Source organism: Rhinopithecus roxellana, chromosome 10 (genome assembly GCF_007565055.1).
Source record: "Rhinopithecus roxellana isolate Shanxi Qingling chromosome 10, ASM756505v1, whole genome shotgun sequence".
Taxonomy (NCBI): domain Eukaryota; kingdom Metazoa; phylum Chordata; class Mammalia; order Primates; family Cercopithecidae; genus Rhinopithecus; species Rhinopithecus roxellana.
The window spans coordinates 9,591,181-9,663,269 of record NC_044558.1 but is presented as its reverse complement, the minus strand read 5'-3'; the positions used below and the strand labels follow the sequence as shown (position 1 = coordinate 9,663,269).

The following is a 72,089-nucleotide window of genomic DNA, read 5'->3' as shown; positions in this document are numbered from 1 at the left end:
CACGCCCGGCTAGTTTTTTGTATTTTTTTTAGTAGAGACGGGGTTTCACTGTGTTAGCCAGGATGGTCTCGATCTCCTGACCTCGTGATCCGCCCATCTCGGCCTCCCAAAGTGCTGGGATTACAGGCTTGAGCCACCGCGCCCGGCCTCCTTTACTTTCTTAATAGACTTGCTTTTACTTTATGAACTTGCCCTGAATTCTTTCTTGTGCAAGATCTAAGAACCCTCTTTTGGGGTCTGAATTGGGACCCCTTTCCAGTAACATCTTTCTGGTGACCCAGATGGGACCTAGTGTGGAAACCCCCAACCCAAAGGCTAACTCTGGGTAAGTGGTGGGGTCCGATAACATCTTTCTCATGAACCACAAAAGGGACAATACTCAAAATACTTCTCAACCCAAAGGAAATAGACTTTAGCACTAATTGGCCAGCTTTGGTAATTGGGGAACCCAAGTAAAGGATGGAATTGGGTTAGAGGTACAACTTAGGGGAGTTAGAGTCTCTCCTGAAACAGAGTAGTTTAGAGACCCATCTTAATAAAAGGCAAGAACTCTTAACCAACCTTGGGTTAGAGGCCCAGATGAGGAGTTATCCCTTCTAAGATTTAGGGAGTTAGAAGCCTCTCTCAGTAAAGTCCTTCTTGGTTAAGAATGGGTTTGACACTATTAACTGCTATTCTCTTTCAAATAATCTTCCTTGCACTCTTTGCTGACAGCTATGGGTGACAGGATTAGGCATGAACAGGATTGTGGGACATGGGGAGCTTTTTCTGCCCTAAAAGGGGAAACTTAAGAGTGAATGGGACTGCCGAGAAATATCCCTTCACAGCTGACAAGAGGCCACCTGAACTTTTGATTCAGTGTCACTGGAATGGGTGGGTCTTTCTCTGAAATCCCTGAGATCTTCATCTTCCCCATCCAGCCATAGCAAGGCTTTTCTCTCTCTCCTTTCCCTTTCTTATTTTTTCTGTTACTCAGGGTCACCACCTGGCCCAGAGATCACAAGTTGAAACTCCTGGTCAGAGGTTGGATTAACGATGATGGGGCCCAACAGGGGGCAAGTTTGAGCCTTGCCAGTTTGATAGTGGGTGCTAAGCAGAGTGGCAGGTCATAAACTGCTTAACTTTTAAAAATTGTGCAATTTATTTTATGTTATTTATTTTTGAGACAGAATTCTGTGCTGTTGCATAGGCTGGAGTGCAGTGGCAAAATCTCAGCTCACTGCAACCTCCACCTCCTAGATTCAAGTGATTCTCCTGCCTCAGCCTCCCAAGTAGCTGGGATTACAGGCACATACCACCATGCCCAGCTAATTTTTGCATTTTTAGTACAGACAGGGTTTCACCACATTGTCCAGGCTGGTTTCTAACTGCTGACCTCAAGTGATCCACCCTGCTTGGCCTCCCAAAGTGCTGGGATTACAGGCCTGAGCCACCATGTCCAGCCTCAATTCATTTTAAAGCATTACATTCTAGATAAGGCCTGGGGACATGTGGGATTAGCCATGCCCCCAGCTATGCAAAGACGGTTATAAAGAAAAAGATTTTATATAACAAAGGATCTTGTATGGTAAATTCTTATCCTAAAGTAAAATGGTTGTTTGACAAGAGGAATGTTTAGGACAAACCAGAAAGTCCAAGTATGTTATAAATGGTCTGTGTAAGTTGTAAAAAATTATAAAAGATAATTTATGCAAAAAATGTTGTATAATTTAAAGGTAATTAGGCCTCCTAAATGCGTCATAAAATGCCACTATAACTTATAACTGTACAACTTGTCTGCTTTACAGCTAGGTAAGGCCTGGGACACATAAAATTAAATGCTAAAAAAAAGAATCAGATCTTATCTGCACTTCTGTCTGCTGTCCTATGTTCCATACCTAATTAAAAGCCTGAACTTACCAAAGTTTTCACCAAAAGTAAAAGTCACTAAGAGTTAACAGTATAATGTGTATTTGTGACTACTGAAGAAACAGTTTTACATGCAAAGTGTGTAAGAAAAGTAAACTTTGTTTTTAGTAAAAACTTATTAAAAGACATGGGCATGTACATTTTTTTGCCTAAAGTGTTAAAGGATTGTTTTAAGTGAAATAGGAAAGTTCTAAAGGTTTAAACAAGTTGTAAACATTTTATTTAAAAAAATTATTTAAAAAAATCTGTGTGTGAACATATTGGCTCAAGTTAAAGGGGTATTATGCAGTTTTTTTTTGTAAACTAAACATTGGAATAAAAGCACAACAGGTTTCTCTTAAAGCAAAAACCTGCTTATACTCTGCTCTTTAACAAACATTGTAAAGGGTTATAAAAGAGGTTTATAAAAATCTTACCTTATGGTCAAACTGATTAAAATTAAATACATTTGTCTATAAGGTTTTATTAAAAACTGGATTTGACAGTAATAGTATACTAATGTAAAGGTGACATTTGGCTTATTTTGTATTAAAATCATACAGGAAGCACTGTCAAATATAAAATAATGTTTAGTTTCTTTGGGCTATATTTGTATAAATCTGTTATTGGTATGTGTTCCAAAATAATTATAATATAACTTAGTGTATATTATTAATAATTATAATTGTTACCTAAAATCATTGTATGCCACAGAGGTAACCAAATTTCTTTGTCAATTGTGTTTTTAAATGTGGCTGTCCTAAGACATTTTGTCATCCACAGACACTTGTTGTCTTGTTTTATTCCGCTTTAAAAAATGGTTTATAATCAGCTATAGTACTCTAACAGGTGCTCTTAAATTCAGGTTTCTAATAACTGTGAACACTGTAATATTAAAATAGAGGAAAAAACTTTCAGGACTCATGGAAAGCTGAAATGTTCATAAATATCAAACAGGAATTAACTGCATGGACTAAACTAATAGAAGCTATTTACAGCTTTTAACAATTAAGTATACTCCTGTAAACAAAATGTGGAGCATATTTGTTTCTCTCTACCTGATTTCTCCAAAATATGGAAACAATTTGTAAGTATTCTTAATTTATGGCAATATAGTTATTTCCATAAGTGCAATAAAAATCCATTTTCTTTTGTAACAGGACACAATTGGAAAAACTGGTTATTTTACCAAGGCTTTAACTGGAATGGTGTGTTTTCCTTTAAGGAATTAAACTTAACTTATAGAGCCAATAAAATCCCTTGGGAGGAGTGGCCTCAAACCTTACCTACACAGCCCCTGTAGGGTTTCTGACCTGTGGTAAGTGAAGAATGTCACTTTCTAACAGGCCCAGGAGCCCCAAGTTATCCTGGAACCTCAGGAGGAGAGGAATTTACCCAACTCATAGGTATTTAAGGATACAAACCCATGGCAGGGCTCGGCTCTAAAAAAAAATCTTATCTAAGATTCCTTCTATGGAACAGATTTCCATCAAAGCCAATTTACAAAAAGCTTATGTGAAAAATAATTATTCTTGCTACACTTTATACAAATAATCAGGCCAAGTATAATAAAGCAAGTTGGTCTTACCATAATTTGTCTTTAATAAAAATGGGAAACTGGAGAAAGAAAACTTATGTTTCAAGAACTGTGCTACACTTATTAAGTTCTAGTCTCATCAGTCACTTTAAAATTTTTTTTCCTGCAAGTTAAACTGACTCTGCTTATTCCTGTAAATCAACCAGTAATCTCTAACTGCTTCTCAAAAGAAACAAGAGGGATGGGTAATGTCAAAATCTGAATCAATATCTAGTTCTGGGCACATACTGGAATCATCTAGCAACCCCATATCAGCTTGGTTCTAACAGTTGCCCAGTTCATAGAAAGCCTACTAACTTAGTTCACTTGGGATAATTTTGCTTATGTTGCTTTACTGTGGTGAAACATATTGCTCTTGTACTCTTTGTACAGCAATGCAAAATAAGCTTACTCAACGTTTTCTGAAACACTTATTAATCTTCCAAATATCACCTTTTGTTGGAATTCAAAAGTTATAAATGGCCCTCAACATACCACTGCTTTTTTTTTTTTTTTTTTTTTTTAGACAAAAATCTCACTCTGTTGCACAGGCTGGAGTGCAGTGGTGCAATATTAACTCACTGCAACCTCTGCCTCCCCGGTTTGAGCGATTCTCATGCCTCAGCCTCCTGAGTAGCTAGGATTACAGGCACCCGCCACCACGCCTGGCTAATTTTTGTATTTTCAGTAGAAACAGTGTTTCACCATGTTGGCCAGGCTGGTCTCAAACTCCTGACCTCAGATGATCTACCCGCCTCAGCCTCCCAAAGTGTTGGGATTACAGGTGTGAGCCACCATGCCCAGCCCAATGCTTTCTAACTAAACTCCTCTCTACCCTAAACACAAAAGACCCTAATAGTTAGGCAGGAATATCATTGCCCTTATTCAGCATAAAGAAGTTACAGAAAATGGATCTTTGTCCCTCTGCAGCCTTTAGGATTAAGGGTTCTCTTACAAAAGGAAGGTGGGAAATGTCAGAGGTGTTGGAACCAGAGCAACTCCATCTTGAAAAGGAGCTGGGTAAAATAAGGCTGAGACCTACTGGGTGGCATTCCCAGACAGTTAAGGCATTCTGATTCATAGGATGAGATAGGAGGTCAGCACAAAATACAGGTCATAAAGACCTTGCTGATAAAAAGAAACAAGTTATGGTAATGAAGCCAGCTAAAACCCACCAAAACCAAGATGGTACCAAGAGTGATCTCCAGTCATCCTCACTGGTACACACCCACCAGTGCCGTGACAACTTACAAATGCTATGACAACGTCAGAAAGTTATTCTATATGGTACAACAATGAGAGACATGGCTAATCTACCCCTTGTTTAGCATATCATCAAGAAATAACCATAAAAATGGGCAACCGGCAGCCCCTATGGAGTAGCCATTATTTCACTCTTTTACTTTCTTAATAAATTGCTTTCACTTTAATTTAGACTCACCCTGAGTTCTTTCTTGCACGAGATCCAAGAACCCTCTCTTGGAGTCTGGATCAGGACCCCTTTCCAGTAACAAAAGTAGATTAGAGATTATCAGAGGTTGGGGAGTTATTGCTTAATAATTAGAGTTTATTTTGGGCATGTTGAAGTTTCAGAAGTAAATAGTGGTGATGGCTGCTCAACATTGTGAATATCATTCATTAATACCACTAAGCTATACACCTAAAATAGCCAAGATGGCAAATTTTATGTTATATATACTTTACCACAATTTGTAAATGAATAATGAATTAGCCAAAATATATTGAAATGGGTGAATTGTATTGCATGTGAATCATATCTTGACATAGTTGTTAGGGGCAAAAAGGGCATTCACAATTTCAACCTTGCTGAAAAGACACAATTCTGCAGTGCTAGTAAGAAGAGCTAGGACACAGGATAAGGTTGACATGTAATTATTAAGTATGTGTATGCAAGCTTAAAATCCAAAAAATAATAAAGGAAATGCAAAGCCAGTAATTGAGGACAGAGCCACTAGTCTCCTAGTTTTCATGTTTTGCTATTCAATACTTACTATTTGTCTAACTTCCTAGAACTTGTAACATTGTCAGTGTCCAGCTGCCTTAATATTCCAGGGAGCACTGCTGAGACTGTTTTGGCTTTTGCATGATGAGTAATTATAATGCTATAAGAGAGGCACACCTGAGTCCTGGTATTACCCCTTTGCCTCTATTTAGGTTTATCTATTCCATTCCAGTAATAATTACTTACCGCTATTTTAAAAAAGAAAACAGGCTTTTTGACATCAGCTGTTGCTATTCTATACGTTATCTTCTTTCTGCAAGGGAAGGTACCCTTATCTCCATTCTGGATCTGAGCCTGAAATTTGGCCACCTTTTCTTGATTCATGCTGATGGTGAACCTGAAGCAGGAGGCTCTTTCAACACCAGCAAGTGGCAACAGCAAAATGGCAGCTCTGATGCAGACAGAGAATGGACACCATTGGCAGTTAATTTTAAGGAAATGAGTTTCTAGATTCTCAACTTCTGTCTATGCTTTTTCTTAAAAGAGATCTTCTATCATGCTAACTCTCAGATGTTACCCAGTCCTACTCTTCCAGCTTCCCATTTACATCCAAGCTCCTGCTAGTTATATACACCCACTATGGTGCATTGCTTGTGGGAGGAGAAACCTCCAGGGCTCCAGGAGGGATACATTTCTAAATATCAGTGTTGGCCAATGAGGAAGTGGATGACTCTGATGATGGAGTAATGCATCTTTTGCAAGTTAGATGTTTTCCAATTCTTTGCTTTCAACAAAACTGAAAGAGAGCTGAAAAAATTGACACATCAAATTTCATTAAAAATCAACTTTTGGGGCCGGGCGCGGTGGCTCAAGCCTGTAATCCCAGCACTTTGGGAGGCTGAGACGGGCGGATCACGAGGTCAGGAGATCGAGACCATCCTGGCTAACACAGTGAAACCCCGTCTCTACTAAAAAAATACAAAAAAACTAGCCGGGCGAGGTGGCGGGCGCCTGTAGTCCCGGCTATTGGGGAGGCTGAGGCAGGAGAATGGCGTAAACCCGGGAGGCGGAGCTTGCAGTGAGCTGAGATCCGGCCACTGCACTCCAGGCCGGGCGACAGAGTGAGACTCCGTCTCAAAAAAAAAAAAAAAAAAAAAAAAAATCAACTTTTGATAATCAGTAACTATGTGGGTTTTGGCATATACTTCAGAAAGAGTTCAAATAATTGAATGAAATCACTATAATAAAACCCCTTCTATTCCATTCTACCTATTTCTGCTACAAGGAGTCAAATAAGAACAAATCCATACTTAAAGAAAGGCCTTTTTCAAAAAGACTTATGTAATGGGGGTGACAGGGGGAAAGCTATTGTGAAAGAATACTCTACTGGAGCAAACAAGGTTAGAAGGAACAAAGTATTGGGGAAATGGAATCAGAGAGTGGTACATTGGACAATTTTTCTTTGCAGTCAGCTAATTCTGGAAGGGTCATTAAGGAGGTTGTTCCACATTCTAATGCTTGTTTAAACTCAACGATAGGCCAAAGTTCAGGGGCCTGAGGGGAAAAGAGAAGCCTAACTAGAGTTTGGTCAAGTCAGATTAGCAGGTATTTTGTCCAGACTGGTCAGTGCAAACAGTTTATCTAATCATTTATGAGACAAAATAATGGGAATTTGGAAAGCCTGTATTGTCTTTGTCTTAGGTAAATAAGACATTTAGGAAAGGGTGGATTTTTGCAGTAAGCCATTTCCAGGACCACAAAAGAGTGGAGGGATTTTTAAACTATTGCTATTTTCCAGGAGTATGATGCCCAGGTAAAGTTCAACATTGCCAAAGTTTTTTTTGTTTGTTTTTGTTTTTTTGTTTTTTTTTTGAGATGGAGTTTCGCTCTGTCACCCAGGCTGGAGTGCAATGGTGCCATCTTAGCTCACTGCAACCTCTACCTCCCAGGTTCAAGTGATTCTCCTGCCTCAGGCTCCTGAGTAGACAGGATTACAGGCATCTGCCACCACGCCCGGCTAATTTTTTGTATTTTTAGTAGAGATGGGGTTTCACCATGCTGGCCAGGCTGGTGTTGAACTCCTGACCCAGATGATTCACCCTCCTCAGCCTCCCAAAGTGCTAGGATTACAGGCATGAACCACCGGGACTGGCCCCATTGTCAAGGGTTTACATGGATTTGATGCTGAACCCTGTGCATTTTATTAAAAAGTCATCAGCATCCACACAACATCCATTTCACTAAGGTAAGTATTTCTGGTAATGTTTCACTTCCATATTGGAGTACCCACTAACTCAGCTGCTAGTGTTAAGTTCAGGAATGACAGAAGGACTCATTAGATCCAATTTGTTTCCGTAATATAGATGCTCATTCCATGCAAACTGCTTCATTATGCAGAGTCCACAATTACATTTTTGGCATCCTGATCATTTTATCTAAGGATCCAAGATCACAAGGATTTCTTAAGCAGTTGCTGGTATTTTTCAACAAAATTACTCAGCTTCTTTATGCTGTAATGCTGGTCTTCTGTAATGCCTTGCATGCCCCTGTTGGGATCTTGGCTAGTTTGATTAGGGAAGGATCTCAGTGGGGTGGCAGTGTGATTTAACTATGTTGTCCCTCCCTGCCCCTCACAGGTACTAGGGCCGCTATGAAGATCAGATTTTCCTAGGCTTAGAGCTCTTGGCTTTTCTTTTCCCTTCTCTTCGTCAATGCTTTCATTTCCAACAAAGCCATAAGAAATGACCACGGGATAGTATTTCTAGCTTTTCCCTGCTTTGTTTGCTTCTCTTTTTTCAACCCATTTAATCAGTTCTTAGTGAATCAGATCAAAGTTTTTTTAAATTTCGCTGATAAGAGCAATTCTTGGATGGAGTCATATCAAACAACATGATGGTTAAGCAATCTTTCAGGCATCAAAATTATCTGTTCCCTGTTCATCTTCTTACAACATGAGGGTTTTGCCTCTGTGGGGTCAGAGGTCTTCATATCAATCACCACTTTATTTTCTTTTTTCTTTTCTTTTATGTTTTTGAAACGGAGTCTCGCTCTGTCGCCCAGGCTGGAGTGCAGTGGCCGGATCTCAGCTCACTGCAAGCTCCGCCTCCCGGGTTTACGCCATTCTCCTGCCTCAGCCTCCGGAGTAGCTGGGACTACAGGCACCCGCCACATCGCCCAGCTAGTTTTTTTGTATTTTTTTAGTAGAGACGGGGTTTCACCGTGTTAGCCAGGATGCTCTCGATCTCCTGACCTCGTGATCCACCCGTCTCAGCCTCCCAAAGTGCTGGGATTACAGGCTTGAGCCACCGCGCCCGGCCCGCCACTTTATTTTTAATTTAACTTTTCTTTTTCATCACTCTGAAAGCATCGGAATCAATCGCCACTTTTGATACAAATCTGGATTGATGGAAAGACTAACAAAACAATGCAGTTCCTTCCTTCCTTCCTTCCTTCCTTCCTTCCTTCCTTCCTTCCTTCCTTCCTTCCTTCCTTCCTTCCTTCCTTCCTTCTGTCCCTCCCTCCCTCCCTCCTTTCTGTCTTTCTTTCGACAGAATTTCACTCTTGTTGCCCAGGCTGGAGTGCAATGGTGCAAACTCGGCTCACTGCAACCTCCACCTTTGCAGTTCAAGCAATTCTTCTGCCTCAGTCTCCCAAGTAGCTAGGATTACAGGCATCCACCACCACGCCTGGCTTGTATTTTTAGTAGAGACAGGGTTTTGCCATGTTGGCCAGGCTGGTCTCCATCTCCTGACCTCAGATGATCCACCTACCTGAGCCTCTCAAAGTGCTGTGATTACAGGCGTGAGCCACCACACCTGGCTCCAAACATGCAGTTTCGATACCAGTTTACTTATCTTATTCAAAGGACGCAGGACAGGTAGTTCAGCATGCAAGCAAGCACTGTTTTGAGCAAAAGGCCTTACAATATCCCAAGCATAGCTTCCAAGACTTGTCATTTCATGGGTCATGCTCAGTTACAAGAGATGAAGGTAAAGCAAGATGGACCACCTTGACTGCAGGGGCCATTGAAAATAATATGCTAAGAATGGATAAGGCTCAAGGACAGTATCTCTAGCTAGTTGCACTTTCAATGAACTCCAGTAGTCAAGGAGAGTATCTGTAGTTGAACTTTTAATGAACTCTAGTAGGCGCCAAGAAGGCAGACAAAATAAGAAAGAGCTTAGAGACAAGGAACTAAGCAGAAGGTTACATCTGGGTTCAGAAAGTTTGTTTTGCATTGTGTTATTTTTGCTGACGTGGGGTTTATGGAGTATAAATAAAGTGAGGCGGAGGCTCTAGGCGCGGCCGCCATGTTCTCTGTTTGTCTTTGTCTCTTGTGTCTGTTTCATTCTCCACCACCCCCGGCACGGTCCCCAATATTGACACTGGGAAGCTCTTCAACTATCTGCTCTTTGACTTTTTATAACCTATTAGTTGTACTGTTCCTCAGGGTGTGTATAACTTAATAAATAACTTTTTTTTTTTTTTTTTGAAACAGAGTCTCACTCTGTTGCCCAGGCTGGAGTGCAATGGCCTGATCTTGACTCACTGCAACCTCTGCGCCCCAAGTTCAAGCCATTCTCCTGCCTCAGCCTCCTGAGTAGCTGGGATTACAAGCGTGTGCTACCACACCTGGCTAATTTTTGTATTTCTAGTAGAGATGGGGTTTCACCATGTTGGCCAGGATGGTCTCGAATTCATGACCTCATGATCCGTCTGCCTCAGCCTCCCAAGTTTCTCGGATTACAGGCATGAGCCATCGTGCCCAGCCATAAATAACATTATTTGGGAGCAGCTATACCACATCAATGAAAGGTTATACAACAAATAGCCTAGACAACCAGATACACTTCAGGTGCAAAAAGCATGGTCCACACAACATTCTACACTTACTGTAACTTAGTACATTTTGAGAACTAATTTTACAAGAAAGTAAATTCAGGGTCAGCTTCCAGGTGTCCCTGGACCTGGACCAAGAGTTTCAATTCTCTGATAATTGTTTTTCTTACAACGTTTAAGAATTATTTTTTTAAAGTATATTTACTTTTTGTGATTGTTTGTTTACTACTAATAACTGTAGTGATCATTTAATCCAGAAGAAACATTGACCATTTAGAACCTTAAGATTACAGGAAATAAAAACAATTTAAAATAATTTCATTTCATAGACGTATTTTTGCTGATAGAAATATAAGATGATTAATAAAAGACTTTTGAACACACATTAAAATCCAATTTTGTGGGGAAAAGGAATGAAAAATTTTTTCAAAGAAAATAAATTATATAAAATGTCTGTCTATTGAAGAAGAGTGTTATTTTCTCTGTTGTTTGATGAATGATGGAATATACCAAAACCCTATGCTATTTAGATTCCAGTAGATACACTTCAAAAAGTAATATAACTTCTATTTTTATGTATTTATTTATTTATTTAGACAGAGTCTTACCCTGTCACCCAGGCTGGTGTGCAATGGCACGATCTCGGCTCACTGCAATCTCTGCCTTCTGGGTTCAAGCGATTCTTCTGTCTCAGCCTCCTGAGTAGCTGGGACTACAGGTGCTCGCCACCACGCCTGGCTAATTTTTGTATTTTTAGTAGAGACGGGGTTTCACTGTGTTAGCCAGGGTGGTCTCGATCTCCTGACCTCGTGATTTGCCCACCTCGGCCTCCTAAAGTGCTGGGATTACAAGCGTGAGCCACTGCGCCTGGCCAAGCCTGGTGATTTTTTTTTGTATTTCTAGTAGAGATGGGGTTTCATCATGTTGGCCAGACTGGTCTTGAACTCCTGACTTCATGATCCAGCCATCTCAGCTTCCTAAAGTGCTGGGATTATAGGTGTGAGCCACTGCACCCAGCCAAACAAAGTAATATAACTTCTACGTTTAAAAGTCAATATTTACACTACTTCTGAAATTATGTTCTTTGAAACAAGTTAGAAGTAGGTGAGGAAGAACATACCTTTTTGAAATTATTTTAGGTGTACTGAGAAAAAGTTAAGTTTAACAGAGAGAAGGGATGACTGAATTATGTAAAACTATGTGACTATCTGAGGGTTCTTTTGGTACACTTTTAATCTAGCCATAGCCCTTAGATCTATCCTCACCGTAAGACACACGTTTTTCTCCAATTACTTTAGAGGCTACTACGGTATGTCAAAGATCATGTCACTTGATTTTATTTATCTTTTCATTGCAACACTATCCACAACTTGTCACTTTTTTAAGAACACAAGGTCAGTTAGGTAGACTGGATGAGGATTCTTAGTTTTTCATACTCTGTATCCAAATTTTACCTTTACACCCTTTGCCATGTGACTTTGCAGTTCTCCCCACTAGGGAAGGAATGTATATATGCTATGAGTTACTTTGACTAATGAAATATGAGTTGAGGCCTGGCATGGTGGCTCATGCCTGTAATCCCAGCACTTTGGGAGGTCAAGGCGGGTGAATCACCTGAGGTCAAGAGTTCATGACCAACCTGGCCAACATGGTGAAACCCTGTCTCTACTAAAAATACAAAAATTAGCCGGGCATGGTGGCAGGTGCTTGTAATCCCAGCTATTTGGGAGGCTGAGACAGACAAATCACTTGAACCTGGGAGACAGAGGTTGCAGTGAGCCGAGATCACACCACTGCACTCCAGCCTGGGCAACCAAGAGCGAAACTGTCTCAAAAAACAAACAAACAAAATAATAAAAAAAGAAAATAACTATGAGTCGAAGGAACAGTGTGGCAGTTCTTGCTTCAAGAGACAATAATTTCAGATATGTTACTGTGATTATTTATGTATGTATGTATGTATTTTTTTTTTTTTTTTTGAGATGGAATCTCGCTCTGTCGCCCAGGCTGAAGTGCAGCGGCACTATCTCAGCTCACTGCAACCTCCACCTCCTGGGTTCAAGCGATTCTCCTGCATCAGCCTCCCGAGTAGCTGGGATTATAGGCGCGTGCCACCATGCCCGGCTAATTTTTGTATTTTTAGTAGAGATAGGGTTTCACCATACTGGTCAGGCTGATCCCAAACTCCTGACCTCGTGATCCGCTTGCCTTGGCCTCCCAAAATGCTGGGATTACAGGTGTGAGCCACTGCACACAGCTGTTCCTGTTTTTTTTTTTTTTTATGAAAATTTATGAGTTTTTCCTTTGAGCGAGAAAACTAGTGATATTTGAATAATGGCTGAAGAATAGTATTGTATGAATGTTAATTTCCCAGTTATGATCGCTGTACTGTGATTGTGTAAGACATTAACACTAGGGAACACTGTGTAAAAGATATACAGGAACTCTGTACTATTTTGGAAACACTGTAGTAAGTCTAAAATTATTTCAAAACAAAAAGTTTAAAGGACATGCCCCAGTTAGCTGCTGGTCCAAAGAACTGAGGAAACATTGAGCAGTCCTGAACCCAAGTAGAAGCCTGGAGCCACACTCAGGCAACCTATAGCCTAAAGCAAAGTTGCTCCAGCCCATGCAAAGATCCATGAACTTGTTGTTGTAAGTCTGAGACATAAGGAGGTGTGTTACGAAGCATTATTGTGGTAATAACTGACTGTATTAGTCCATTCTCACACTGCTATAAAGACTTGCCTGAGACTTGGTAGTTTAAAGGAAAGGGGTTTAATTGACTCACAGTTCTGCAGGGCTGGGGAAGCCTCAGGAAACTTATAATCATGGTGGAAGGGGAAGCAAAACCTTCCTTCTTCACATGGCAGCAGGAAGGAGAAGTGCTGAGCAAAAGAGGGGACATCCCCTGATAAAACCATCAGATCTCATGAGAACTCACTCACTATCATGAGAACAGCACGGGGGAACTGCCCCCATGATTCAGTGACCTCCCACCAGGACCCTCCCACGACATGTGGGGATTATGGGAACTACAATTCAAGATGAAATTTGGGTGGGGACACAGCCAAACCATATTACTGATGAATATAATGGGGTCGAAATAGCTTGCCTTTAATGTGTGTGTGCACATATGTGCATGTATGCCTGTATGCCCACATATTTTAATCCAACACTTCTTTCTTTATGCAAGTCAAAGTCAGGCAAAGTCAACGGTCCTCTATAACTGATGAATTTTCCTTTGAGAATGAAATAGGAGAGATTTGATAACGTGATTAATTCATAGACACCACCTTAACTAAGTAATCAGAGTTAACATCACCAGTAATGAGATATATCAACATAATGTAGTCCATTACATAATGCACCAAGAAGGGGGCAACATACCTGCTGTGGAATTCTTGCCAAAACTGCATAACCTCTATCTAATTATAAGAAAATATCAGACACACCAAATTCAGCTACTCTCTGTAAAATAACTAATCAGCAGTCCTCAAAAGTATTAAGGTAATGAAAGACAAAGAAAGACTGAGGAACTGTCACAGATTGGAATAGACTAAGAAGACATGATGACTTAGAGAAATGTAGGATCCTGGATTAGACCTTGGACCAGAGAAAGAATGTTAGTGGGAAAACTGGCAATATTTGAATAACAGCTGAAGAACAGTATTTGGCAATGCTAATTTCCCAGTTTTGATCATTGTACTATGGTTGCGTAAAGTTAACACTAGAGGAAGCTGGGTAAAAGATATTACAGGAACTCTACTATTTTGGAAACTTTGTGTTAAGTCTAAAATTATTTCAAAATGAAAAGTTTTAAAAAACATCAGGAATGAGGCCATTTATCTTTAGAGTAATACATTTTAAGGAATCTTTAGGGTTTCCATTTAGGATAATATTTGCCAGACCTCATGAAATTAAATAAAAACCTCTGAGGTGGGAATGAAGCATCGATATTTTTTTAAAGCCCTTTAGGCGATCCCATTGGCAGCTAAGTTTAGTAACAAGTAGTACAGACAATAACCATCAAATGAACACCAATGTACCCACCACCCAGTTTAAGAAATATCCAGTTTTGTTTGCTTGCTGAAGTGTCATGGCAAGAAATATCTAGTTTTAAGAAATACGCAGTAGACTCTTCCCTGATCCTGCCTGCAAATTTCTCCAACCTGATTTTAGTTTTCCTCATTCTCTAATCAAGTTTAATTTAATTTAATGATAGTTTAATCAAATATGCATGTATCCTTAAAACATAGTTTTAAACATATAGTTTTATTTTTACATGTTTAACTTAATATGAATGAAACCATATTATAAATATATTTTTGGCAGCTAGCTTTTTTCTTACTCAACATTGTGTCTATGAAATGTATAGATTTTAATTCATGTAGCTGCAGTTTATTTTCATTGCTTTCAGTATTTTATTATATTGTTATATAAGGATTTATTTGTCCATTCTACTTGAGAACATAAGGGCTGTTTCTAGTTTTTTGTTATGATACATAATATAGCTTTGGACATTCTTGTTTGCCTCATTGTGCCCACATGTAAGAATTTCTCCTGAGCACATGCCCAGTAAATGGAATTGCTGAGTCATAGGGCACATCCATTTCAGGCTTTCTAGATAATGTCAAATTGGTTTCCAAAATCAATACACCAATTTGGAGTCCCATCAACTGTGCGTAAGGTTGCTTATTGCTCCACATCGTTGCCATCTTTTGATTGCATAAAACTTAACTCTTACTTTTTTTTGTAATATGGTGGTTATAAAACTATCTCATTATGGTTTGAATTTGCCTTTCTCTGTTAAGTAGTGAGACTGTGCTTCTGTTCGTGTTTCTGTGGGTTGTATACTCATGAAATGTCTGTATGTGCATTTCTTCCATTTTTCTCATGGGTTGTCTGGTATTTCTTTTTTCTAATTTTTTTTTGAGACAGAATCTCACTGCACTGCCCAGGCTGGAGTGCAGGGGTGATCTCGGCTCACTGCAACCTCCACCTCCTGGGCTCAAGTGATTCTCGTGTCTCACACCCCTGAGTAGCTGGGATTACAGGCACGTGCCACCAGACCTGGCTAATTTTTGTATTTTTTTAGTAGAGACAGGGTTTCACCATCTTGGCCAGGCTGATCTCCAACTCCTGACCTCAAATGATCTACCCACCTCAGCATCCCAAAGTGCTGGGATTACAGGTGTGAGCCACTGTGCCCAGGCGAGTTGTTTGGTATTTCTTACTTACTTGTAGAAGTTAGTTATATTTTTCTTAATTATAATTCTTTGTCAGTTATGTGCCAAATTTCTCCCAGTTTGAAGCTTACACTTTCATTTTTATTGTGGTAGCTTCTTAATTTTAATATAATAGAATTTATCAATCTTCCCCTTTATATGATTTTCTTCTTTTTCCTGTTTTAAATGATGGACTCTTAGAACTTGGAACTATATGATTTTAAATATTATGATAAATACATAAGAATACATAATACAAAAAAGTGAAACAACTGGTATATATATTGGACAAGAAAAGATAAAATGATCCCTTTCAGCTAATTATAAGATTTATGTGGCCAGCGCGGTGGTTCACGCCTGTTATCCCAGTACTTTGGGAGGCCGAGGTGGACGGATCATGAGGTCAGGATTTGAGACCATCCTGGCTAACATGGTGAAACCCCATCTCTACTAAAAATACAAAAAATTAGCCGGGCGTGGTGGTGGGCACCTGTAGTACCAGCAACTTGGGAGGCTGAGGTAGGAGAATGGCATGAATTCAGGAGGCGGAGCTTGCAGGGAGCCAAGATTGTGCCACTGCAAAAAAAAAAAGAAAAAAAACCTACTTGAATCAATAAAAGTAGTGATATGGTAGTTGTATTCAAGGTAAAAATACAGGCCAGATGCAGTGGCTCACGCCTGTAATCCCAACACTTTTAGAAGCCATGTTAAGAGGACCATACTATAGATATTCCTTTGGACCTTTTTTCCCCCCACATCCTGGAAATCACTCCATAGCCATTTGTAGAGATTTTCCTCATTCGTTTATACAGATGCACACTGCTCTGTTGTGTCATTCTTTTGTATAGATGCACACTGCTCTGTTGTGTCAATGCACCATAATTTATTCAACTATTCTATGTATGGGCAGTTGGGTTGCTTCCAATATTTCACAATTAAAATCACACCTGTTGCCAGGCCAGTGGTTCACGCCTGTAATCCCAGCACTTTGGAAGGCCAAGGCAGATGGATCACTTGAAGCCAGCAGTTTGAGACCAGCATGGCAAACGTGGTGAAACCTTGTCTCTACTAAAATACAAAATTTAGTTGGTCATAGTGGCACATGCCTGTAATCCCAGCTACTTGGGAGGCTGAGGCAGAAGAATCACTTGAACCCTGGAGGCAGAGGTTGCAGTGAGCCGAGATCGCACCACTGCACTACAGGCTGGGTGACAGGGCAAGACTCTATCTTTAAAAAAAAAAAAAAAAAAAACTGGCTAGGCGTGGTGGCTCACGCCTGTAATCCCAGCACTTTGGGAGACTGAGGACGGTGGATCATGAGGTCAGGAGATCGAGACCATCCTGGCTAACAGGATGAAACCCCTTCTCTACTAAAAGTACAAAAAATTAGCCAGGCGTGGTGGCGTGCGCCTGTAGTTCCAGCTGCTTGGGAGGCTGAGGGAGGAGAATGGCGTGAACCCGGGAGGCGGAGCTTGCAGTGAGCTGAGATCCGGCCACTGCACTCCAGCCTGGGCGACAGAGCGAGACTCCGTCTCAAAAAAAAAAAAAAAAAAAAAAAAATCAAACCTTCAATAACCTTGTGTATATGTATGTTTATGTAGTTGGAAGTTTATCTTCAGAGTAAATTTCTAGAAATGAGATTGCTGGATCAAAATGTAAGTGCATATGTCGTTTATTCAGGTATTAACAAATTTCCCTCCAGAAGCGTTGAACCAATTTTCATTCCCACCAGTAATGAATGAGACTGTGTATTTCCCTTACAGTCTCTCCAACAGAATATACTGTCAGGCTGTATTTTTAAATTTTTGTCAGTCTAAACTTTTCCATGTAAGAATGGTCTCTCAGTGTTGTTTTAATCTGCATTTTTCTAATTATGAATGAGTCTGACATTTTTTCATACATTTGAGAGACATTTTTCTATCTTTTTTTGTGTGTTAATTGTCTGTTCACATCTTTTCCCATTTTTCTATTGAGTTTTTGGTCCTTTGTCCTTAAATTTTAAGCGTTTCTTGTATTTTAAGGATATTACTCCTTGTCTGTGGTACGTGTGTGAATATTTTCTCCCATTTTTGTCAGTTATCCTTTGTCCTTCTTTACGATACTTTTGTCATGCAAATTAAAACATTTACATATCATCACATTTAACAATCTTTTATTACCTCTGAATTTTGAGCCCCAGTTCAAAAGCCATTCCCTACACTGAAGTTAAAGAGGAATCTACCCATGTTTTTTTCTAATATGTTGGTGCAAAAGTGATTGAGGTTTTGTCATTTTGTTTATTTATGTATTTGTTTGTTTGTTTGTTTGTTTTTGAGATGGAGTCTCGCTCTGTTGCTCAGGCTAGAGTGCAGTGTCGTGATTGGCTCACTGCAACTCTGCCTCCTAGGTTCAAGTGATTCTCCTGCCTTAGCCTCCCAAGTAGTTGGGATTACAGGTGTGCACCACCACACTTAATTTATTTTTATTTATTTAATTTAAATATTTTGAAAGGGAGTCTTGCTCTGTTGCCCAGGCTGGAGTGCAGTGGCATGATCTCAGCTCACCACAACCTCTGCCTCCCGGGTTCAAGTGATTCTTGTGCCTTAGCCTCCTGAGTAGCTGGGACTACACACATGTGCCACCATGCCAGGCTAATTTTTTTATTTTTAGTAGAGATGGGGTTTCACCATGTTGGCCAAGCTGGTCTCAAACCCCTGACCTCAGGTGATCCACCTACCTTGGCCTCCCAAAGTGCTGGGATTACAGGCATGAGCCCCGGTGCCTGACTGGGCTAACTCTTAAATTTTTTATAGAGATTGGGTCTTCCTATGTTGCCCAGGCTGGTCTTGAACTCCTGGGCTCAAGTGATCATCCTACCTCAGCCTCTCAAAGTGCTGGGATTACAGACATGCACCACTGTGCCTGGCTGAGTATTGCTATCTTAACAATATTGTCTCCCAATCCATGAACATGGAATGTTTTTCCATTTATTTGGATGTTTTTTAGTTTCTCTCAAGAATGGTTTGCAGTTTAGGGAGTATAAGTTTTGCATTTCTTTTGTTCAAGTTATTCCTAAATAATACATTCTTATTGATACTGTTGTAGATGAAACTGTTTTATTAATTTTATTTTTGAACTGTTCATTGCAAGTGTGTAGAAACACGATTGATTTTTGTGTATTGATCTCATATCTTGCAAACTTGCTAAACTTATTTATTAGTTCTAATCTCCCCTTTTAAGGCTTAAACTCTAGTTGGAAATCAAGGTTAGGGGAGGGGTACAGCCAAGGACTTACATTTCTTTTTTTTTTTTTTTTTTTTTTTTTTTTTTTTTTTTTTTGAGACGGAGTCTGGCTGTGTCGCCCAGGCTGGAGTGCAGTGGCGCGATCTCGGCTCACTGCAAGCTCCGCCTCCCGGGTTCACGCCCATTTCTCCCGCCTCAGCCTCCGAGTAGCTGGGACTACAGGCGCCCGCCACCGCGCCCCGGCTATTTTTTTGTATTTTTGGTAGAGACGGGTTTCACCGTGTTAGCCAGGATGGTCTCGATCTCCTGACCTCGTGATCCACCCGCCTCGGCCTCCCAAAGTGCTGGGATTACAGGCTTGAGCCACCGCGCCCAGCCTAGGACTTACATTTCTTATTGCTCACACTTCACTTTTTGTTTTCTCATTTTTTATTTTCGTTTTTGTTTGTTTGTTTGTTTGTTTTTTCTTTTGAGATAGGGGTCTTGCTATGTTGCTGAGCCTTGTCTCAACTTCCTGGGCTCAAGTGATCCTCCCACCTCAGCCTCCCAAGTAGCTGGGATTACAAGCACATGCCACCATGCCCAGTCACTTTTTGACATATACAACTATGCACTTGCATTGCTTTCGTAGAGATAAAAATAATATAAAAAGTATCCTGGCACAGTCCCCAGGACAACTCTTTACAGCTGCCACTCATCAGCTTAGTGTCTTGACAGTTAAGGCCAGGCCAAGGTCCCACTGTGACCTTTTTTTCTCCCTAAAGCTGCATTAAGACTCTTTACCCTAAAGGGGTTAAAAAGAGGGAGAAATATTTATAAATTCTAAAAGTAACTTAAGATAATATTTTAAAGTACTTAGCCATTAAAAGTAGAAACTTTTATTAATCAAGATACAATTAGGTATCTGGCAAAGATGGCATGTCAAATCACTGAAGTAAAGAAAAACTTTGAAAAAATGCTAGAACAAGTGGATAGGCACTTGGAAACTATGTATAAATGAATACTTATACATTTTTGTATGGTCCCTGCCACTCAAGAGGCTGAGGTTGGAGGATGGCTTCAGCCCAGGAAGTCAAGGTTGCCAGCCCAGGAAGTCAAGGTTGCCAAGGCTGGTGTGAGCTGTGATCACACCACTGCACTCCAGCCTGGGTGACAGAGTGAGACCCTGTCTCAAAAACAAAGCAAACAAAAGCAATACTCCTCAAATTGATCTACAGATTACAGATTTGAAGATTTGATCAGAATTCCAGCTATTTATAGAAATTGACAAACTGATCTAAAATTCATATGGAATTGCAAGGGACCTAGAATACTCAATCAGGAAGAACAAAGTTGGAGGACTCACACTTAAGCAATGTAAAAACTTAATGAGGGCCAGAAGCAGTGGCTCAGGCCAGTAATCCCAGCACTTTGGGAGGCCAAGTGCGCAGATCACCTGAGGTAAGGAGTTTGAAACCAGCCTGGCTGACATGGTGAGACCGCATCTCTACTAAAAATACAAAAATTAGCTGGGCATTGTGGTGAGTGCCTGTAATCCCAGCTACTCGGCAGTAGAATCGCTTGAACTCGGGAGGCAGAGGTTGCAGTGAGCTGAGATCATGCCACTGCACTCCAGCTTGGGTGACAAAGTGAGACTCTATCTCAAAAAAACAAAAACAAAAACAAAAAACTTAATGAAAAGCTATAGTACTCAACCCTGTGTGGTTGTAGTCTCATTGAATGGAATTGAGCGTCCAGAAGTAAATTCACATGTTTATGGTCAACATTTTTAACAAGAGTTCCGGGATCTTCAAATGAGGAAAGATCTCCTGATTGGCTACAAGTAGACACTGCCCTTATTTGGGTAGAAACCCATGGAAAGCCCCTAGGTAGAAGTGAATTGACAGTTTCTGGTTGGTTAAGTCTCTAGTTTTGTTTTACTGCTTACACTGGGCCTCAGTTTGCTTACATAGGAATCCAAAAAGCTGGGACCATCTCAGCCTAATGGCCTCCCAGTTAAAATGTTTTGTTTTGTTTTGAGACAGAGTCTCCCTCTGTCACCCAGACTGGAGTGCAATGGCGCGATCTCAGTTCACTGCAGCCTTCACCTCCTGAGTTCAAGTGATTCTTCTGCCTCAGCCTCCTGAGCAGCTGGGATTACAAGTGTGTGCCACCACGTGTGGCTAATTGCAGGGGCCATTGAAAATAATACGCTGGCCGGGTGCGGTGGCTCAAGCCTGTAATCCCAGCACTTTGGGAGGCCGAGACGGGTGGATCACGAGGTCAGGAGTTCGAGACCATCCTGGCTAACACGGTGAAACCTCGTCTCTACTAAAAATACAAAAATTAGCCGGGTGAGGTGGTGGGCGCCTGTAGTCCCAGCTACTCGGGAGGCTGAGGCAGGAGAATGGCATAAACCCGGGAGGCGGAGCTTGCAGTGAGCTGAGATCCGGCCACTGCACTCCAGCCAGGGCGACAGAGCGAGACTCTGCCTCAAAAGAAAAAAAAAAAAAAGAAAAAGAAAAGAAAACAATACGCTAAGAATAGATAAGGCTCAAGGACAGTATCTCTAGCTAGTTGCACTTTCAATGAACTCCAGTAGTCAAGGACAGTATCTCTAGTTGAACTTTTAATGAACTCTAGTAGGCGCCAAGAAGGCAGACAAATAAGAAAGAGCTTAGAGACAAGGAACTAAGCAGAAGGTTACATCTGGGTGCAGAAAGTTTGTTTTGCATTGTGTTATTTTTGCTGATGTGGGATTTATGGAGTATAAATAAAGTGAGGCGGAGGCTCTAGGCGCGGCCGCCATGTTCTCTGTTTGTCTTTGTCTCTTGTGTCTGTTCATTCTCCACCACCCCTGGCATGGTCCCCAATAAGTGGCACAGCGAGCAGGGTGCACAGGGTGAGTAGTGGGGAACAAGAAGGGGAACCCCCTAGGAGCGGGTAAAACCCGGGAATTGTTAAGGGGAACCTGATTTGTTTTTCTAAGACCACCAGAGCGGGCACAAAAGAACCAGCGAGTAGGCAAGTGTAGGAGCAAAACTGCAAGTTTATTTTGGTCACCTAGCTTCAGGGGAAGAAGGTGGGTAGGGAGAGGTCTGTCGGCCTCCAGCAAATGAGGCCCACAGAGTCGCCCGTGGAGCTCTCGGACGGAGTTCTGACAGTCCCGACCGCAGTGGGGAAGCTGGGAAGTCCGTGCGTGGCGTTCGTCCGGAGCGGCTTTACTAGGAGTGGGAGGGCAATAGGCGGGGCACGGGCATGTCGGGGGGCGTTCCGCAGGTGCGACCAGGTAAATCTTGGTCTCTTCAGATTGACATCACCTGGCGCATGCCTAGTTGGTCTGCACCTTCCCAGGTCGCTGGCTGCATTTTCGCACGCGCGGGAAAAGTTGGGGGATGAAGAACCCAGAAGTGCACCATCTTGCCTCCGTTCATCCAAACAGTCCAACCTTTTATTGATAATAGTGATAAAGGGGCGCCGTGGTCTGTCTGGCTACTTCCTGCTGTTAAGGGGCGCTGTTAAGGTCGGGGCCCATGGTTGGCATTTGGACGTACGGACGAAGAATAAAATAAGGCACAGTATTAGTATAGGAATGAGGTATGGAAGCATTTGTTGGAATATGGGCAAAACCCAGAAGGAAGGTCCTGGCAAGGTTGGGGTATTAAGGTTCTGTATCTCAGTTTTTTTATTTTATTGAGGGTTTGAATGTTAGTGTCTACTAGGCCTGACTTGCTAACATAATAGCAGCACTCTTCTCCAAGGAAGAGACAAGTGCCTCCTTTTTCAGCTGTAAACAAGCCTAGGGCTCGCCTGTTTTGGGCAGCTACTTGGGCTATTGAGGTAGTTCGGCGCTGCAGGGAGGCCAGGCTTTCAGCTGATTCCAATAACTAGAGGGAGGAAAACAGCCCGTTTTTGAGGAAGTGGCGTAGTGGCATGGAAAGTTGCTGGAAAAGCTCTGCTACTTCTGCCTGGCTGTATAAAGTTAGACTGGGGACCAAGGACACAGGGACATAGAGGGATCAGTTAATGGCTGTATGGTTAAGAGTTTTAGAGAGAGAGACCAGTTGCACCAGAAATAGCCTCCAATGGGGACTGTTTAGCCTCCATTGGGTGCCTGAGTATGATTACCTCAGGATGAATTTGGAGTTGAATAATGGAAAGGAAGGATTGGGCTATTTGGATTTTGGTATAGTGGCGCCTGGAGTGTGAGTGAATTGTGGGATGTTTGACCAGTTGTGTTGAAGGCCCTGGGCAGGGGGCTGCCACTAGGCGGGGGCCTTCTAAAGCCTCACAGAGGAAGCAGTGGGAGAGATTGGTTATATTCACAGTGTAGGTTAAGTTTAGCCTTTGGAGGATTAGTGTGAACCATGAAAAAGGGGTCTCTATTGTGCGGAGAGAAGTTTGATAGCCTTAAGGAAGACAACTGGCAGAACTATGTGCTACTGAGTGTGTTCGGCTGTCTTGTGGCCAAGTTTCAGTGATGAGAAAAAAATTGCCATACAGTAGGCGGACTAGCAAAGGTCTGAGTGTATGAGTGAAACAGCAATATAAGTATAAAATGAGACTTCATTTTCAGTGTAGTCACGGAGTGTCCCTTGCCACTGGAGATGTTCGATGAAGGTTAGGAGACGGGAGAACCACTGCTCTGGACTATTGTCTGGAGGTAGATATGGGTCTGGGGTTATGTATTGAAAGTCTGATAGGTTTATGTAGAGGATGGTGAGAAAGGGAGCTAAGTGCCAGGGATCAGGGAGCATGAACTAGTTAAGAAAGTTTTGTAAGTTTGAGGCGAGTGGGGGAAAGTTGAACTGATGTCCACTGATTGTTCCCGGTGGGGGCCCTTTTTAGCTGGGAAATATGAATCCAGTGTGTGTGTCCTAGGAGTTTTGCTGCTGTATGTGTAGACAGGAGGACAATGTATGGGCCTTTCCACCTGGGCTGTAAGTCTTTGGCTTGGATATCTTTTATGTATACTTGGTCTCCGGGACTGAGGGAGAGATGTGGGTTGTAGGTGTCTGTTGGAGGAGGGTGTGCTAACTCAGCGTGTTGTCTTAGGAGTTGTCTGAGAAGAGTGAGATATGGGAGGTAGTTCGCCAAAGGGGCTGGCAGGGAAGGTATTTGTTGGAGGGTTAGGGGCCGTCCGTAGACTAATTCGAATGGACTGAGGCCTGTTGGGCTTCGAGGTGCTGCCCGTAGCCGGGTCAGGGCTAAGGGAAGGAGAGTTACCCACGACTGCCGGCTTTCGATTGAGAGTTTGGTGAGCTGCTGTTTGATGAGTCCGTTAGCCTTTTCTACCTTACCAGAAGACTGAGACCTATAAGGGATGTGGAGTTTCCAGGTGATGTGTAGGAGGGCTGCCACCTGTTGGACTACCTTAGAGATGAATGCTGGACCATTGTCGGATTGAAGAGTGACCGGGAGGCCAAACCTAGGAATAATATGTTCAGTGAGTATAGAGGCAACAATGTTAGCGGTTTCTCCTGTGGCAGGATAGGCCTCAATCCACGCTGAAAAGGTGTCCACAAGGGTTAAGAGGTATTTGAATTTTTTATGTCTTGGCATATGTGTGAAATCAATTTGCCAATCTTCACCTGGTTGGTGTCCTCTGAGTTGATGGCTGGGATGGGGATTATGCAATGCGCCTTGAGGATTTGCCTTTAGGCAGGTAGAGCACTGCTGGTTGATTGTAAGTAAGTGTTTTTGTAGTGTTGGACAGTGGAGGAGGGGATTTAGGAAATCATATAAGGCTTTGGGTCCTATATGTAAAGAATTATGTATGTCTGTTAGAATGGTATGGAGTTGTGTTTCAGGAATAACTAGTTTGTTATCAATATATATCCAGTCACCTGTAGTTAGTTTGGCTGTTGGATTTTGTAATAGCTTAGCCTTTTCTTCCTGAGTGTAATTAGGGTCATACTGGGGGGAGAGAAAACAGGCAGAAGGAGGCTTAGGGGTGGAAAATCCGGCGGCTGACTTGGCAGTGACGTCAGCGAAATTGTTGCCAGCTGCTACCGGGTTAGATGAAGTTTGGTGCCCTTTACAATGTATAATGGCTACCTTGGAAGGTGCCGACAGTGCATCTAGTAGTTTGAGTATTTGGTTTTTGTTAATAATAGGGGTACCGCCGGTGGTTAAAAACCCTCTCTCTTTCCAGATGACTGAATGGGTGTGTGCGATTAGAAAAGCATATTTAGAATCTGTGTATATGTTTACTGTTTTTCCTTTTGATAGTAGGAGTGCCTTGGTTAGTGCAGTGAGTTCTGCCTGCTGTGATGTGGTCCCCTGTGGTAGGGGTTTTGCCTCTAAAACTGTGGAAGAGGTAACTACTGCATATCCTGCCTGTCTGTTTCCTTGAGGGTTGATAAAGGAGCTGCCATCCACAAATAGGGTTAGTTGTGCATTCTGAAGGGGCTGGTCATGCAAGTGTAGGTGGCTGGGGGGTTGAGCCTCCAGAACCTCAGGACAAGAATGTTTAGTATGGGGTGGTTTAAGAGAGTCTGGCAGTAAAGTGGCTGGATTTAGAGAGGAGCAAACTTCTAAAGTAACAGTGGGGTCTTCTATGAATAAGAGATGGAAAAGTTGGAGCCGGGATGGAGTTAAGTGGCTAATACTTTTATGAGAGATGAGATCCTGAAGACGGTGTGTGGAGAGGACTGTTAGATTACTGCCTCTAATGAGCTTTTTTGCTTCCTGGGTCAGGCAGGCTGCCGCTGCTAGCGCACGCAGACAGGGTTGCCAGCCTTGTACAGTTGGGTCTAGCTGTTTGGATAGATAGGCCACAGGACGGTGGGTGTTACCGACAGGCTGGGCTAAGAGACCAACTGCCACTTTCTGCCTTTCATCTGTAAAGAGTTGGAAGGGACGCTGGAAATCAGGCAGTGAGAGAGTGGGTTGTGAGAGAAGGCAAGCTTTTAAGCGGGTGAAATGAGTTGAGATTAACTTGGGGTTGGACAAAGGTCCATGTGGGGTTTCTTTAACTGCGGCGTATAAAGGTTTGGCTAGGATTCCAAAATTGGGGATCCAATGTCTGAAGAAACCTATTAGACCTAGGAAGGATTGAATTTCTTTTGCATCTTGAGGGGGAAGAAGGTTACGTATTAGGGCCATGCAGTCGGTAGTTAGTGACCGGGTTGTTGGGGTGATTTCAATTCCTAAGTATATGACGGTTTGGCAAGAAACTTGGGCCTTGTGTTTAGATACTCTATAACCTAATGAGCCTAAATGGTTGAGGAGAGTTGCAGTGTCTTGAAGAGAGTCTTGTTTGGTAGGGCTACAGATTAGGAGATCATCTACATACTGCAGAACTTTGCTATTAGTGAGAGGGCAGGAGGCAAGGTCTTTTGCTAAGGCCTGACCAAAGAAATGGGGGCTGTCCTGGAACCCTTGTGGGAGGACTGTCCACGTCAGTTGAGTGGAGGTATGTGTGTCTGGGTCCTCCCATGTGAAAGCAAAAAGGAACTGGCAGTCTGTGTGTAGGGGTATGGTAAAGAAAGCATCCTTAAGGTCTAGCACAGTAAAATAAGTAGAATTGGTGGGGATATGGGACAGAAGGGTGTAAGGGTTGGGAACTACAGGGTGCGTGGGACGGATGGCTTCATTGACTAGCCGAAGATCCTGTACTAACCTATACGTTCCGTCTGCCTTTTTAACTGGAAGTATTGGAGTGTTACAGGGGGAATGTGTGCGGACAAGAATATGTTGGCTAAGTAGTCCCGTGATAATTGGCTTTAAACCTTGTAGATGTGTCAGAGAGAGAGAGAATTGGGGGCGGTTTGGGAAACGAGTGGGATCTTTGAGCTTGACGAGAACTGGTGGGTGGTGGGCAGTTATGACCGGGATGGAAGTGTCCCACACTTGAGGGTGTACAGAAATAGGGAAGATGGGAGGTGGGGGCGACATAGGAGGAGCGTGTGTGCTTGCACAAAGCATGAGCAACAGGTCATGAGGGGGTTGAAGGGGAGTGGATGGGTTGGTGGGAATGTATATGGAGGCCTTTAAGGTGCTCAGGATGTCTCGGCCTGGTAAGGGGGTAGGGCATGAGGGTATAATGAGGAACAAGTGCGCAAAGTAGTTGTTGGCCAGGCAGCAATTAAGGAGTGGAGTTTTTCGTGGGGTGGATGGCTTTCCATCTACTCCTACTACAGAGATATTGGATGGAAGGCTAGGTCCAGAGAAGGACGGCAAAATAGAATAGGTAGCCCTGCTATCTATTAAAACATTAATTGTCTTACCCGCTACCAGGAGAGTTACCCGCGGCTCGGCGAGGGTGATGGGGGTCCCCGAGTCTCGGCACCTTCAGTTGTAGTTGTCGTCCAGATGTAGGAGCTGGAAGGAGCTCCCAGGATCCTGGGAAAGGGGGTCACGTGGAGATGCAGCACCTGTTCTCAGGGTGGGGCAATCAGACTTCCAGTGTCCTCCCTGCTGGCAAGCAGGGCAGGGGGCTGCTGGTGGATGAGGGTTAGGACATTCACTGGCCCAATGTCCTGACGTCTTGCACTTATAGCAAGGCTGCGTTGGGACTCGGGGACCTTGCGGACACCTGTTGGCATAGTGTCCTGCTTTGCCGCACTTATAGCAGGCTCCTTTCATGGCCTTGGAGTCTGTGGGGTGTGTGCTCTCTGGTCTGGGGTTACAACTGGGCTGTAAAGCCACTGCTAGGAGCTGGGCCTTCTGTTTGAGGCGTGCCTGTCGCACTGCCTCAGCCGTCTCCTCTCTGGAGTTATAGATCTTAAAGGCTAATTTAACCAGGTCTTGTATTGGTGTCTGAGGACCATCCTCTTCCTTTTGAAGTTTCTTACGAATGTCAGGAGCTGATTGAGAAATGAAATAAGACGCCAAAATGGTGGCCCCTGTAGGGGAGGCCGGATCTAACCGGGTATATTGGGTTAGAACCTCAGTCAGCCTATTTAAGAATGCGGCTGGATTTTCTTCTGGATTTTGAATAATTTCTTTTAATTTGTTAAAATTCACAGTTTTGTTTGGGGCTGCTTGCATACCAGCCAACAAACACTGAACCATTATGTCTCGCCTATGGCGCCCAGGCTGGTTTGCTTGGTAGTTCCAGTCTGGGTCTGCCGAGGGGACTGCTTGCTCCCCTAGTGGGATGGCGGCATCAGTTAAATGTAGTTGGTTGGCGTGCTGCCTGGCGGCCGCTAGGATGCGCTCTTGCTCCTCAGGGTTTAGGGTGGAGGTTAGAATAACCTGGAGGTCATGCCAAGTTAAGTCATAGGCCTGACAAAGGTATCTAAATTCCTTTATGTAGATGGTGGGATTAGCTGAGAAATCCCCTAAACGCTTCTCAATTTTGGAAAGATTGGCCAATGAAAAAGGGACATGTACTCTGACTACCCCCTCTGCCCCAGCCACCTCTCGCAAAGGCACTAACACTGTAGGAGGGTGTGGGGCAGGAGTGGAGGCATTAGCAGGGCACTTAGAGCGGGTGTGTGCAGAGACAGGAGACTCAAGACAGCCAGTTGGGAGCCCCGAAGGAAGCACGGGACTGAGTGGATTACTAGTAGGTAAGGAAGAGGAAGGAGGAGTCTGGATGGGGGAAGGAGGAGGAGTCTGGGCAGGAAGGGAGGGGGTGGAGAGAGCGGGGAGAGAAGGAGGCGTATAGGGACGAGAGCTTAAGGCCCAAAAGCCTTGTACGTAATTAATTTCGGACCACTTGCCTAGCTGCTGGCAGAAATTGCTGAGGTCAATCACGCCACAGTGGAAAGGAAAATTAACCGCTTCCTCCTAAGGTCTTGTTCGAGCTGTAAGGTTTTTAAATTGGCTAGGAGGCACCCTAAGGGGGTGCTCTTTGGAAATTTGGACTGGGGGTTTCCCATTTGTTTCCTCTTTACCGACACAATGGACACAATGGAAATGGAAGTGGATCCCTGCCTGGCTTCAAAGCGTCCTTTGGAACCAGCAGAGACAGACTGGAGGCTCTTGAAGCCAAAGTGGAGATTACCTTCAGGCGGACGTCTCCACCCTGAACGGGTCTCCCGAGCCACTTGGTGGCTCCAAATGGACCTCGGACCTGTGCAGGATTTTGGCCGAGGGAGGTAAAGAGGAGACAAGGGCACTTACCCCAGAGAGGCCGTGAGAGTGAGGGAAGCGGGTCTCAGGTCCTGGTCCATCTGCGGCGTGGAATGAGGAGGAGGAGGAGGCTCCCCAGACCCTGGGGACCCTGAGGAGGGGTCTCCTCCCGGGTTTGGCACCAACTGATTTGTTTTTCTAAGACCACCAGAGCGGGCACAAAAGAACCAGCGAGTAGGCAAGTGTAGGAGCAAAACTGCAAGTTTATTTTGGTCACCTAGCTTCAGGGGAAGAAGGTGGGTAGGGAGAGGTCTGTCGGCCTCCAGCAAATGAGGCCCACAGAGTCACCCATGGAGCTCTCAGACGGAGTTCCAACAGTCCCGACCGCAGTGGGGAAGCTGGGAAGTCCGTGCGTGGCGTTCGTCTGGAGCGGCTTTTCTAGGAGTGGGAGGGCAATAGGCGGGGCACGGGCATGTTGGGGGGCATTCCGCAGGTGCGACCAGGTAAATCTTGGTCTCTTCGGATTGACATCACCTGGCGCATGCCTAGTTGGTCTGCACCTTCCCAGGTCGCCGGCTGCATTTTCACACGCACGGGAAAAGTTGGGGGATGAAGAACCCGGAAGTGCACCATCTTGCCTCCGTTCATCCAAACAGAACCATCTTAAGCTTTCATTATGGGGAATTCCAGTTCCTTGGCCTCAGAATATTTAAGATTATTACAAGGGCTTTTACTTTCGATTGGGGTTGATGCAAAAGAGAGAACTTTGCGGAAATTGTTTGCTCATGTGGAACAACATTGCTCTTGGTTTCAATATCAAACTGATGTACAATTAAATAAACGCGAGTGGCAACAGGTTGTTAAGACCTTTCGTCAAGCACACCAGCGGGGTGATGTAATGTCGGCACCTTTATGGGCCCTTTGTGCTTCTATTACCTAAGCTTTGGAGCTCTTAGAGACAGACTCTGAAAAAGGGGAAGGTGGGGATGAGGAGTCTTTGAAGTCTCCGATAGCCATTTCCCCTCCTTTAGATAATCCTGTAACTGGAGGAGAAGGTCCTTTGTGTGATAATGTGTCTCATGAAAAAGAATCAGAAATTCAAAAGGCGCTTCAGCCAGTTGTTCAATTGTTACAACAAATTTTACAATTACAGTTATCTCCCCCTCAGCCTTCTCCTCCACCCACTCCTGTTTTTACTTTTCCTGTGGTCCATCCACCCCCATCGGCACCCAAGGTGGAGGAGGAGGACAGTTTTCCCCCACCGCCACCGCCACCGCCGGTGGAAATGCTGCCTCGTTCAGGCACGGTTTTTGCTGTTCCCGCTTCTACTGCCAAAGCTGTAATTAAGGTATTGGATTCTCAAGAGGATGAGGATCCTCTACAATTGTTCCCCATTATTAGGCAACCTTTTGGTCCTAATGACCAATTTCCTCAAGGGGGTATAAATGTGCAGTATAATGTTCTTCAATTTAAATTTCTTAAAGAAATGAAGGCAGCTGTTGCTAATTATAGCCCTCAATCTCCTTTTGTCATGGGGCTTTTAGATTCTTTCTCTTTTGAGAATTTGTTTTTGCCTCTTGATTGGGAGACCTTGGGGAAGGCTGTTTTGGACCGCTCTCAGTGGCTTCAGCTATGCCTTTGGTGGCTGAAAGATGCCAAAGAACAGGCTCGCCGTAGTGCTGCTAGAAATCCTCCAGGGCCAACAGAGGAGCAATTAACAGGTACTGGTCAGTTTGCTACCGTAGCGGCTCAATCTGGACTTGATGACGTGGCATTATCACAAGTTAAAGCACTTTTTTTAAAGGCTTGGTGTAAAGTAGAACCATCAGGAAAAACTGCCTTGTCTTTTGTTAAGATTTTGCAGGGTGCAAACGAACCTTATCCTGACTTTGTGGCTCTGCTCCAAGATGCTGTAATAAAGACTGTGGGTAGTGGGGCTGCAGGCTAAATCCTGGTAACCACACCAACTTTTGAGAATGCTAATCAGGAATGTCAGAGGTTGTTGCGTCCTCTAAAGGCTGCTGGAAACTTACAAATAGAAGATTTTATTAGAGCCTGTGCAGGAGTGGGAGGGGCTGCCTACAACACTCAGTTGTTTGCTGGAGCTTTATCTAAGGCATTCATGGGAAAAAAGGGAGTTTGCTTCCAATGTGGAAAGACCGGTCATTTTAAAAAGGAGTGCCATAAGTTATCTAATAGAAGTGACTCCTCCAAAGTAGAATTTAAAAAGCTTCCTGCTGAGCCCTGTCGTCGTTGCGGCAAAGGGCGACACTGGACTAATGAATGTCACTCTAAAGTGGACAAAAATGGTAATTCTCTCACCTCCGGATCGGGAAACTTGCAGAGGAGCCCTTCAGCTTGGGGCCCCAACAACAATACAAGCTCTCTTCATTTGCAATTTCCAGTCAGCTCAGGGGTCCAGCATCAGCAAGCCCGTCAATCAATGTTAACTCCCAATTTTCAGTAGCTCAGCTTTTCTCTGCTACTTCTGGTAGGGCTGCTGCTGATGTTGCCATTTTGCAGGCCATCGAACTCACCCCAGAAATGGGGATTGTTAAATTGCCTACAGGTGTTTTTGGGCCATTACCGTCACATACTGTTGGATTGCTTATAGGACGCAGTAATAGCATTTTACAGGGTTTACAAGTTCATTTGGGTGTTATAGATTCTGATTATAAAGGGGAAATTCAAATTATGGCTCAGGCTCATAAACCTATATCCCCGAAAGAGGGGCAGCGAATATGCACAACTCCTTGTACTACCCTATTTTCAGTTTCCTTCATGGAGGCAAGAAAGAACCGGAGGTTTTGGAAGCACGGGTAAACATATTTTTTGGGAAACTTTAGTAACTCAACAAAAACCCTTGTTTCCCCTCGAAGTAGAGGGACAAATTTTTCAGGGCTTGGTCGACACTGGAGCTGACGTTTCCATTATTGCCTCTGATCAATGGCCTTTGCAGTGGCCTAAACAGCCTGTTGTTGTTTCTCTTACAGGATTAGGTTCCGCCTCTGAGGTGTATCCAAGTTCTCAATCCTTAAATTGCCGAGGGCAGGATGGTCAAGTGGCCCAAGTTCAGTTTTATATTGTTCCTATTGCCCTAAATTTATGGGGGCGAGATTTATTGCAACAATTTGGAGCTTTTGTTTCTATTCCTCATGTCTCTAATTCTGCCAAGAATATGATGTTCCGCATGGGCTACAATCCCCTTGAAAAATCTTTAAACATATAGCCACTGTTCAGCAGCCTCAAGCCCTTCCTTTGACGTGGAAAACTAATGTTCCTGTATGGATTGAACAGTGGCCTTTAACACGTGAAAAGCTTGAGACCTTGGAAAACTTAGTTCAGGAACAATTATCCTTAGGCCATATAGAGCCTAATACTTCTCCATGGAATTCCCCTGTCTTTGTGAAAAAAAAAAAAAAAAAAAAAAAAAAAAAAAAAAAAAAAAAAACGGTAAATGGAGACTATTGACAGATCTTCGTGCTATTAATGCATGTATTCAACCCATGGGATCCTTACAATCTGGCCTTCCTAACCCTTCTATGATTCCTCAAGATTGGTTACTTATGGTTATTCATTTAAAAGATTGTTTTTTTTTTCTATTCCTTTGGATCAAAAGGATTGTGAGCGTTTTGCCTTCTCTGTCCCTGTTTTTAATAATTCTCAGCCACTTTCTCAATATCAGTGGAAGGTTTTACCTCAAGGTATGTTAAACAGCCCTACCTTGTGTCAAGAATTTGTCCATCGAGCTCTGAATCCTGTTCAAAAATGTCATCCTTCTGTTCTTTTATATCATTATATGGATGACATTCTTCTTGCCGCACCCACCAAAAAAGAGCAGCGAGATGATTTTACATCCTTACAAACGCAGCTCTCTTTATACTCACTTAATATTGCCCCAGAAAAAATTCAAATAGATTTTCCTATTCAATATTTAGGTTATACCTTGGGAGCACAAAATATTCGACCCCAAAAGATTCAAATTCGACGCGATCATTTACAAACATTAAATGACTTTCAAAAGCTTTTAAGAGATATTAATTGGATGTGTCCTGTTTTAGGAATACCAACGTATCAGTTACAACATCTTTTTTCTATTCTAGAAGGAGACAGTCACTTGGACAGCTCACGTCATTTAACTCCTTTGGCTTTACAGGAACTCCAGCTTGTAGAAGAACAACTTCAAAAGGCCCATCTACATTATATTCTTCCCGACATTCCCCTTTCCTTTTGTTTATTTCATAGTTTACATTCTCCTACAGGTATGATTCATCAAACAAATCGGCCATTAAAATGGATTTTTTTATCCAACAAAACATCTAAACGCTTGACTACTTATATCGACCGTTTAGCTGAATTGATCATCAAAGGACAGCATTGCTGTTGACAACTCTGGGGAGGAAATCCTTCCTTCATTATCTCTCAATTCACTCATAGTCAGATTACTTATCTTCTTGCCACTTCTGATTCTTGGCAAGTTGCTTGTGCCTCATTTGTCGGACAATTTTCTACTCAATATCCTAAATCTCCGATCTTTTCATTTTTCAGGCAACATTCTGTATTGCCCTTCTCACCAATATCTATATTTCCTGTTCAAGGTCCTACTTTTTTCACTGATGCTAGTAGTAATAGTAAAGCTGGATGTTGGAGTGTTCATCAATCTCGAGTTACAGTTTATTCTTATCCCTCGGTGCAACAGGGAGAATTGTTTGCTATTCTCATGGTTTTACTTGATTTCCCTACCACCAGTTGTAACATTGTTAGTGATTCTCAATACGCCGTTTATGTTACTTCTTATATTTCTCAGGCCACTCTACCTCTTTGTGCTACTTCTTCTCTTCAAAAACTCCTTTATTCATCACTCATCTTCATTCTCATTCTCGACTTCCTGGACCGTTAGTTCATGGTAATGCTCAGATTGATTTGCTTTTAATCGGCCACCTACAGGCTGCAGAACAAGAACATGCTCTACATCACACTAATAGTTCTGGCCTTCAACGACGATTTCATTTAACTCATAAACAAGCTCATTCTCTTATTCGAGCTTGTCCTTCTTGTACTCCTTTGAGCATTCCATCTTTCCATCCTGGGGTTAATCCGCGAGGTACTCAAGTCAATCAGATTTGGCAAATGGACGTCACACACGTCCCTTCTTTTGAACGATTAAAGTCTGTTCATCATACCATTGATACTTTCTCTCATTTTCAATGGGCAACTCCTTTACCATCTGAAAAAGCTAATTCTGTTATTACTCATCTCTTAACTTGTTTCACCATCATGGGCATTCCTCTAATACTTAAAACTGACAATGCCCCTGCCTATGTCTCTCGTAAATTAGAAATTTTCTTATAGCAATACAATATTCGACATCTCACCGATATCCCGGGCAACAGTCAAGGTCAAGCCATTATTGAGCATGCAAATTTAACCTTAAAAACGCAGCTGCAAAAACAAAAAGGGGAAAAATGAGTCCCCCAGAAATCAGATTTTAAAGGTTTTGTTTACCTTAAATTTTTTGAATCAATGGAGACAATTGCAGGACTCTGCTGCCGTAACTCATCTTTCCTCACCTTCCTTGGTGATAGTCCCCGCCGACAATTTAAAGGTTTGGTATCCTAATGAAGAAGGTAAGTATGCTCAGGGGCAAGTTCTAAAACAGGGACGGGGCTATGCTCTTGTCCTTACAGGGAGTGGACCTGAGTGGTTTCCTGCAAGGCGATTGAAAACCTGTTGAAAAGAAAACTGGACTCAGCATGCATCTCTTTTTTTGTTAGATGTGCCTCGGTGGGGGACTTATTTCCCTTAGTGAGGCTTTGTATGAATATTGGACGTATATTCCCTTTCCACCCTTGTATCAGGGAGTCGCCTGGGGGGAGGCGGAAGTTAAGGTTTTCACCAATGACACTACTTGGATGCCGTCCCCCTATATGGATAATGACAACATAGAATGGGAAACGGGAATAATAAACAGCACATACCAATACACATACATTGTCGGGGAACTAAGCCCCGGATTTTATTAGAATATAATGGGCTGCAAGTAATTGATTGGAGTGTGCACGGTGATTTTCAAACAAAATTTAGTCACATACCTTTGAAATGGCACTGGGTAAATAAAAGCATTGCTGCTGACGGTAAGGAAACTTTGGTATGGTGTGAAGGAGGCTTGTCGCCACTTATGCCTCATCTTAGATACTCTTTACAAGTACAAAGTCATCTTTGGAAGTTATTCGCTGCAGGTGATGCTATTAGTACTTTTGTGGGAAATATGTCCCTTAATCTTTCTAACCCGAAGAGCTCCTTTCATATTCACTTACATCGGAATACCTCCCGATATATTATTGCTTGTGTCCGAAAGCCTTACCTATTATTAGCGGGGAACTTAATGTGGGATAATGATACAGGGATTGTTAATTGTAAAGATACGTGTACATTTTTGTCTTGCCTCAATCATTCCTGGTGGCGCAGTTTTACGGGGGATATTTATATCCTCAGAGCTCGTAAGGAAATTTGGCTACGTGTTAACCTTACGCGACCGTGGGGGACATCACCTCTTGAGACTTATATTTGGACTTCCCTTCAGCGGACCTGTCGTGCCCTTGGACTTATAATTGCCTTGGTGATGAGCCTTGTTGCCATTGCCTCCACTGCGGCTGTGGCAGGGCTCGTGCTACATCAAAGCATACAAAATGCTGAATTTGTACAGCAATGGCACAAGCAATCTCACCAGTTGTGGCTTCAACAATGGAACATTGACTCTCAACTCGCTGAAAGATTGGACAACGTGGAGCAAGCCTTAACGTGGCTTGGAGATCAGCTCACTGTCCTCAGTACTCGAATAACATTGCAATGTGATTGGAACTCCACTCAATTTTGCGTAACACCTGTGCCTTTTAATGTTTCTCAGAATTGGACTGAAATCTGAAGATTATTAATAGGCCATGAAAATATTAGTTTGGACATCCAAGAACTCACTCAAAACATTTCTGAAGCATTTTGACAACAATTCCATGTATTGTCCGGGGCCACTACCTTGCAGGAGCTGAGTCAAAGTTTTGCTGCCCTTAACCCATGGACCCAGACAAAAACATGGATTTCTACCATCTCTGGAAGTATCTTCCTTTGGGCGCTCGGATTGGGTTTACTTTTCATGGTGATCCGATGCTCCCTCCGTCGCATCCAAAAACAAAGGAAAACACAGGAACAAGTATGGGCTACCTTTCTAGGATTGTGGCAAAACAAAAATGGGGAAATGCAGGGGCCATTGAAAATAACATGCTAAGAATAGATAAGGCTCAAGGACAGTATCTCTAGCTAGTTGCACTTTCAATGAACTCCAGTAGTCAAGGACAGTATCTCTAGTTGAACTTTTAATGAACTCTAGTAGGCGCCAAGAAGGCAGACAAATAAGAAAGAGCTTAGAGACAAGGAACTAAGCAGAAGGTTACATCTGGGTGCAGAAAGTTTGTTTTGCATTGTGTTATTTTTGCTGACGTGGGATTTATGGAGTATAAATAAAGTGAGGCAGAGGCTCTAGGCGCGGCCGCCATGTTCTCTGTTTGTCTTTGTCTCTTGTGTCTGTTCATTCTCCACCACCCCCGGCACGGTCCCCAATAGCTAATTTTTGTATTTTTAGTAGAGATGGGATTTCTCCTTGTTGGCCAGGCTGGTCTCAAACTCCTGACTTCAGGTGATCTGCCCACCTTGGCCTCCCAAAGTGCTGAGATTACAGGCATGAGCCACTATGCCTGGCCCCCAGTTAAAATGTTTTTAACGGGCGGTATTGATATCATTCCATTTCACAGCTGACGAAACTGACTTAGGCAATGTAACTTAAGATCAAACAGCTCTCAAGCCTGTAATCCCAGCACTCCAGCCCCGGCGACAGAGTGAGACTCTGCCTCAAAAAAAAAAAAAAAAATAAAAAAGATCAAACAGCTGTAAAGGGTGAATCTGGGATGCAAACCCAGCCACTGACTACAGAGCTGTGCTCATCTTTTAGATTATATGGCACTCAATTCACGTCAACTTTTAAACATTGTTTCTTTCTTTTAGAGCAAATTTTGCAACGAATATATTCTTGTAAAAGCACTTAACTTTACATAAGTGTTTAAAGGAAAACACTTAGATATCCCCAACGATTTTTTGTTGTTGTTTTTGAGGCAGGGTCTTACTTCACTTTGTCACCCAGGCTGTAGTCCAGTGGTGTGATCATGGCTCACTGTAGCCTTGACCTCTGGATGCAAGTGCCTCCTGCTGAGTAGCTGGGAGGTCCATGCCACCATGCCTGGCTAATTTTTTTTTGTAGAGATGGGGTTTTGCCATGTTGCCCAAGCTGGTCTCAAACTCATGAACTAAAAGCAATCCACTCACCTCAGACTCCTAATAATGCTGGGATTGCCTGCATGAGCCACCGGGCCCAGCCGCCCCCCCCTCCACCTTTGTACAGGGCAAAGACTTTGTTATGTATTCTTTCAGACTTTTACATTTTAGGGAGAAATTTGTGCTTCCATTGAAAACTGCATTTTCTAAATTACATCCTTTCTGGTTATCTGATTCTAAGAGAGTTACTTTATAACTCTATAGGTTTGTTAGCAATGCAAAGTAATTAATACTATAATTGATAACAAGATACAAGAATTTATGTAAAGTAATTCTTATCTGTATATATGACAGTGGTCTATCAGGGGGAGGCCAACCCGCCTGCCCCACCCCAAGCCAGTTTGCACAATCATTTCTACATTTCTTTACTCCACATAAATTTCTTCTTTGACTCCTTTGAACAGGTTGTAGCATCTTCCTACTTTTCTCGTTTAATTAATACGTTAAGTGAAATCTTTAGCATTTAAGAAGATACAACTAGAAATATAGCTATGATTCAGTCATTATGGCTTTCTTACAACACTGCCCATTAGTCCCCTCCAGCCACCAGACGAGACTGATTATTTATGGTTTTGCTTGCTTTGCTTTTGTTTTCTAGGTGGTTATCTCTTGGGAACCCCAGTAGTTTGGAAACACACACACACACACACACACACACACACAGAGGCAAAGTCACAGTCAGATCCCCGGCATGTTGATTTGGCCATTTGCCCAGGAGCAGCTGGTAGCAATCCTTGTGTTCCAGCACTCAAATTTCTCCTCTCAGGTTGGGATCTCTGAGAATATAGGAAAGAAAAAAAAAGGGAGTTTCCCCTAGTCTCTCACTAAAAATCAATGCAGAAGACTCCCGTGACCTCTGATCACCAAAATGTGTAGGGGTTTCTTCTCAACTGCAACTAATCAATCAATCCTGACCAGTTGGGTTTCTTCTAAATCAACTCAGTTCTGATACTATCCACCTGGAGATAGCATCGGATTCCACAGGTTGAGGACTCAATTCCCGAGACTGCCCCATTTTCCATTCAGATGCCAATTGCAAGCTCCAGGTTGTTTTACCTGTGCTTCTGACTGACCAAGCTATACACTGGGTTTCCCACAAACCCCTCCTTGGGTTTGACTAATTTGTTACAGCAGCTCACAGAACTCAGAAGAACACTTAACTAACCTTTACTGGTTTGTTATAAAGGATATTACGAAGAATCCCGGTGAACACCAGATGAAGAGATGCATAAGGCATAGGGTGAGGGAACGGGCATGGAGCTTCCAGGACTTCTCTGGATGTACCACTCTCCAAGAATCTCCACGTGTTCAGCCATCCGAAAAACCTCGGAACCCTGGCTTTCGGGGTTTTTGTGGAGTCTTTGTTACATAAGCATGATTGATTAAACCATTGGCTATTGGTGATCAACTTAACCTTCAGCCCCTGTCCCCTCCCAGGAGGTTGAGGAGTGGGGCTAAAAGTTCAAACCAGCAAATCCTACCTTAGTCTTTCAGGTGACCAGCCCCCATCCTGAAGCCTAGCGTCTGCCAGCCATAAATCAATTTATTTGCATACAAAAAGACATTTCTCACTTTGCAGATTTCACAGATTGTAGGAGTTCTTATGCCAGGAAACAGAACAAAGGCCAAATACGTATTTCATAATATCACAGTCTCTAATTCCATTGTTCAGCTTCTCCTTCCAGTAAGATTGTCAAGCCTCTCCAGAACACAGACTGTGCAGTATTGACCATTCCTTCTACTGTCCCATTTCCTAGCCCTGACTTGGATACTCCCATTTCTGGGAGAATTTTACTTGAAGGTATGTCTGGTGAAGAGAGCTCTTAATGCTAGGTCTTTTTTTTTTTTGAGACGGAGTCTTGCTCTGTTGCCCAGGCTGGAGTGCAGTGGCGTGATCTCGGCTCACTGCAAGCTCCGCCTCCCAGGTTCATACCATTCTCCTGCCTCAGCCTCCCAAGTAATTGGGATTACAGGCACCTGCCATCATGCCCAGCTAATTTTTGCATTTTTAGTAGAGATGGGGTTTCACTGTGTTAGCCAGGATGGTCTCTATCTCCTGACCTTGTGATCCGCCCGCCTCGGCCTCCCAAAGTGCTGGGATTACAGGTGTGAGCCACTACGCCCAGCACTTTTTTTTTTTTTTTTTTGAGACAAAGTCTCATTCTGTTGCCCAGGCTGGAGTGATCTCGGCTCACAGCAACCTCTCCCTCCCAGGATCAAGTGGTTCTTCTCCCTCAGCCTCCCGAGTAGCTGGAATTATAGGCATGCACTACCACACCCAGATAATTTTTGTATTTTTAGTAGAGACAGGGTTTCACAATGTTGGCAAGGCTGGTCTCAAACTTCTGACCTCAAGTAATCCTCCTGCCTCAGCCTCCCAAAGTGCTGGGATTACAGGCGTGAGCCACCAGGCCCGACCAATGCTAGGTCTTTGTAGTGGGTCTCATATCATTCCACATACACTGAGGTGCACTTGCTACCAGAGACCAGAAACTATTTACTGAGCACCCTTTCACCCCCAGCGCCCACTTAGCTGGATCTATTTCCAATTCTTTTAGTCTCTGGGGCTGATGGAATGGAGATGGGAGGGTAGGGCAAGAGAAACAAGAAGAGCTAGCCAAGAAGATAGAAAATAATGATTTTCAAAATATGTCCTGGAGATGGTGATAATGAGGAGATGTGCATATGTAGGGGCAAGGATTTATGGAAAAAACTCCGTGTCTTCTACTCAATTTTGCTGTGAACCTAACACTGCTCTATAAGGTAATCTATTTCAAAAAGTTTTTATTTATTATTATTTTTTGAGACAGGGTCTCAACTCTGTCACGAAGGCTGGAGTGCAGTGGCACAATCTCAGCTCACTGCCACCTCCACTTCCCGGGTTCACACGATCCTCCCGCCACAGTGAAGCAGTGTCGTTTACCTTGGAAAATACCCAAGATTCATTGTCTCATGCCAAGGAAATCGAAGACACGGACATACAAGAGAAGAGTTTAAGAGCAGAGGCTTAATAGGCAAAAGAAAGAAAAGAGAATAGCTCTCTCTCCTGCAGAGAGAGGGGAGCCCGAGTGGGTCTTCCAGTCCCATGGTGAGGTGCACGGGGTTTTATAGACTGGCTTGAGTAGGCAGTGTCTGATTTACATAGGGCCAAAGATTGGTTGGACCAGGTGTGATATTTACATAGTTCACGAAGAACCTGGCCACCCCACCTTGATCTTTTATTACGCGAATGGGTTTTCTACCTGGCTAGAGCCATGTTGCCTGCTCCTTACTGTACATGTAGTTGACAAAGAAAAGGGAAGACGAAGCTGCCATGTTGAACATGCCTAGCCTAGCCCCTGGGTAGCCTTTTCCTATTGTCACAGCTGCTGGCATTCACCCATGCAAGCTTCCAGCTGGCTTATCTATGTCTGCAGCTCTATTTTACAGGCTGAATTTTGTTCAAAAAGCAATGATTTGGGGACTGCTTTTCATTAAAAGGAAAACCTTACTGAGGACTTTCTTACCCTCATTATCTGCCTAAATAATTTCTTTTTAACTCCTATATCAATAGCCTCCCAAGTAGCTGGGACCACAGGTGTGCACCATGACATTCAGCTAACTTTTGTATTTTTTGTAGAGACAGGGCTTCAGCATGTTGCACAGGCTGGTCTTGAACTCCTGAGCTCAAAGTGATCTGCCTGCCTTGGCCTTTGAAAATGCTGGGATTACAGGCGTGAGACACCATGCCTGGCCTTCAAAAAGTTAATCTAAAAATACATATACATATATTCCAGAAGGAGAAGTAGAAGGGTCAGATAGGTGAGAACCAGGGCTTTGAATACCAGAAAAACCAGGAAGAGATAATATGTCAAGTACGGAGTGATCAATACTCTCAAATGCCATAAGAGGATTTGTGAGCAATGAGAGAGAGCCACGGGATTTGTTCATTAGAATGCCATTGGCCGGGCGCGGTGGCTCAAACCTGTAATCCCAGCACTTTGGGAGGCCGAGACGGGCAGATCATGAGGTCAGGATATCGAGACCATCCTGGCTAATACGGTGAAACCCCGTCTCTACTAAAAAATACAAAAAACTAGCCGGGCGACGAGGTGGGCGCCTGTAGTCCCAGCTACTCAGGAGGCTGAGACAGGAGAATGGCGTGAACCCAGGAGGCGGAGCTTGCAGTGAGCTGAGAGCCGGCCACTGCACTCCAGCCTGGGCGGCAGAGCAAGACTCCGTCTCAAAAAAAAAAAAAAAAAAAAAGAATGCCATTGTGAGGCCCAACTGATGAGTCTCAATAGGGTGGTGAATGTAAAGGCTAGACTACAGGAGGTTATGGGGCAGGGAGGTGGAGAGAAGGAAAATTATATTTTATACTGCTCTTGAGACGTTTAATGAAGAAAAAAAAAAGGAAATAGAAAAGCAACTTAAAGAGTAAGTCCCACAGATGGATTCTTCAAGTGAACTGAAGAGTAGCAAAACATGCCACTCCAAACATGCCACTTTGGCATATTGATTATTTTGAGATGAAGACAATTGAAAGGAAGGGAAATGGGAGACTTCCCTGATTCCCCTTGCAGGACATGCAACAGAGGTGTAGCTCACCTGTTCAGTTGCCTCACTTCTCAATCCCCTTGTGAGACAGAGAGCATGCAGACGGACAGGTGTAGAAGCTGGGGTGAGCGGTTTGGGGTCTGGCCCCGCCATACTGTCTAGGAGTTGCAACCCCAAAACTCTTTCAGCTTGGCCACCCGAAGACAGCTTGAATGTTAACCAGTTCAATGGACCCTTTGCCTTTTCACAAGGGCAGAGGACCAGCAGGATAGCTTGCTGTATCCCGAGCTCTTGTTCAGCGTCCTGGAAAAATCAGGTCACACACGGACTCAAAGGATGAATGTGAGGTTTTATTGAGTGGTGGAGGTGACTTTCAGAGGGTGAATGGAAAGCCAGATGGTGGGTGGATGGAGTGGGAAGGTGATCTTCCCCTAGAGTCAGGCTGCCCAGACTCCTCTCCTACCACCCCCAGCTGAACTCCTCTTGGCATCCAGATGTCCCTCCTCTTCTGTTTCCCTGCTGTGTTGTTCCACCATCCGTCTGCTGGTCTCCTCCTCTCCTCACGTGCTGCTCTGCTGTGGAGCTTGGGGTTTGCGGTTTATATGGGGGCAGGATAGAGAGTGTGGCGGGCCAAAGGGCAACTTCTTTGGCGTGAAAACAGCAATATCTGTACTCATTTAGGGCCGCAGGTCTTCAGGCTTGAGGGTGGGGTCTTTGCCAGGGATTCACCCTCTTCTACCCAGTATTTCCCTATCTCCTGTCCCTATCAGAAGCAGATGCAGATACAAGAAAACTTCTCTGCCTGCCCTCCATATTTGCCTAAAAGCAGGACATAATTTTTTTTTGTTTTTGACACAGGGTCTCGCACTGTCACCAGGCTGGAGTACAGTGGTATAAACATGGCTCCCTGCAGCCTCAAACTCCTGAGCTCAAGCAATAGCTCTGCCTCCCAAAGTGCTAGGATTACAGGCATGAGCTACCACACCAGCAAGCCAGGACACAAATTTTTTTTTTTTTTTTTTTTTGAGATGGAGTCTCCCTCTGTTGCCTAGGCTGGAGTGCAGTGGCGCGATCTCGGCTCACTGTAACTTCCGCCTCCCGGGTTCACGCTATTCTCCTGCCTCAGCCTCCAGAGTAGCTGAGACTACAGGCGCCCACCACCACGCGCGACTAATTTTGTTTTTGTATTTTTAGTAGAGACAGGGTTTCACCGTGTTAGCCAGGATGGTCTCCATCTCCTGACCTCGTGATCCACCCACCTTGGCCTCCCAAAGTGCTGGGATTACAGGCGTTAGCCACCGCATCTGGTTCGCCTGGACAAAAATTTTTGAAGGTGTCTGCCCTTCCCTTTCTATCAGGAAGGACCAAAGTTAATCACTGGAGACAACTGTAGATCCTTATCAGCCCAGAGATGACACCAGAGGAATCTGCATTTCAAACTTCATTAACTAGCTCTTATCATCTATTAGTTCCCCCATTTAAACATATTTACTTTCCCACAATTTATCACCCTAGAAACTTAAAAGTCATTTTCCTTTGTGTTATCATTTCTCTACAAATGTCTTGTTCTTCCTTATGAACCTAGAAAAAACTGAGGCATGATTTAAACTTCAAATAATTTATCTGAGCCAAATGTGAGTGACTGCAGTCTGAAAACACTTCCAAATTACCTTGAGAAGCGCTCCAGAGATCAAAAAAAGAGACTCCAGCTTTCAAAGAAAAAAGGATGAATCAGGAAAGGGACAACTACAAAAATTGTTTTTCGCTAGGTCTGGGGCTTTGGGGAGGTAGGTTTCCCATTTGCAAAATGGAACTTTAAAAATACATGGCACCTAACATTTCCAAGCTCTTCTAAATCTTTCAAGAAGCACAGGAGATGCAGGGCAGGTGGGAGCATTCTCGTCCTGCAGATAAACAGGCCTGGGGCCAGCTAGGAGGTTGGAAAGGCAGGCACTAGAGTACCAGGTACTGGGTGAGTGAAAGCACAGTGTGACCTGGCAAGGGAAGGGGAGGCGAGAGCAAAGCAATTGCTGTCTCTCCAGTTGCTCCTTCACTCACCACCTCAGCCCAGGGTCTGGAAAGAAAAAGAACTTAAGGACTTCCACGGGCTGAGACTGGATGCTGGAGGTGAACAGTGGGTCGCACACCTTCTTGAAGTCAATTGGCTCCTCCCCTGCCCACCAGATGCCAAAAGGGCCTGTTGGATCAAGACCTCTGGTGACAGTTACAAGAGAAGGAGGAGACACCGAGGTTGAACTTGCTTTATAAATGAGATTGCAGGCTGGGCTGCACTGGGGGGCAGGATGAAGATTCAGGCTGTACTTTTCAAGGAACCAAGGGCTTGGGATCCACATAGGCCTCCCACACCGTCAGCTGTCAACTCCATCAGTACTGAAAGACAATGGGAGATGAGGTAGGGAGGGGGTGAGAATGTGGGGAGAGGGTGGGGAGGTGGTGGGAAAGAGAGGAAGGAAGAGGTGAGGAAAGGCAAGGAGGAAAGGGAAGGGAAAAAAAAGTTGCTTTTCAACTATTGTGATCAGTGTGATGGTATCTATAGCAGTCTTGGAGTCAGGAGATAAGCTGTAATTGTTTAAAACGTGGCCTGTGCCTGGGGACTTCCCAGCTCAGCAGGAAGCAGCCACAGATGTTTTGGCAGTTGTTTAGCCAGGAAGTTGTGACCTCTAGTATTCTCTGCTTAAGACATGCATGAGGTGGCTGGGCGTCGTGACTCACGCCTGTAATCCTGGCACTTTGGGAGGTGGAGGCAGGAGGATTGCTTGAGCCCAGGAGTTCTAAACCAGCCTGGGCAACGTAGTAGGACTTTGTCTCTATAAATAAATAATTAATTTAAAAAAATTTTTTAAAAAGACAGGCCTGAGGCTCAAACCGAAATGTCCTCCCAACTCCATTTTACGTGCTTTGACTAACCTGTCACTGTTTCCCTTCATCATTCTGTTAAGATGCTAGACGACAATCCCCAGTTCTAGCCACCCTTTTTAGTTACTCATCACTGAGTGCTCCCATGTGTTTACAGGTGGCACATGTTAATAAACTTTTTCTCTGCCAGGTGCGGTGGCTCACGCCTGTAATCCCAGCACTTTGGGAAGCCAAGGCGGGTGGATCATCTGAGGTCGGGAGTTCGAGACCAGCCTGACCAACGTGGAGAAACCCCGTCTCTACTAAAAATACAAAATTAGCCAGGCGTGGTGGCAGGCTCCTGTAATTCCAGCTACTCAGGAGGCTGAGGCAGGAGAATCACTTGAACCCGAGAGGCGGAGGCTGTGGTGAGCCGAGATCGCACCATTGCACTCCAGCCTGGGCAACAAGAACAAAACTCCGTCTCAAATAATAATAATAATAGTAATAATAATTTAAAAATAAATAAAATGAAATAAACTTTTTATCTTTTTAATCTGTCCTTTGTTAATCTAATTTACAGGGCCCAGCCAATAAATCTAAGATGGGTAGAAGGAAAAAGAATTTTTCCCCTCCTGGGTAGAACACTCTTGGGCACATGAGCTTTGGCTTCTTTACCACATATCTGAGCAGACAGTGTGGTGGTGGTGAGTGGCAGTGGAGAGACTCCAGGAAGCAGCCATTTCCCTATCCTAGGTGCTTCCTGTTTCTGTCTAATACTACACATAGTCCATGGTTTCAGTACATTGTATGTGTTTGATTGCCAATCCCTATAATTACATCCTACTTAAAATATGCATTTTTGTTTCCGGAACCAAGCCGGGTCTGGCTGCATTGTCTTGAGGCCCAATAACGAGAAGCAGACAGACTAGGAAAGAAGGGAATTTATTGCCGTAACCAGATACAGGGAACAGGCCAGAGATAATCCCACCAGGCCAACTCAAAGTGTCACGATTTTCTTAGTGCTTATATAGGTTGAGGCTATGTGCCTATGTGCAGTATAGCATTCGCCTAAGTCTACTGGTAACTAATTTTGTTTCAACTAGAAGGCCAGAGGCAAAAATGCTTGCTAAGTCGGATTAAGCTGTGAGGGGACCAGTACCTTCAAGGCCTTAGGTCTACTGTGGTACCCGAGTGATTATTTCTATCTTATCTCCTTTACAGCTTGGTCCAGAGAGCTGCCTTAGACTCTCCAATGAATCTATTCAAACAGCTGCCTCTGTTACCTTGACTGTCTCAGATTTCATTGACCCGAGACGGGTCCTGGCACTAGGAATGTAAGGCTGTCTCTATTATTTTGGTTTGCTCCAGGTTAGGGAGAAGTCCACGCAAGGCTCCTACTGACCACGTGTTTCATGTCTAGCCTTGCTGTCTGGGCACCAATTTCGCTAGGTTTAACTATTTGCTCAATGTTAAGACAGCTCTGGGGAAATTCGTCTGTGTAACTGGGGTGCTATGCAGGCCTGTCTGTGTGATTGTCATGCAGGTCTGTCTGTGTGATCGTCAGGGAGAATTGGCCGGCCACATTTTCAATATCTTTCTTCTCTTGTGGAGAAAATAACCACTCAGTCTTTAGTGTCAGCTCATCCTTCAGGGTTTGGCACCTGGAGCAGCAGTCAAGGAAGCTGAAAACAGGACCTTCCTTTCTAGGTGTTAACTTTAGCCACTGTGGTAGATAGTCCAGAAAGATGACTGACCACTACTAACTCCTTTCCTCCCTGAACGTGCATACTGTGGCGGCCGTCAGAGGCGGAATCGGTTTCCTCCCCTTGAATCCCATCTGGTTCTGTGACTTCCCTTGACTAATAAACAGAATGAGGTGGAAGTTATAGGGAATCATGGGACAATGATTCTTTTAAGACATTCGAGTTATAGATGCCTAAAGAAGCCTCTTCTGAACTTCCCTTCATCTGACTATAGGCAGGGCCTTTGGAGAATGAATCTGCCATAAATCCCCTCTCTGGGGGAACTTTCAGCCAGGAAGGAGCCTAACTGTGAGCACCTGGGTGAGAAATTGCATAAACAAACATTATCATAAACTGTAATACCCGCCATCGGTTTCCCAGAAAGCCATTTGTACTTCCCACAGAAGCTCTAGCTTTCCCTGTCCTTCTCCCTATTAAGTTGTTGTTGTAATATACCCTTACGCCTAGCTCTTCAGAAAGCTGCTTCTTTCAAATGCTGTCACATGTATGAATATAAAGCATGTTTTTTTCCCTCTAGTTAATCTGTCTAATGTCAGGAAATTTGCAGGCCCACTACCACCACTTGAACCTAAGTTAGTAATGGAAAGGTTTTACTCCCAACATAGTTTTGTTTTATGTGCCTGTTCTAGGCTTAGCTTTCCAGGGGCCAGGAAGCTTCCATTTTTGTTTCAGGAAGCTAGATGCTATGATGTAAAGAAGCTCAACTAAGACAACTAAAAGAGAAGAGAAGAGACTACATGGAGAGAGAAAGGCCACATGGAGGACCACTCATGTGAGTGAAGCCTTTTTGGACTTTCGAGCCAGCCAACTAATAACAAATAAAACCAACACTATGGAGTGACAAACAAAAGAAAATGCATTTTAATCTAGGTCTCAGGAATTGCAACTTGGGAGACACAGATCCAGCAAATAGGAACATCATCTTCCATCTTGGTGAGATTAGGTAGAGGCTTAGAAGGGCTACTGTGAGTTTACACATCTGGAAGGTTTTAGCACAGTTCATGATGGATGATGACTGGTTAACAATTTAGGACGTCTTTGATGATCAATCTAGTTCAGCATAGCTGTCTCTTGTCAGTAAAAAAAAAAAAAAAAAAAAGCCAATCTCTGCAAAATATTTAAAGAGGTTTATTCTGAGCCCATATGAGTGATCATGGCCCAGGGAACCATCTAAAAGAGGTCCTGAGAAAGTGTGCCTGAGGTGGTTGAATTACAGTGTGGTTTTATACATTGTAGGGAGACAGAAGTTATAGGCAAAGACAAATCAATACATCTAAGGTATATATTGGTTTGGCCAGGAAAGGCAGGACATCTTAAGGAAGGAGCATTACAGGTCATAGGTGGGTTCAAAGATTTTCTGATTTGGAATTGGTCAAAAGAGTTAAGCTAAAGACTTAAAGTCAGTAGAAAGAAATGCTTGGGTTGAGATAAGGGGGGTGGGCTGTGGTTCCTTTTATATAGATGAAGCCTCCAGATAGCAGGCTTCAGAGAGAATAGATGGTAAACGTCTCTTTTGGAATTTAACAGGTGTCAGACTCTTAGTTAATCTCTGCTAGATCTGGGAAAAGCCTAGCTGCATTAATAAAGATCTTCTACAATGCAAAATTTCTTCCTCAAAAGATGGCTTTTCAGGACCATTTCAAAATATGCCAAAGAAATATATTTTGGGGCAAAATATTTTAATTTTCTTCAAGGTCTGTTATCTGTCATGTGATATTATACCAGAGTCAGGTTAGAATTTGGTATCTTATTACCAAAGAGTCTGTTTTGTCAGTCTTATGATCTCTATTTTTAAGGTTAATGCTGGTCTGTTGTACCTAACTTTAAAAGGGAGAGAGTATAATGAGGTACGTCCAACCCTTCCTTCCCATCATGGCCTGGAATTTAGTTTTTCAGCTTGCTCTGGGGTCCCCTCGGCCTAGACAGCCATCTATTCAGTTGGTTGGGGGCTTAGGATATAATTTTTGGTTTACACTCTTCAGGTTGATGATCAGGCAAAGCATAAACAGTTCAAATCAAATGCAGCTGGTTTTACAATTTGGCCCAGTTCCAGTCAAATTTCATCTGGGGGTCCAATTCTTCATGCCTTCTCAACTCAACTCAACAGTTAGATACCTCCAACATAACCATCTCCATTATGGATTTTCTGGTCAGAAGCCCAGCCCAGCCTCTCACTGAAGCCCTCCTAGTGAGTGACCATGGCTGTCACCACATGAACTAAAAGAATCATCCAGCCAAGCCCTGCCTAGTGCCCAGACCTACAGAAACAGGAGCAGTTTGGAGTGGTTTATTATCTAGCAATAGATAACTGAAGTAGCTACAAAGATCACTTTAGCCTGATTCCCAGACAAAGTGCTCTCTCCTCAGAATTTGTAAGATTCTTCCAAAGAGCAGCTGTAGAGCTGTAAGTATCCAATCCAGACAGATGGGAGAAAAGATAAAGCTCTTTACAAGTTGCTGTAGAAAATACCAATTCATGTTCTCTCTGCCTTCCAGTGAACTTGCAAATGAACCAGCCCTCAAATGTTGCTCTGGATATGATAAACCATCCCAGATGGACCCCTAAAGATCGCAGATAGCTTTGTATCTTTCAAAACCACATAAATCTTAGCATCTACAGTTTAGGTTTTTTTTGTTCTTTTGTTTGTTTGTTTGTTTTAGACAGAGTTTCGCTCTTATTGCCCAGGCTGGAGTGCAATGGCCTGATCTTGGCTCACCTCTGCCTCCTGGGTTCAAAGGATTCTCCTGCCTCAACCTTCCAAATAGCTGGGATTACAGACACGTGCCACCAGGCCCAGCTAATTTTTTGTATTTTTAGTAGAGACAGGGTTTCACCATGTTGGCCAGGCTGGTCTTGAACTCCTGACCTCAGGTGATCCACCTGCCTTGGCCTCCCAAAGTGTTGGGATTACAGGCGTGAGCCACTGCTCATGGCCCAGTTTAGAGTTTATAGTGTGCCAAACCACGAGATCCCTCCCAGTTCTGCTTATCTTAATGTAAAAGGACTTTAAATATAAATTCTATAATTAATGACAAGTAAAATTCTTTTTAATTCTTTTTTTTTTTTTTTTTTTTTTTTTGAGACTGAGTCTCACTCTATCGCCCAGGCTGGAGGGCAGTGGCACGATCTCGGCTCACTGTAACCTCTGCCTCCTGGGTTCAAGCGATTCTCCTGCCTCAGCCTGCTGACTAGCTGGGATTACAGGTGAATCAATGAGGCTCCCTCAGGTAGGGGCTGCAGCTGGCATACAAATGGCATCCTTGCCAGGTCAGCCCCAATGTGCTGTCTGTGTTCTTCATAGGGAAACAAGGTCTGTGCCTGCCCACAGAGTTCAGGTTGAAGCAGACCCACCAAGCCTGCTAATTTTTGTATTTTTAGTAGAGGCCGGGTTTCACCATGTTGGCCAAGCTGGTCTTGAACCCATGGTCTTAGGTGATCCGCCCACCTCGGCCTCCCAAAGTGCTGGGATTACAGGCTTGGGCCACCATGCCCGGCCTGCTAATTGGTCTTTTAACTAAAGAAATCAGTTATGGAGAATCAAACATAAAAAGGTATAAGACAGGGCCGGGCGCAGTGGCTCAAGCCTGTAATCCCAGCACTTTGGGAGGCCGAGACGGGCAGATTACGAGGTCAGGAGATCGAGACCATCCTGGCTAACATGGTGAAACTCTGTCTCTACTAAAACACACAAAAAACTAGCCGGGCAAGGTGGCGGGCACCTGTAGTCCCAGCTACTTGGGAGGCTGAGGCAGGAGAATGGCATGAACCCGGGAGGCGGAGCTTGCAGTGAGCTGAGATCTGGCCACTGCACTCCAGCCTGGGCGACAAAGCGAGACTCCGTCGCAAAAAAAAAAAAAAAAAAAGGTATAAGACAAAAAGAAAAAGTCAAATGGTGTCAATTATGGTGTCCCAGACTCCCAAGTAGGAATCCTTGCAGAAATTTTCCATGTTTATATAATAACCATCATAAACATTGAACATTTACTATGTGTCAAGTACTCTCCTAAACACTTTATATGCATTAATTCAGCGGACAGCAAACTTTTTATGTAAAAGTTAGTAAATATTTTAGCCTTTGTGGAGCATTTGGTCTCTGTTGCAACTACTCAACACTTTGTTGTAGTATGAAAGCAGCTATAGGGAATAGATGTAAACTAATGGATGCAGCTATGTTCCAATAAAACTTTATTTATAAAAACAAGCTACAGGGCCGGGCGCAGTGGCTCATGCCTGTAATCCTAGCACTTCGGGAGGCTGAGGCAGGCAGATCACGAGATCAGGAGATGGAGACCATCCTGGCCAACATGGTGAAATCCCGTCTATACTAAAAATACAAACATTAGCTGGGGTGGTGGCACACGCCTGAAGTCCCAGCTACTCGGGAGGCTGAGCCAGGAGAATCACTTGAACCCTGGAGGCAGAGGTTGCAGTGAGCCGAGATTTGGCCACTGCACTCTAGCCTGGTGACAAAGAGAGACCCCGTCTCAATTAAACAAACAAAACAAAAGCAGCAGCCAGATTTGGCCTGTGGCTAGTAGTTGGCCAACTCCTGAATTATACTCATGTAATAGTCAAAAAAACCTTATGAGGCTTCTTATCACTATTTTACAGATAAGAAACTAGGGATAGATACAGAAACAGAGAACTCAAGTAAATAGCCCAACAAGTTATCAAGTAGTGAAACTAAGATGTAATCCCAGGCTGTCTATCTCCAGGGTGTTTTTTAGCCACTATTTTTTAAAGCACGTATGTATGCATGTATGTTTTTAAATTTTTTATTTTATTTATTTATTTTTTGCCCCAGCTCACCCTGTTGCCCCAGCTGGAGAACAGTGGCATGAACACGGCTTACTGCAACTTCGACCTCCCAGACTCAAACAATCCTCTTCTTTCAGCCTCCCAAGTAGCTAGGACCACAAGCATGCACCACCATGCCTGGCTAATTTTTTTAATTTTGTGGAACCAGGTCTTGTCATGTTGCCCAGGATGGTCTTGAACTCCTGGTGAGAGATGAAGCCAGCTGGACTTCCTGGGTCAAGTGGGGACTTGGAGAACTTTTCTGTTTAGTTAGAGGATTGTAAACGCACCAATCAGTGCTCTGTGTCTAGCTAAAGGATTGTAAATGCACCAATCAGCACTCTGTAAAAATGCACCAGTCAGTGTTCTGTGTCTAGCTAAAGGATTGTAAACGCACCAATCAGCACTCTGTAAAAATGCACCAATCAGCACTCACTGTCTAGCTAAAGGATTGTAAACACACCAATTAGCACTCTGTAAAATGAACCAATCAGCACTCTTACAATGAACCATTGTAAAATGGACCAATCAGCAGGATGTGGGCAGGGCCAAATAAGGGAATAAAAGTTGGCCACCCCCAGCCAGCAGCAGCAACCCCTTCAGGTCACCTTCCATGCTGTGGAAGCTTTGTTCCTTTTCTCTTCACAATAAATCTTGCTGCTGCTCACTCTTTGGGTCCCCACCACCTTTAAGAGCTGTAACACTCGCTGCAAAGGTCTGAGGCTTCATTCTGGAAGTCAAAAAGATCACGAGCTCACCAGAAGGAAGAAACTCTGGACACATCTGAAGGAACAAACTCCAGACACGCCATCTTTAAGAACTGTAACACTCACCACGAAGGTCCGCAGCTTCATTCTTGATGTCAGTGAGACCAAGAACCCACTGGAAGGAACCAATTCTGGACACACTGGCATCAAGTCATCTGCTCACCTCGGCCTCCCAAAGTGCTGGGATTACAGATTTGAGCCACTGCACCCGGTTGTGTTGTTTTGTTTTGTCTGTTGTTGTTTTTTTCTTTGAGATGGAGTCTCGCTCTGTCGCCCAGGCTGTAGTACAGTGGCATAATCTCGGCTCCCTGCAACCTCCACCTCCCAGGTTCAAACAAGTCTCCTGCCTCAGCCTTGCAAGTAGCTGGGACTACAGGCTCGTGCCACCATACCCAGCTAACTTTTTGTGTTTTTAGTAGAGACAGGGTTTCACCGTGTTAGCCAGGATGGTCTCGATCTGACCTCAAGATCTGCAGATCTCAGCCTCCTAAAGTGCTGGGATTACAGGCGTGAGCCACCACACCCAGTCTGTGTGTATTTTTTTTTAAACTCATACTGTACTTGCTGTTTGGCATCTTGCTTTTCTCACTTAACAATGTCTTGCCTATCTTTCCACATATATAAATCTACCTCATTCCTTCAATTTGCTGTATAGTATTCCATTGTAGGAATCACCAATCAGTAGATACCTGGACTGTTTCTATGCATGTGCCCTTAAAAACAATGCTTCACTGAGTATCCTTGTGCTGAGGCGTTTGCATGCAGATGCTCACATAGCTAAGAATGAAGGAAAAATTATTATAAATAAAAAATGGTTGGACCGGGTGAGGTGGCTCACACCTGTAATCCCCACACTTTGGGAAGGTAAAACGGGAGGATCGCTTGAGGCTAGAAGTTCGAGGCCAGCCTAGGCAACAAAGTGAGACCTCATCTCTACAAAAAATAAAATTAGGCCAGGTGCAGTGGCTCACGCCTGTAATCCCAGCACTTTGGGAGGCCGAGGCAGGAGGATCATCTGAGATCAGGAGTTCATGACCAGCCTGACCAACATGGAGAAACCCTGTCTCTACTAAAAATACAAAATTAGCCGGGCATGGTGGTGCATGCTTGTAATCCCAGCTATTCAGGAGGCTGAGGCAAGAGAATCGCTTGAACCCAGTACATGGAGGTTGTGGTGAGCCAAGATCACGGCATTGCACTCTAGGCCTGGGCAACAAGAGTGAAACTGTGTCCCCCACTCAAATATAAAAAAAAAGATCAGCAATGACATAAAACCACTAGAGGGACAAATTGAGGAGCTGGTGTGACCAGAGGCTAGAAGCTGGGTGGGAAGGACTGTCGTGCCTGGTGTCATGTATGAGACAGATGCAGCCACTGCTTGGAAGGCCCCCGGATGCAGAAAGGGGAAAGAAATATGCTGGATCTCCCATTCAATTATTCACCCTTCAGTCTCCTGCCAGGACTTTCCATTGGCTGATTCTAAACGAAAACCAGGTGGCAAAGGGGCCTAGGAACTGTAGTTTGCAGGGCTCAGCCCCTGTGGGACAGAGCGGAGCAGAAGGGTAGGGAATGGGTCGGAAAGCAAACAAGCAATGACTGATGTAAAGAATATTGTGTTTTATGTTTTGAAATACTATGCAGCCATAAAAAAGAATGAGTTCATGTCCTTTGCAGGGACATGGATGAAGCTGGAAACCATCCTCAGCAAACTAACACAGGAACAGAAAACTAAACACTGCATATTCTCACTCATAAGTGGGAGCTGAACAATGAGAACACAAAGACACACAGAGGGGAACATCACACACTGGGGCCTGTCGTGGGGTGGGGGTCCAGGGGAAGGAGAGCATTAGGACAAATAGCTAATGCATGCAGGGCTTAAAACCTAGATGACGGGTTGATGGGTGCAGCAAACCACCATGGTACATGTATACCTATATAACAAACCTGAACATTCTGCACATGTATCCCAGAACTTAAAGTATAAAAAAAAAAAATGCCAAATTGCCCACCAATGCAGCTACAAAGATTTATAGTTCCAAGTATGTCTATTTTCCAGCAAATTCCCCAGCACCATGGAGATTTATCCATCTAAGTTAAAATGGTTTTCTGCTATTTTAATTTGCATTTCCTTAATTATGAATGCAGTTGAACATCTTCCCATGTGTTTATATACCATTAATATTTATTTTGTTTAGTATTTAATGCATGCTATTTAATATTTATTTTTCTTTTAACAGTAGGTTTATATCTTTTGTCAATTTTTTAAATTTTTTTCCCCAAATTCAAACTAGTGTCAGTAGAATGCCAATTTTCCTATTAAGTTGTTGGACTTATTACTTGTAAGAAATATATGTGCCAATCTTAAGTGTTGCAAATATTTTCCCCCAGAATACTCTGCTTTTTAACATTTTAGTTGCACGTTGTACTGTGCTGTTTTTAATTTTTATGTAGCCAAATATAAATCTTTTTCTTCTTCTATATCCTCTGGATAAAAGATTTTGTCTTTTGCTTAAAAAGACCTTTTCCTCAAGATTATACAAATATTGGAATGGGAGAATATTTTTAAATTTTCTTCTTCTGTGTTTTCTCTGCTCTAGACAAGGACTATTATGATGACTAGCACTTTGGGTCTCTCTATTCTCCCAGGTTAAAAGCTGTTTGGTTTGAGAATACACTCTTATACATCCTGCATTCTGTCCTCATTAATCTCCAAAGCAATTTCTTAATTCACGAGAGAAACGCTTTTTCTCTCATCTGAGATATACAATGTAGTGAACTTGGAAACTCTGACAAGCCTTCTTTTCTCTGCGTATCTCTGCCTTGTCAACTCTTGTAGGCTATCAACTAGTCTAAGTTTTTATTCTAGGATGTGAATTGTAATGAAGAAGGCCTTGAGTTAAAAGGGAGTTGGAGACAATACTGAAATATGACTAGAGGCTCAGTTCTCCAATATATGCAAAAGTTTTCTTCTCTGCAGTAGAGTAGAGATGGTGTCTACAGTGATTTCACAATTCTAGCTGATACTATGAGGTTCATAAAAACATGGTCCACAAATGCAGGAGCCATGTGTGTTTTGTGTTTAACTGTTGTATTCCTGGCATTTTGCATGGTACGTGATACAGCAATGATCCTCAAAAAATATTTACTGATTTGAAGATTCTTTAAGTCAGAATGATTTGTATCTTCTCCAACATATCTGGATCCTAAGGGGTGATGCCAACAAGAGTCCTGGAAAAAAGTGTTTCTGTTATGACGTGGCATGGTTAGGTCTTGAAGTATACATTTGCTTATATTTGATGTATACCTTTGTGCTGTATTCTCTTCATAATCCCCCGAAAGCTCCTTTCCCCGCTTTCCCTAGGTCACAATGTTGCAGAAAAAAAGTTCAAGAATTGCTAACTTAACTATGACTTGAAAGGATTAAAATGCATGCTTACAAACCAGTTTCTTAAACCAGTTCCTTAATTCACATAGACTAGATATAATTACAGCTGCAAATAGGGAGAAGACAGAAGAACAGGCAGCTTGATTGCAGGGGAAAGTGAAAGGAAACAGAGACTTGAAGGAAGAAGAAAGGAGAAAAAGATCTTCCATCATGAAGATGGAATGATAGGGGAAATTTTTCACACACCCTGTAAACAAACACATAATCCGAGGACAATCCACATATCACCTTTGTAGACATTTAAAGTCACCTTACCTTGATGAGGAGGAACTCAGATGCCTTGGGTTAAAAGTGGCCCAGTCGTCTGATAGAACTGATACTTGTGGTTTCTTTTGAATAAAAGAAAGAAACTGAAAGAAAACTGACCCTCCCAGTCTTAAAACTTGAGAAAGTTACATTTGTCTTACTCTGAGTTCCTTCCTCATGAAGCCAATCATCAGGCCTCCCAGATATTATCAAGGAACTGAAACTTACCAGATCACTGCATCTGGACAATGAGGAGCCAGACCTCTCACCCATCATGATTGCCTAAGCAACCACCTGCTTCTTGTTGACCAACTCCTCCCCTTTACCCCTCCCTAATTCTTGTTTTCCCAAAAATGGTTATATTTCTTTTCTGTTATACAAACCCTAATCAGTCAGGGAGATGGATTTGGGACTGATCTAGAACTGATCTCCCATCTCCTCAGCTGCAGCACCCAACTAAAGCCTTCTTCCCTGCCAATACCCATTGTCTCAGTGATCAAGCAGCAGGACCTAGACAGAACCCCTGGCATTTCGGTAACAGGGTGAATAAATGGATGTGCAAGGAAAACCTCTTCATCTGAAATAAAGGGCAGATGAACACTAAGCCTCAGGATGGTGCCAGTGAACACAGGTTGGGTTGTTTCCACTTTTTGACTATTATGAAAAATGCTGTTATGAACATTGTATGCAAGTAGAGGAAGGAGTCTAAAGGCCCAGGGAAACAAGAATGATGCATGAATCTGTTATGAATAGTCTGCCCTGTCACTCTGAAACACACTCATCCCTGGAAGAGCCTGGAGGACGTCCCCTATACCCAGGCATTATGGATGCAATAGTAAGGAAACTTGAGCATTCTTATAAAACTCTGTTGCAGCTGTTCTTTGCCAGTAGGAGATGGTGGCAAAAGATGTTGCCATGGAATTGAATTTCCTGATCTCAACTGGCGTAAAGGATCCAGGAGTGGTAGAGGCCAGTGGCAATCTTTAGCTTGCAGTGACAAGGTGTCTTAGTCAGTTTGGGTTTAGTCAGTCAGAATACCATAGATGGGTACTTAAACAATGAACATTTATTGCTCAAGTTCTGGAGACTGGAAGTCCTAATATTAGGGTGCCAGCATGGCTGGTTTGTGGTAAAGGCTTGCCTCCTGATTCACAGATGGCTATCTCTTCACATGGCAAAGAGAGTGAGATCTTCTCTCTTTCTCTTCTCTAAGGACACAAATCCCATAGCAGGAGCTCCACCCTCATGAGCTCATCTATACCCAATTATTTCCCAAAGGCCCCACTTCCTAATACCATCCATTGGGGGTTAGGGTTTCAACTTACAGATTTTGAGGGAACACAAATTGCATAACACAAGGTGAGTACAATTATCAGAGTAACCCACAGGGATGAAGTGTGTATGCTCAGAGGGTATGACCTCTCGGGATATGTAACATCGTGTAATCAGTCATGACTGTAGGAATTAAATACAAGGGCAGCCCAAAGTACTTCTTAACATATCCAAACAATGATTCTAGGTCTAGTGGGGAGAAACCTAGTTTAAGTCACTGTAGTGGGAATTCACACACTCTTCGCCAGGTTCTTGAACTAAGCTAGTTCACAGACTTGGAACCCCAAAGGACACTGCAAAGTGACCACAGGTGTGTTTTGCGGATCTTCAGTAAAACATTCCCCACAGACAAGCAGGGCCATTTCCCAGTGTGACTATAAACCGGAGAAAGGTAAGTATTTTGGGGGGAGGTTAATTGATTTTGGCTCTGAACTGATGCTAATCCATGGAGACATAAAGTAAGATGAGAAAATAAAGTAAGGAGAAAATAAAGTAAGATTAAATGAAACAAACACAACAATAACAACAAAAACAAATCCAGGATAGTCCACCACTCAGAGTAGAAGTTTACAGAACCCAGGTGATAGATGGAACCTTGACCAGAGTCAGTTTCCCAGTGTGTCCAATGGCATGATGGAGCCATTCAGTGGTTATTACTCTAGTCTCAGAATGAACGGTGGGAAAAGGTATATTTAGCAACTGTTCTTTGATTGATGGAGTGAGGGAGGGCTATTATATTAAGAACATTCAACTGAAAGCCTCTGAAAATCCTCAGATCACCGAAATAGTGTTCCCAAAGTAATTCTGCAATCTGGGGGGAGTTCAGTGGTGACGGTTGTGCAACAGTGAGTGTACGTAATGCGACTGAATGTTACACTTAAAAATGGTTAAAAAAGGCCGGGCGCGGTGGCTCACACCTGTAATCCCAGCACTTTGGGAGGCCAAGGCGGGTGGATCACGGGGTCAGGAGATTGAGACCATCCTGGATAACACGGTGAAACCCCGTCTCTATTAAAAATACAAAAAAAGTAGCCAGGTGCGGTGGCAGGCACCTGTAGTCCCAGCTATTTGGGAGGCTGAGGCAGAAGAATGGTGTAAACCCGGGAAGCAGAGCTTGCAATGAGCTAAGATCACACCACTGCACTCCAGTGTGGGCGACAGAGCAAGACTCTGTCTCAAAAAAAAAAAAGGTTAAAATGATATATTTTATGTAATATATATTTTGTCACAATAAAAAAGTAAATGATTATCAACAGCTCTATTGTTTTAACTTGTACATATTGTGTTTCTTTCATTTTAAAGTAGAAGCAGTAGATATTTAAAATCAAAAGATAATTTCAAACATTCCTTTTTGTCATTGAATTCAAGAAGAAAACTCCAAAAAAGAGAAACCACACAAAACTTGAATAAGTCCGGGTGCAATGGCTCACGCCTGTAATCCTAGCACTTTGGGAGGCTGAGGCAGGTGGATCACCTGAGGTCAGGAGTTCAAGACCAGCCTGGCCAACATGGCGAAAACCTGTCTCTACTAAAAATACAAAAATTAGCCAGGCGTGGTGGTGTGCACCTGTAATCCCATCTGCTTAGGAGGCCGAAGTGGGAAAATCGCTTGAATCCAGGAGGCGGAGGTTACAGTGAGCCGAGATTGTGACACTGAACTCCAGCCTGGGTGACAGAGCAAGACTCCCTCTCACAATAAATAAATAATGAATAAATAAATAAATAAATAAATAAATAAATAAATAAAGTGTACTCCATATGTATTCAATTTATTTCATTTTTGTATGAACATAAATATACAATATAAATTTAAAATATATATGTAATTAATTGTGGAAAATGGGATCTATCATGAGGATAAAGCAGAGTTATGCAACAAGATGAAGCAACAAAAGTGATTTTTGAGGAAGATTGCAAATTATCTTAAGTAATTTAGAAAGATCAACATTTCCTGAGCTTTAACAGCATTAACAGGAAGCCTTAAGAACAAGGATGTGGTTAGGTATGTCTATTGGTTTCTCAGAAAGACATGGAACACGAAAACATTAAGAGATAGGTAGCAACTTTAATAATTTACCAGCCTTGCATTTCTTCACATTCTTGTTTCAGAGACAGCTTGAAAATAGTCTGAAAGGAAGACAATTCCAAATTCCTGAGGATTTTCAGCAAGTGTTAAGTGTAGTATATAAAATGATAACAGAGGATTATGTGGATGCATAACCCAGTGGCAACAAATTCCATTTTGGCCGTGAACTACTGAACAGATTCCCTGAATGTGTTCATTTGCTGAACAAATCTTATTTCAGCAAATGACAAAATAAGATTTTTTCAGCACATCTCCTGTGAGTGCTCAGATAGCGTGGGCTCTGTGGTCAGACAAACACTGGGCACTTCTCTTGGTATTATCACCTTAAGCTTGGGGAAAGTTACTCAGTTTCTCATTCCCTCCATTTCCTCATGCACAAATGGAAGAAAACAAAGGTGTTGTGATGATTAAATGAGATACTGTATACAATATTTTTAGTACAATGTCCAGCACATGGTGAGCCTTCAAGAAATGCTATCTACTAGTCCTACGTGCAATGCACCATGGAGAGGGCTAAAAATGACATGTGTGGCATGAGTTGCAGTTTAATCCTATGCTCCACTTACTCTAAGATTCAGGTATGTGTTGCACTAGTTGGACTAGTGGCCAGGGGTCAGAGGAAAATAACCTCCCAAAAATGTCTTCCTTACTCTAGAGGAAGACAGAGTTAAGAAGAAAAGCTTTAGCTCGAGGAAAGGGCATTAGAGTTAGAATGGAGGGAAAAAATATCTACTAATCAGAATATTCTATTGGCCACAGTCTCTGTGACCTTCTGGCAATTAAAATTTTAAAGTTAAAGATTACTTAAAATTGGCTGGGCGTGGTGACTCGTGCCTGTAATCCCAGCACTTTGGGAGGCTGAGGCGGGTGGATCACAAGGTCAGGAGTATGAGACCAGCCTGGCCAACATGGTAAAACCCTGTCTCTACTAAAAATACAAAAATTAGCCAAGCGTGGTGGTAGGCATCTGTAATCCCAGCTACTCGGGAGGCTGAGGCAGGAGAATCTCTTGAAATCAGAAGGTGGAGGTTGCAGTGAGGGAAGATCGCGCCACTGCACTCCAGCCTGGGCAACAAGAGCAAAGCTCTGTCTCAAAAAAAAAAAAAAAGATTACTTAAAATTTACTTGGAAACTTAAAAGTGCACCATTAAGTAACTCCTGGGACCAAGCAGATGTCATGAGAAAAATTAAGAAATATTTGCCACTGCAAGACAAAAAAAAATGTTTTTTAATTTTAAGAAATATTTAAATTGAGTCATAATGAATGATATGGTTGGGTCTGTGTCCCTACCTAAATCTCATGACAAATTGTAATCCCCAATGTTGGAGGCAGGGTCTGGTGGGAAATGATTGGATCCTGGGTGCAGATTTCCCGTTTGGTGCTGTTCTCATGATAGTGAGTGAATTATCAGGAGATCTGGTCGTTTAAAAGTATGTAGCACCTCTCTGCTCTCTCTATTCCTCGTGCTCCGGCCCTGTAAGACGTGCCTGCTTCTCTTTTGCCTTTCACTATGATTGAAAGTTTCCTGAGGCCTCCCCAGCATGCTTCCTGTACAGCCTGTGGAAACGTGAGCCAATTACTCTTTTATTTATAAATTACCCAGTTTCCAGTGGTGCACACCTGTAATTCCAGAACTTTGGGAGGCTGAGGTGGGTGCATCACCTGAGGTCAGGAGTTCGAGGCCAGCCTGACCAACATGGAAAAACCCTGTCTCTACTAAAAATACAAAATTAACTGGGCATACTGGCACATGCCTGTAACCCCAGCTACTTGGGATGCTAAGGTGGGAGAATTGTTTGAACCCTAGAGGCAGAGACTGCAGTGAGCCAAGATCATGCCATTGCACTCCAGCCTGGTCAATGAGAGCAAAACTCTGTCTCAAAAAAAAAAAAAAAAAAAAAAAAAAAAAAAAATTACCCAGTTTCAGGTATTTCTTTAAAACAGTGCAAGAATGGACTAATACAATGAAAATACCAAATTTCAGACTGGATGTGGTGGCTCATGCTTGCAATCTCAGCACTTTGGGAGCCTGAGGTGGGAGGATCACTTGAGGCCAGGAGTTCAAGACCAGCCTGGGCGATATAGTGAGACCCAACTGCTACAAAAAATTTTAAAGTTAGCTGCGTGTGGTGGCAGGCACTTGTATTCTCAGCTACTTGGGAGGTTGAGGCAGGCAGGAGGAGCACTTGAGCCCGTGAATTTGAGATTGCAGTGAGTATCTCAATCAGTACCACTGCACTCCAACCCGGGCAACGCCGCAAGATCCTGTCTTAAAAAAAGATAGTTTTCAAAAATGAACATAAAGTATAAACTAACACCAACATTCAACATGTACACACACACACACACACACACACACACACACACACACACACACACTGAATCTGGGGATTCAACCAACCACAGATAAAAAATATTTGGAAAATAAAAATTCCACCCAGAGCTTCTGGACGTCAGCACCAGCCGCAGGGCTGCTCTAGGGGCCACATGGCTGAAGGGAGCACAGGGAGCTACCAGAGGCAGAATGAAGAGACTGAAGCAATGACAGCCACTTATTCTGAGGAATTACATGTCATTGATGACTATGCCAAAACATTTTGTATTAGAATTAGCGATGATATTGATCACCCCAAATGGACACTTTGCTCGTAGGTGATGCTACTGAATTAATATCCAGGTACAGCTCCACCTACTTATTAATAGGTAAGCCCCTTGGCTTAAAGGACAAGAATGTGCAGATTTATCAAATTGCCTTGAGAAAACACAATTAGGAATATTGGTGGAAATATTCTTTACCTGTGGGTGGAGAAAATAAGAGATGTTTGACTGGGCACAGTGGCTCATGCCTGTAATCCCAGCACTTTGGGAGGCCAAGGCGGGCGGATCACAAGGTCAGGAGATCTAGACCATCCTGGATAACACAGTGAAACCCAATCTCTACTAAAAATACAAAAAATTAGAAGGGCATGGTGGTGGGCGCCTGTGGTCCCAGCTACTCGGGAGGCTGAGTCAGGAGAATTGCTTGAACCTGGGAGGCAGAGGTTGCAGTGAGCCGAGATCGCACCACTGCACTCCAGCCTGGGTGATGGAGCAAGACTCCATCTCAAAAAAAAAAGAAGAGATGCTCTAATTTGAAAATCTTAAATGACAGAACCAAGACCAGATGTAAAGAAGAAAACTGGGCCAGGCAGTGGTTCACTCCTGTAATCCTAGCACTTTGGGAGGCCAAGGCAAGAGGATCACTTGAGGCTGGAATTCAAGACCAGCCTGGGCAACATAGCCAAACACCCCTCCCCACAACCTACAAAAAAACACTTTTATTTTTTTAAAAAAGAAGGAAACTGAAGAGAAAGATGTTGAATGTGAAGATGATCTCATTTAGCCTGTCAGCCAGAAAATCTGGTTAAAGTATTGGATTTTGATATCAGTGAAAGTTGAAGAGAAATAAAAGAATTACCTCCAATCGCTTTTCTTTTTTTTTTTTTTTTTTTTTTTTGAGATGTTATTTCGCTCTTGTCGTCCAGGCTGGATGGAGTGCCAAGACCCTGTCTCGGCTCACTGCAACCTCTGCCTTCTGGGTTCAACCAATTCTCCTACCTCAGCCTCCCAAGTAGCTGGAATTACAGGCGCCTGCCACCACACCCGGCTAATTTTTGTATTTTTAGTAGAGACGAAGGTTCACCATGTCGGTCAGGCTGGTCTCGAACTCCTGACCTCAGGCAATCCACTCACTTTGGCCTCTCAAAGGGCTGGGATTACAGGCGTGAGCCACCGCACCCGGCCTGCCTCCGATTGCTTTGTATGGCTTATTGGGCTAGGAACTTATTTAAGATGACATTCCTATTACAGGCCAAATAAGTACTTTTCAGATACACTTGGCTCCTGTAGTTTGTCCGAAACAGGTGAGAATAGTTCTTGCCAAATAACCATGAGACAAGAAAATAGCTCATGTCATCCCCAACACCTATGCCTACAGATATATTGCAAAGATAAACAGACCTTCTTGCAGGGCTGTGATAATGGGGAGACAGCATCTGGTAGATATCATCATCTGATGGAGATCTGAAATGTGAGGAATGTCATGGTAATCATGTCGGGCTAGTACAAAGAGATTTTGTTAGGACCAGATCCCTTTCAACATATCAACAACTGTGCCAGAAACATACTAGTGGAGGAGAACTACACAAATTCACCTGAGGAATCATCTAAGATTTTGGGAAAAAACAAAAACGTAAGAAACAAGAAGAGTGAGTATTAATACCCGAAGCTATATGAAAGGTAAATTTACCTATAATTATATACTCATTCCATAGTTAGTAAAGAATAAATCAACCAATTCAGCATGGACACCAACATTATCTTTCCTTCTTTGGTTATATTATCTGGCAAAAATGGAGAACTTATATTCAGTGTGTTTTGGGCTTATTTGGGAAAACAAATTTGAACTTAATCACCACTTCATCTGATTTTAGGAAGGTAACAGTTGCCCAGCGGAATATCTAAATTAACTGTCCACTTCAGGACATGTCAAGTGCCTTCTTCAGATGAGTAAGAAACAACTGTAGGCCAGGCGCAGTGGCTCACGCCTATAATCCCAGCACTTTGGAAGGCCGAGGTGGGCAGATCACAAGGTCAGGAGTTCGAGACCAACATGGAGAAACCCTGTCTCTACTAAAAATACAAAAAAAATTAGCCAGGCATGGTGGCGCACACTTGTAATCCCAGCTACTCAGGAGGCTGAGACAGGAGAATCGCTTGAACCCAGGAGGCAGAGGTTGCAGTGAGCAGAGATCGAGCCACTGCACTCCAGCCTGGGCAACAGAGGGAGAGGAAAAAAGAAAAAGAAAAGAAACAACTCTAGGGGAATAGAAATACCTGATTTCTTGTCATTGAGACACTCACACTATTAAAGGAATATTGCCTTTTTTTCTTTTTCTTCTTTGATTATATAAATAGAGATGGGGTCTCACTATGTTGCCCAGGCTGGTCTCAAATTCTGGGGCTCAAGTGAGTCTCCCACCTCAGCCTCACGAAGTGTCGAGATTACTGGCGTGAGCCATTGTGCCTGACCCATTTTTTGTTTTGTTTTGAGACAGAATCTTGCTCTGTCACCCAGGCTGGAGTTCAGTGGCATGATCTCAGCTCACTGCAACCTCTGCCTCCTGGGTTCAAGCAATTCTCCTGCCTCAGCCTCCCAGGTAGCTGGGACTACAGATGCCTGCCACCACACTTGGTTAATTTTTTGTATTTTCAGTAGAGATGGTATTTCGCCATGTTGCCCAGGCTGGTCTTGAACTCCTGACCTCAGGTGATCTGCCTACCTCAGCCTCCCAAAGTGCTGGGATTACAGGCATGAGCCACCATGCTTGACTCTGGCCCTTTTACTGCTTTTTATGACTTATTGAAATAGGAGCTTGTATTAGTCATTTCTCATACTACTTTAAGAACACATCCAAGACTGGGTAATTTATTTATTTATTTATTTATTTATTATTTATTATTACTATTTTTTGAGACGGAGTCTTGCTCTGTCACCCAGGCTGGAGTGCGGTGGCGCACAGTCTCTGTTCACTGCAAGTTTTGCCTCCTGGGTTCACGCCATTCTCCTGCCTCAGTCTCCTGAGTAGCTGGGACTAGAGGCGCCCGCCACCACGCCCGGCTAATTTTTGTATTTTTTTTAGTAGAGATGGGGTTTCACCATGTTAGCCAGGATGGTATCGATCTCCTGACCTCGTGATCCGCCCGCCTTGGTCTCCCAAAGTGATGGGATTACAGGCGTGAGCCACCGCACACGGCAAGACTGGGTAATTTATAAAGGGAAGAAGTTTAATCGACTCACAGTTTAGCATGGCTGAGGGGGCCTTAGGAAACTGATGATCATGGTGGAAAGGGAACCAAACACGTTCTTCTTCACAGGGCGACAGGAAGAAGAATGAGAGTCAAGCGTAAGCGGCAATCTCCTTATAAAACTATCAGATCTCATGAGAACTTACTATCACAACAATAGCATGGGGGAAACTGCCACCATGATTCAATTATATCCCACCGGGTCCCTTACAAAACATGTGGAGACTATGGGAATTAAAATTCAAGATGAGATTTGGGTGGGGACACGGCCAAACCATATAATTCTGCCCCTGGATCCTCCCAGATCTCCAGTCCTCACATTTCTCTCTCTCTTTTTTTTTTTTTTTTTTGAGATGTAGTCTCACTCTGTCACCAGGCTGAATTGCAGTGGCACAATCTTGGCTCACTGCAACCTCTACCTCCTGGGTTCAAGCCATTCTCCTGCCTTATCCTCCCAAGTAACTGGGACTACAGGCACATGCCACCACACACGGCTAATTATTGTATTTTTTGTAGAGACGGGGTTTCACCATGTTGTCCAGGCTGGTCTCAAACTCCTGACCTCAGGTGATCTGCCCGCCTCAGCCTCCCAAATGCTGCAATTACAGGCATGAGCCACCACACCTGGCCAATGATAAACCTTTGAAAGCTAAAAAGCAAAGAGATGATTGCAGACTAACTCAAAAGAACTGAGAAAGCTGAATTATGTGGCAACAGTAGAGAAAAATTGAAAACAGAAATGATTATATCGTAGAATCACGAACAGATACAGGTCTTCTACCCGCTCTCATGCTGTTGGATGACTGTTTCTCTCTAGTTTCAGCAGCAGTTGGAGTCTGTGGACTGGGAAACATCAAGTACAGGTGAGGGCTTTGGTACCAAACAAAAATGGAGGTTTACACAATCACATGCTCGCTGATTGCTAAGCCCCCCACTCCTGCCCCACAGCCTTCATCAATCATTTAGTGCCCAAACCATGTCAGCCAGATCTTTACCCTCTAGGCAGGAGATTGTCACGCCTTTCTCTCAGGAATCTAAGCAGCCCAAGAGGAAAGAAGACAAACTGATATTTAAGATTACCCAACAAATAAATGGCCCTAAAGTAAACTCAGAAATGCAAGAGCTCTGCATATACTCCAAACTTCCAATTAGCTTTAGTCCTTCACTCTTCATCGTAAGAAACCAAAAATTTCCAGAACTCTAAAGTAAGCCTCTATCATGCAAGACAAAGAGCACACAGCAGATAAGGCACATTGGAGAAACAGAATACTATATGGATGAAAGAAAACTAATTCATGTTCAGTGAAAGCTTCTCATAAAAGACCAGGTGTGGGCTGGGCGTGGTGGCTCACTCCTCTAATTCCACCATGTTGGGAGGCCGAGGCAGGCAGATCACGAGGTCAAGAGATTGAGACCATCCTGTCTAACGTGGTGAAACTCTGTCTCTACTAAAAATACAAAAATTAGCTGGGTGTGGTTGTGCATGCCTGTAGTCCCAGCTACTCAGGAGCCTGAGGCAGGAGAATCGCTTGAACCTGGGAGGTGAAGGTTGCAATGAGCCGAGATGGCGCCACTGCACTCCAGCCTGGGCAACAGAGCGAGCCTCCATCTCAGAAAAATAAATAAATAAAAGACCAGGCCTGGTGGCTTACACCGGTAATCCCAGCACTTTGGGAGGCGGAGGTGGGCAGATCACTTGAGGTCAGGAGTTTGAGATCAGCCTGGCCAACATGGTGAAATCCCATCGGAGTGAGACTCTGTCTCAAAAAAAAAAAAGCTTCTCATAAAAGAGCAGCAAAGAAATCTGTTATGGTTAAAACACAACAAATGAATAACAATAAAGAGCAAGCTTAGTTTATTAGAAACGTGCCAGGCAAGGGAAACAGTGAGCAAATGAAGTCAGTCAAATGGACGCCGAGTAGCTTTAGCATTTGAATTTTATGAAGTTTCATGGGGGAGGAGTTAGCCAAAGGATGCTTTTAGGGCGGGGATAACAAGAGTGGGGGGAGGGGCAGGAAGGAAGGGTAGCGTTAGGGCAGGAAAGAATTGGTCAGAAGTTGCAAAGCTGAGTCACTGACTGTGTTGATAGGCTAGGCAAGGGTGTCTGCGAAAAAGTCTGTGGTTTTATGTTTCCTGAACACCTGGGTCCAAGCTGAGCTGTTGCTGAAGTAGTTTATCTGTTTTGCAAATTGTGGTTTCTGTGCTGTTTTTCAAGTTGTGGTTTCTGTAGTTTTCCATTTCTCAGTCTTGAGAAAGATAAGAAAAGATACTGCATTCTTAAAACAAGAACAAGGTGTTATTTTGTAAAAAGAGGAACATTCACAGAACAAAGAAGAAATTTTAGAAGTTGAAGACATAAGAAATGAACATTTTAATGAAGAATTGAAATAAAATTGAGGAAGTTACACAGAAAGCGTGGCAAAAAGACAAGGAGATAGGAAATGAGAGAAAAAAGGTAAGAAAATTCATGAAATCTATGAAGTTCAGCAGCCAAATAATAGAATTTCCAGGAAGAGTGAAACAGAGGGGAAGAAATCAACAATGAAATAGTTCAGGTCGGGCGTGGTGGCTCATGCCTGAAATCCTAGCACTTTGGGAGGCTGAGGCGGGTGGATTGCCTGAGCTCAGGAGTTCAAGAGCAGCCTGGGCAACACAGTGAAAACCCACCTCTACTAAAATACAAAAAATTAGCTGGGTGTGGTGGCATGCACCTGTAGTCCCAGCTACTTGGGAGGCTGAGGCAGAAGAATTGCTTGAACCTAGGAGGTGGAGGCTGCAGTGAGCTGAGACTGTGCCACGGGACTCCAGCCTGGGCAACAAGGCGAGACTCCATCTCCAAAAAAAAAAAAAAAAGAAAGAAATAGTTCAAGAAACACACTCAGAATAGAAGGAGCAAATTGAAAGTGTCCATCATAATAGATTAAAATTGTCCTGCACCAAAGTGTATAATTGTGAAATGTAAAATATCTAGGACAAACAGGAGATTCTCAGGCTTCCAGAAGGGGTAGGGAGGTGGCACAAAAGGGTGGTAGGGGAGTCGGAATTGCTGTGGATTTCTCAGCAGCAACACAGGAATAAGAAAATGAACAAACTAAAAGAGGAAGGTGTGGCTTTATTTTCCTCTGGGACACAGAAGGTCGTCCTTCCTACCTACTGGCAGCCCTCAAGGGCAACCCCTTGCCCAGCACCAAGGACATCAAGAAGGTCCTGTACAATATAGATAACAAGGCCAATGACAACCAGTGCAGCAAGATCATCAGTGAACTGAACGGAAAAGACATTAAAGGAGCCATTGCCCAGGTTATTGGCAAGTTGCCAGTGTGCGCTCCCACAGGGCTGTGGCTGTCTCTACTGCCCTGGCTCTGTAGCTCCTGCTGCTGGCCCTGCCCCTACTACAAAGGAGAAGAAACATGAGAAGAGGGAGTGTCAATAGTCACATGATGACATGAGATTTGACTTCCTGCTCCCCTGCCAATTCCCCTGGAAAGAAAGAAAGAAGGGAGGAAAGGAGGGAGCAAAAGAGAGAGGGGAAGGGGAGTGGGGGAGGGGAGGGGAGGGGAAGGGAAGGGATAGAGGAAACAGGAGAGATGCCAAGTAATGGTGAAGGAGAATCACGGGATCAGAAACAGCCGGTGTAGAAAGCAACCGATCCAGATTGGGAGAGATGTAACTCAAAAGACCGGCATGTTGGGGATTTGTGTTCCACTATTTGAAAATATAAAGCCATTCTTAGCCCATGGTCATACAAAAACAGGCTGCAGGTCAGTTTTCTGACCCCTGATCTAGTCAATAAAAAAGAAACAGGCTGAACTGACACTAATTCCTGGAAAGAAGGAAGGAAGGAGGGAAGAAGGCAGGAAGGAAAAAAAGAAGAAAGGGGCCAGGCGTGGTGTCTCACCCTTGTAATCCCAGCACTTTGAAAGGCCAAGGTGGGTTGATCATGTGAGGTCAGGAGTTTGAGACCAACCTGGGTAACCTGGTGAAACCCCATCTCTACTAAAAATACAAAAATTAGCCGGGCATGGTAGTGCACCCCTGTAGTCCCAACTACTCGAGAGGCTGAGGCAGGAGAAACACATGAACCGAGGAGTCAGAGGTTGCAGTGAGCCTTGATGGTACCACTGCACTCCAGCCTGGGTGACAGCAAGACTCAGTCTCAACAAAAAAAAAAAAAAAAAAAAAAAAAAAAAAAAAAAAAAAAGAAGAAGAAGAAGAAGTAAAGGAAGAAGGGAGAAGGAAAGAAAGAGGCTAGGTAGAAGGTGTGACCCTGGTATTGATAAAGAGATAGGGGAGTGGTCAAAGGCATTTCTCTACATCATACTGTAAGGGAAATTCCTGGGTGAGCCCACAGAAACGACAGGTTAATCCAAATTATAAACTGAGTAATCTCATTGTAGAGCCTCTGCATACATCCAGGATACCTAGTTATCCAGTGGTCTTCCTGGCCAGATTGCAAAAGCTTTCGCTGCTCTAGGTCTTCCTCACTGTAGTCCCTGTCATCAGGGTTTCCATAGCACTCAACTCATTCTCCAAGCTTTGACTCCAGTATTCTTCAGCATACATCATCAATCATCTTCCCTCTGCCTTGACATGGTGCTTGGCACTGTGACACTTGACACAATGTTAAGTGCCTTGACACATATTGCTACTGCCCAAATAAGACTTACTTCAAGTGGATATACATTAGATATCTGCTGGAAAAATGAAGAAGAGTAAGACAGCAACCTTCCCTTCCCTTCAAGAATTCTCTTCAAGAACAAGGATTTTCTCCATATAACAAGAATGTGATTGCAAATTAGCTTCACAAAAAGAGTAATTTGGCAGAGCTCTAATCCCCACTGGCCTCTCCAAAAAGCCACAAATAAAATAGCCTTTGATATAGACAATAAATTATAAATATCAGTAGAAGCTTCCTTAGAATCTATCTTGATGATAGATATTGACTTTTTTATTTTTATGTTATTTCCATTGCATTATGTGACAAAATATTTCACATTAATCTAACCCTCAGTCTGTTTTCTTATCACTATATGCAGTATTTGCCTTCTCTAAAATTTTATAAATGTGGAATGATATAGTATAATCTTTTGTGTCTGGCTCCTTGTATTTAGCATAATGCTTTTTTCTTTTTTCTTTTCTTTTTTTTTTTTTTGAGACAATCCCGCTCTTTCACCTAGGCTGGAGTGCACTGGCGTGATCTTAGCTCACTGGAACCTCTGCCTCCCATGTTCAAGCAATTCTTGCGCCTCTGCCTCCAGAGTAGCTGAGATTACAGGTGCCCACCACCATGCCTGGCTCATTTTTGTATTTTCGGTAAAGTGAAATAAAAACGTGTATTTCACCATGTTGGCCAGGCTGGTCTCAAACTCCTGACCTCAAGTGATCCACCCTACTCGGCATCCCAAAGTGCTGGGATTATAAGTGTGAGCCACCACACCCAGCTCTAGTCAGCATAATGCTTTTGAGATTCATATGTGTTGTGATGTGTATTGGTAGGTCTTTTGTTTGTTTGTTTCTCTTTTGTTTTGGCTCACAAACAGAAAAATCTAAAGTAGCTCTTTTTGGTAAGTAGTTTTGCATTGTATGGATGTAAAACAGTTTATCCATTCACCAGTTGGTTGTTTCCAGTTGGGAGATACATACTATGAAAAAAACTCCAATGAACAGTTGCATACAAGTCTTTGTGTGGACATGTTTTCATTTCTTTTGGGGAATTATGTAACAGCGGAATTGCTGGGTCATGTGGTAACTCTGTCTTTCACATAATCAGAAACCAAACTGTTTTCAAAGTATTCATACCACTATGGTTTGTGTCCCCTCCAAAACTCATGTTGGAATTTAATTACCATTGTGACTCTATTAAGAGGTGGGACCAGGCTAGGCATGGTGGCTCACGTCTGTAATCCCAGAACTTTAGGAGGCCAACGTGAGAGGATTGCTTGAGGACAGGAGTTCAAGACCAGCCTGATCAATGTAGTAAGACCCCATCTGTACAAAACATTTAAAAATTAGACAGACATGGTGATACACACCTGTGGTCCTAGCTACTTAGGAGGCTGAGGTGGGAGAATACCTTGAACTCAGGAGGTCAAGGCTGCAGTGAGCCATGATCTATGCCACTGCACCCCAGCCTGGGTAACAGAGCAAGACCTTGACTCTAAAAAAAAAAAAAAAGAGGTGAGAATTTTAAGAGACAGCCCTCATGCCCTCATGAATGGATTAATCTTTTCATGAATTAACAGATTAGTGGGGTTACAGTGGGAAGGAATAAGTTATCTCAAGAGTGGGTTTGCGATAAAATAAATGATTACTTAATAATATGTCTTTTAATATGCCTTGCACTCTTCTTATCCTGTGATGCCTTCACATGTTATGACACAGCAAGAAGGCCCCTGAAGATGCAGCTCCTTGTCCTTGAATCCAAGAACTTCCCAGTTTCCAGAACTTTACCAAATACATTTTGGCTGTGTGTGGTGGCTCACACCGGTAATCCCAACACTTTGGGAGACCAAGGTGGGTGGATCACTTGAGATCAGGAGTTCAAGACCAGCCTGGCCAAATGGTGAAACGCTGTCTCTACTAAAAATACAAAATTTAGCCAGGCGTGGTGGTGACTGTAGTCCCAGCTACTTGGGAGGCTGAGGCAGAAGAATCCCTTGAACCCAGGAGGTGGAGGTTGCAGTGAACTGAGATTGAGCCACTGCACTCTAGCCTGGGTGACAGAGTAAGACCCCCCCTCTAAATAAATAAATAAATAAATAAATAAATAAATAAATAAATAAATAAATTTTGTTTTATTATAATTTACCCACTCTGGGGTATTCTATGATAGCATCAGAAAATGGACTAAGGAATATCGTTTTCATTCTTGCCAGCAATGTTCCTGATGCTCCAAATTCTCTTCCACACCTGATATTGTTAGTCTTTTTAGTTTAAGTCATTTTAGTGGGTATGAAATATAGTTTTTATTTTTTATTATTATATTTCCATAAGTTATTGGGGTACAGGTGGTATTTGGGGGTGTGAAGTATATTTCCTTATGGTTTTAATTCACATTTCCCCAATGACCAAGTGATGCTGAGCATCATTTCATGGTTTTTTTTGCCATTCATATAACTTATTTGGTAAAATGTATGTTCACATTTCTCTCTTGTTGTTCATCATTCTTGCCAGATTTGGTGTAATCTTTTAAAATAACTGGTTTGTTCCTTTTACTTTGGATTTATTTTCTGTTTTTCTGACTTATTATAAATGATTATTTAATAATATGTCTTTTAAGTTTATAAATTTATTTCTTGTTTGTTTTT

General features: G+C 43.2%; 1 long non-coding RNA gene and 1 pseudogene across 1 annotated transcript; one reads left to right on the top strand and one right to left on the bottom strand.

Annotated features, from left to right (window-relative positions):
- Positions 1-51,654: 51,654 nt before the first annotated feature.
- Positions 51,655-55,758, bottom strand: LOC115899995. Its single transcript, XR_004059657.1, has 3 exons — positions 55,745-55,758; positions 55,526-55,599; positions 51,655-51,785 (listed from the first exon to the last, which is right to left on the bottom strand). It is a non-coding gene; the product is annotated as an uncharacterized LOC115899995 (long non-coding RNA).
- A 5,619-nt stretch (positions 55,759-61,377) lies between these two features.
- Positions 61,378-63,193, top strand: LOC104668319 (annotated as a pseudogene).
- Positions 63,194-72,089: the final 8,896 nt, after the last annotated feature.